General features: G+C 43.2%; 3 protein-coding genes across 6 annotated transcripts; all 3 read right to left on the minus strand.

Moving 5' to 3' along the window:
* Nucleotides 1-12,356: 12,356 nt before the first annotated feature.
* On the minus strand, nt 12,357-17,172 carry LOC109767902 (serine/threonine-protein kinase 52). Its single transcript, XM_020326626.4, has 7 exons — nt 16,644-17,172; nt 16,128-16,522; nt 13,994-14,115; nt 13,592-13,794; nt 13,326-13,500; nt 13,095-13,229; nt 12,357-12,984 (listed from the first exon to the last, which is right to left on the minus strand). The coding sequence occupies exons 2-7, from the start codon at nt 16,405-16,407 to the stop codon at nt 12,778-12,780; spliced, it is 1,122 nt and encodes a 373-aa protein (XP_020182215.1). The 5' UTR covers nt 16,408-16,522; nt 16,644-17,172; the 3' UTR covers nt 12,357-12,777.
* Nucleotides 17,173-23,614: 6,442 nt separating this feature from the next.
* Nucleotides 23,615-28,193, minus strand: LOC109767903 (organic cation/carnitine transporter 7). Its single transcript, XM_020326628.4, has 6 exons — nt 27,985-28,193; nt 26,978-27,402; nt 26,648-26,885; nt 25,391-25,928; nt 25,096-25,298; nt 23,615-24,145 (listed from the first exon to the last, which is right to left on the minus strand). Exons 2-6 carry the CDS (start codon nt 27,232-27,234, stop codon nt 23,936-23,938), a joined length of 1,446 nt encoding a protein of 481 aa, XP_020182217.1. The 5' UTR covers nt 27,235-27,402; nt 27,985-28,193; the 3' UTR covers nt 23,615-23,935.
* Nucleotides 28,194-29,380: 1,187 nt separating this feature from the next.
* On the minus strand, nt 29,381-34,540 carry LOC109767904 (organic cation/carnitine transporter 7). Of its 4 annotated transcripts, XR_002233925.4 has the most exons (7): nt 34,100-34,540; nt 32,571-32,914; nt 32,054-32,291; nt 31,442-31,973; nt 31,156-31,358; nt 30,454-30,843; nt 29,381-29,901 (listed from the first exon to the last, which is right to left on the minus strand). XR_002233925.4 is itself a non-coding variant. In XM_020326629.4 (6 exons), exons 2-6 carry the CDS (start codon nt 32,825-32,827, stop codon nt 29,692-29,694), a joined length of 1,440 nt encoding a protein of 479 aa, XP_020182218.1. In that variant the 5' UTR covers nt 32,828-32,914; nt 34,100-34,540; the 3' UTR covers nt 29,381-29,691. The 4 variants fall into 4 exon arrangements, 3 of the variants coding, with proteins under 3 accessions (XP_020182218.1, XP_020182219.1, XP_020182220.1); XM_020326629.4 differs by lacking the exon at nt 30,454-30,843; XM_020326630.4 differs by having other exon boundaries at nt 29,381-30,843.
* Between the last annotated feature and the right edge of the window lie 37,549 nt (nt 34,541-72,089).

Consider the following 72,089-nt stretch of genomic DNA (forward strand, 5'->3'; position numbering starts at 1 on the left):
AACGGTCTAAATCACCGACTAGTGTTTTTTGCAAAAAATTAGGCTCAGAATTAGTGGTTTTTGGCACAAAACCGTAGAAGTGTGGTTTCTGCAATCCTAGCCTTCAATGTCGATGTTTTTTGCAATTCACTCGATCTATGCCTTAGATGAGCTAGAATCCTATTGCCTGGCTGGACATATTTAGCTAGAGAACCAAACACACTCTAAGACGCCGAAGGAGGACAACATACCTGCTATCCACGAACCACGAACCCAGCACACGTTCCGTCTTTCAGATGTCGTTGATGCAGACCATAATCTGCATCCGCTCTTGGACTACCTCCCAAGCTCCGTGTCGACGCTGGAGCAAACATCGTCGCGATGGCGGAGCCCGAGGACACAGGTCCACCACGACGATGCCGCCGCTGCCACGCCATCCTTGCTTGAACAATCTAGTTTCCAAATCCATCCCCAACCATAGGACCGATGGCCTCGTCAGGGAAGGATCCGAAGAATCTTTATTCAACGTCGTCATCGTCGTAGCCGAAGCCAAGATGATGAACAACCTAAAAAGCTAGACTACACGGGAGTAAAAACGATTCACACGCATGGATCCGGCGACCCCCCTACCACCGACGACCGAGGTCGCGGGTGAAGGGGAGCCGCCGGAGGACGGCGTTGAAAGATGGCCTCTCCTGATGGCGGCTAGGGTTCCAACCGCCAGGGAGAGAAAAACGATCCGCGTTCTACGTAGATCAAACCGATATGGCATGTCTGCTTTCCTTTGGGCTGTTTGTTCACGCGCACAGGCATCATGTACATTTGTTTGTCTCGGTACGTGCTATAAGCTGTTCTAAGTTTTTTTTTTTCGAATTGAATGTATATAAACATATTTTAGTGTATTTGTTGGCTTATTTCAGTCCTTGTATAGTTTATATTGAAATATTTAAAACATTTTATATTTGTGAATGGATGGGGCATTTTGTTGTGCTGCATTGCAACCCATAATTTGCATGGTGTACGTCAAATGCAAGTGATTTCTGGCGCGGCTCGTTCTGATGTGGTGATGATCGTTTGATGGTCCAAAAATCACTGAAAATTTTATTATGTTTAAGGTACTTTGTATTTTCAGTGAAGTATAAGTAGATCATGTCTTTTCACAAACAAAAAATGCAACTGATTCATCGAGCTGGATCGGTGCGTCTAAAAGTGGAATTAGGGTCCCAAACAACCTGCAAATCCAACAAACACCCGGCATCATTCTCCAACTCCAGCGTTAACATTTCACGGTTACGAGAAGAAAGGAAAGCCTTTCGTATCCACTAGTGTGTGTCGCATTCGTATTGGTGGCCATGTTAATCAACTTTGGGTGTCGGCCTAAAAGAGAAACGCATTGCGTTTTTTTCACTTCTGACCGGGCCAAAGAACATGTCTTAAATTGCTTCCAATGCCCAGAACAAAAAATAATGTCCCCTCGTGGGGTTTGCATCCGACTTGGGCGCCATTGGCATCCCTATCATATCGCTATGATTGCTGCTCCCACTTCCATTTCTGTAACACGTTAATGAAACCAATTAGATTACTAGGTCATTTGTTACGTCTTGGAGTATAGTAAATTTTGTGATAAAATGACCAACTATAACCTTGTCGACCTATCTTAACATGAGATGGCGTGTGGTGGGGTGGGGGATGGGGATTTGGGTAGATTCTTCATTTTTATCTCTTCATTCACTTAGTTAGTGCGTCTCCAACATCGACCCGCAAACCGTCCGGGCCGGACGTGTTTTGTCATCCAACGTGGGTCTGTATCGGTTTGCTCGGGGGACGTCCTTTTTTTCACAAATTGAAAACAAACTGGAGGAGGCTTGCAAGAGTCCAGACCACCGCCACGTAGGACTCCGACACCCCCGACTCACTCAATTCCTCCCTCCCAGTACCCTTCTTATCCGGCACCGCAATTGTACCTATGCGGCCGCCTCCCAGGCATTGCAGGACATCCCTCGGCCCCCACCCATGCTCCCGCTCCCCTTGTACAATGGCGTCGTCCGCCTAGGATCCGTCCACAACCAGGTACCCTCTGCCCCTTCCCACTATCGACGCCATCCATGGCAGACACCATGCCCGACAAAAGTTCGGTCAAATGCCATTGAGCTTATTTTCAAACTTCATGGCGTTTCTTAGAGTAAGAAGGATGGCGGGATACTCAGTGATGGAGGATGAGTTGTTGTGCAATGCGTGGTTGGCCGTATCTGCGGACTTCGTAGACAGGAGCAGAATGGGGGTCTTTTGGCAGCGCGTCATGGTTCGTTTCATGCGGGTAAGCACATTGAGCCCTATGACATGCACATCATCCATGAACGCCATGTCAAGTCTTTAGCGTATCGATGGTACACCGTCTAGAGCTCCTTCACAAAGTATTGTGGCGCGGCTGGTCGGCTAGAAGCAATGTGACCATTGCATGCGGCAGCGCGTCATGTAAGTTTTTCTTCTCATTGCTCTACATGTTGATTGATTCATTTACTCATTGTTGTTCTACATGTTGTGTAGCCTGTACTCGCTGCCATGATGTACTACAGGCTTGTTGAACATCTGATTAATCTAGCTAAATTTGAACTATTGTCGTACTAGACATATTTGCATGCTATTTATGGATAATAAATGCTATCTTTTATCCAAACTTTGATGAATTCCGTCGTGTTTGATGAAAATCGTCCGATTAGTTGAAATCTGGCTTGAAATGGATGTGGCTACAGTTGGATTTCCGGCTCCCGCATCCGTGTCCGTAAACTGATCTCCTCTATCCGTGGACGAATATGGTGTTCGGTTTGGGATCAACGTTGAAGATGCCCTTTCAATATATTGGTTTTGCTAATCAGGGTGAAGAACCCAAGGTTGACACGCCGGACCATGAGGTGGGGGCTTCACGGGCTTTATAGAGCTGTAGCAGGGTGAGTCCGTACAAGTGAATTATTATACTACCTCCTTCTGGTGATTTTAAGTTTAAATTTGACTAGAACTTTGATTAACGAAATATGAGTTCTGTCGCAAAAAAAAAATGTTACAGGCCACAAAAGTACTCCATCTATTAAAAAAAAAGAGATATGCGTGTGTGCATTCATAGGGTGGATGTATGTGCGTGTATGTGACCATCTGCGATTGTATCGTATTAAAAAAAATCTTTTTTGTTTAGTCCACATATTACCTTTAGTTAAAGCCAAACTTTATAAAGTTTGACCAAGTTTATAGAAAATAATTTGGAACAATTACAACAATGAACCTATATGACGTGAAAATATATTCAACAATTAATCTAATGGTTTTGATTTGGTGGTGTATATGTTGATATATTTTTCTATAAATTTGCTAAAAGTTTATAAAGCCTGACTTTACACAAAGCTAATATGCAAAGTAAATATGAACGGAGGGAGTATATCGTTGGCAAATTGACGACAACTTGAGCTGGTATTGGCTATATGCTATAAAAGGTCATTTGTCGGCTAGAAGAATTCTGACACATGTTAGACAGAGCTCCATGCTTTATGTAACCCGTCGTTTCCTTAAAAAGAAATGTATGTTCCTTAATGAAACTTTCAATATTTTCATGAGCAACCATAATCAAGTCAAAGTGGTAACAGAAGTTTGACCGACACATTTTGTTGCGCTGAATTGCATCGCATAATTTGCGTCTAGGAGGAGAAGAAAGAAATGAAGCCTTTCATATCCACTAGCGTGTGTCGCATTCGAATTGGTGGCCATGTTAATCAACTTTGGGTGTCGGCCTAACAGAGAAACGCATTGCGTTTTTTTCACTTCTGACCGGGCTCAAGAACAAGTCGTAAATTGCTTTCAATGCCCACAAGGGAAAAATAATGTCCCCTCATGGGGTTTGCATCCGAAGTGGACGCCATATATACTGGCATCCCTATCATATCGCCATGATTGCTGCTCCCACTTCCATTTTCTGTAAACACGTTAATGAGGCCAAATCAGGTTACTCGGTCATTTCTTACGTCTTGGAGTAGTACAAATTTTGTGATAAAATGACCAACTATGACCTTGCCGACGTATCTCATTATCTAAAGGTCATTTGTGTAGATTTTCCCATTTCATCTCTCCACTTTTTAGTTGTCCAACATCTTGGCTTTGCTATTCTTCACTGATCCCTTCTTCCCATCTCAAATCAGGGTAAAGAACCCAAAGAACCGACACGCCAGACCACGAGGTGGGGGCGCTTCAGGTTCACGGGGGTGTCAGTGCGAGGTGAGTCCGTACAAGCGAATTATACTACCCTGCTCGGTGATATTAAGCTTAACTTTGACTAAAACTTTGATCAATAAAATATGAGTTATTTACAGGTCACAAAATGCATATCATCAGCAAATTGACGACAACTTAAGATGATATCAAAGGTCATTTCCCGGCATATGTTAGATCATGAGCTCCAAGCTCTATGTAACCTGTTGTTTCCTTAAGAAAAAGTATGTGTGTTCCTTAATAAAACTTTCAATATTTTCACAAACAACTTTTTTAGCAAATTTCACAAACAACTATATATAATCAAATCAAAGTGGTTACAGAAGTTTGACCCACACAAATGACCTGGAGTAAACCTGGGCATTCGCCGGGCCAGGCTTTGAAAAGCCTGACCTCAAAATACCAAGCCCAGCCCGGCCTGAAACACATGAACAGTGCTTTTTTGATTAAAATAATGGGGTTTTGAGTATTGAAATATATATTATACCTATATTTCTAATAAAATAATGATTTATACCCCGTTTGGCCTTATTTTTGATCTTTCGGAACGGGCTTAAGGCGGAAAAGTTGTGCCCGAGCCCGGCCCGGATGTTGGGCTTTTAGGCCGGGCTGTCCATGCCTAGGTCTGACCTGGAATCATGGATAATGTATTGTAGATGTCCAAACATGCTTCAAGCTATGTTCCTCTCCAAGAACTTTATGAATAATGCGAACCACATCGAAGACATAAAACACGCTATAAAAATTGAACATAGTTTTGGCATGAAAACAACAAGAAGAAAAAAGCAGGCTAAAACCAATACAAGAACCCATGTCACAGCCTAAGAGCATCTACAGCCGGACTTGGCAAATCCGGCTCCCCAAACGCCCGCGGACGCGCCCTCAAATTTCCACAGTTGCATCCAGACATCTCATACTACATTCTCAAATCCATACAAAGACATGCAAACTAAATAAACCTACGTACTACGTCGATCACCTAGCTACTCGTTGTCGAAGATGTCGACGATCTCCGTAACCGGCTCTGGCAGCATGGGCGGCAGCTGTAGCTCCGGCAGCACCAGCTCCTCCGCCTCTATCTCCGCGTCGAGTTCGGCGAAGAGCGCGTTGGACTCCTCATGCTCCCGCCGGAGGAACGCCCGGTTGGCCTCCACATAGGCATCATCCTGGATGGACTCCAGGATGGCGTGCCGCTCCGCCATCTTCTCTGACTGGGTGACGGCGAACTCCGTCTCCGCCTGCTCCATGTTGAATCCCGGCAGCTGCAGCTCTGGCTGCTCCGGCTCCTGCTGATCCGCCTCCTCCACCTCCATATCAGCCATCTCCTCCTCCTCCTCTTTCCCCGGCTGCTCTCCTCCTCAGGCTCCGGCGAGTCCGGAGGCAGCCCGGCAGCGATGCGGGCGGCGTGCGTGGCTTGCCTCGCCCGGATCTCCTGCTGGACTTCGGCGCGGCGCTCCGGCGTCAGGCGTAGTAGTTGATCTTGGTCTGAACCATGGCGGAGTGCCGGAGTGTGTGCGGAGCGTCGGACCGGGGGCAGAGCGCCGGAGCGGGAGATGGAAGAGGTGGATGGGCTCGGACTGGCTGCGCGGAGAGGGGGAAGGTGAATGGGTTAGGGTTGCGGGACGCCGGCCGGCTTAAATAGCTTGATTTGGTCTTGGGCGGCGAGCCGGAGACGGACGCGGTGTCTGTCGGACCGCCGGGTTTCCGGACGTTTCTGCGTGGGACCCTGCCGTCAGACCGACGTAGCGGGGGTGCCGATCAGCCCGGACGTTTGAGGCCCATTTAAGGAGCCCCTCTGGGAAAAATAAAAGTGACCGGACACTGACCGGTCGGCCCGCCCGGGCGTATGAGACGGGTTTAAAAAGTCCGGCTCTAGATGCTCTAACCGGTATCTTGCATCGTTGGCAGTAGATCTTCGACGCTACATTCAATCAAGCAAGGGAAACGAGCGCCGACTTCAACTCACCGCTTCACGCATCTTTCGTCAACCGGGATCTTCCAAGGAGATCCAACGGCTGAAGTTGAAACTACCGTTTCTAAGCCACTGTTCTCCTCCCAACATTGGTTCTTTTGATCACATCGTTTTCAACGTATAGTATAGCACTATAAAGCGAGTGATCCGGTGCCGCACAAGGTGATAAGGCATCGTTTTCTTTATCATCAGCGTTAAACCCTAGCCGCCAATGTTGCTGGCTGGTTCCAAACCATCCTCTTATATTGAGTGAATCTGAGCCCCTCTACGGGCGTGCGACCCATCAACCTACTAGCAATAGGGGAGAAAACTTAGCATGTCGCCCTCTCTCGGCTGGATTTTGGTCCAGCCTACTGCGAGGATCCCGTATCCCGGCCAAAGTGTAAACCTTCCTCTTAATATGAAGCACTGTATTGTTTGTTCTCTGAAAGAGAGTTAGCGCAAATCATGAACTTGAGGAGACCGAGCTTTATGACAAGCAAGTAGCCAGCTGTGCCCTCCGCTGGGTTGTTCTTAAGAGAATGTTGATTAGTAAGTTAAGACATTTATTTTGAGACGAAGAAAGTATGCGCGTGTTTGGCTTTCAGATGTGGTCACTGATGCTGACGAGGAACAATTGCGCAGGCGGATCCAGCGCTGCTCCGCTGTCGCTGGGGAAGTTTCCTCTGGTGCTCCACTTTTTAGCTCGATGATCATTCAGAAATTAATGGCGTCACTGCTCACCTGCTAAAGTCAATATGAGAAATCTCGACCGAGATAACGTGCATCCAACCACATACGTGCGTACTACGTCAGGGACAAATGTTGTCGCTTATTAGATTGCCACCGTGGAATGGATGACGGCAAAAGCAATTTGTACGCATTTTAACCTTTTCGCCCGCTCATTGCGCGAGTGGTCCTGCCTGCCTCAAACTAAGACTAGGCGGATGGGGGCGGCGCTCAAAGCTTATTATTCTTCTGCACAGTGCTACTCCAGTGCCAGTCCTATCCTCGGTGACCTTCATGGATACTGTGCGCCGACGGCAAAAGACACAATCTTGATGTCAGGGCGAAACTATTTTACAAACTAAACTGGTTTTGAAAGTATTTCACCCGGCAGACTCGTAATGTGCATTGCCTGACAGCAAGGCGTTGCTGCTGCATCCTACTGTACAACGCCTAACACACCGGCACCATACCTGTGCAGCGCCCGACAGTTGGGCGTTGTACTACACTGTGCAACGCCTAGCTTTAAGGAGTTGCACAGTAGAGTGCAGCGCCTAGCTGTTAGACTCTGCACAAAAGGATCAACGACGTGATTTTATCAATTTTACCGTACGCCGACTCTCAGGCCCCCCCCCCCCCCCCCCCCCTCCCCACACACACAGAAGGCTGGAAGATTAGGCATGAACCATGCATTGCATGCCGTGCGATGCGATGGGGCAAAGCTAGATACTCACACCTGACGGGTACGTGCACTATGGGTGGACGCCGTGGGCGCACGCCTCCCTCCCGCCATATCCATCCAGAGGATGCATGCATGCCGCGCTCCTTCTTGGCCAAGATGTGGGAGTGTTTTCCTCTCAAGAAGACTCCACCAACGGCCGTCACGTTCAATTCTCCCGGAGTAGGAGTAGGGCGTGGCAAGCAATCCCAAAGTATCCATCCATGGACGACGGGACAAGGAAATACGGCGACTAGGACGGCGCCCAGTCCAATCGCACCACCTGTCTACCACGAAACAGATGATCATTTCCTTGGCCTTCGCGCAGAGAGCTCCACCAGTGTACGGCGAAACAGATGAGCCGCACGCTTGCGCCGTCTATCTCTAGGAGAGAAGCCATCCCATCAGACTAGCCACAATGGATAGTAACATAGAGTAGTAACATGAGCATGTTACTACTCTATGTTACTACCTCTATAGTGAGAAGTAACATATGTGTAGTAACATGCAACACTTCATTTATTATGCTATAGACTCATCTTGCCTTGATATGTGTGATGTTACAGTAATTAGCTAAGTTACTAGAACTACCTTTCTCTTCATTAACTCATTGCCACATAGACAAATTTGCTGAGTTGGACTTGAAGTTACTGCTGAAGTTACTCTCACTGTGGCTAGTCTCATGGCCTAGCTTTTGGTTCTACAAACCTCATCTCCCAGTCACAACATGATGGCGCCACACCACAGCCCCAACCAATGGTGATGGTATTTTACCATCGGCTTTTAGTCAGCAAAAGGCGTGCGGAGGCTGCTATCACTCACATGATCGCAACCACTAAACTCATTCGGCTTTCAATTACTTTAACTTGTACTACTTGTAAGAAAACATCACAGTCAGCGTCATTCCTTTTTTTTCCTGCCCTTTTCCCCTGCTCGGCCGCCTCCCTTAAGCTTTGAGGGCCGCAATGTCATTGCTTGCTACGGTAATAATCCAGCTGGCGTCACATTCATTTGAAAAGGCTGAAATCCCAAGAGCAGAGCAACTAGCACCAACTTGTCTCAAAATGACTTAAGTCCTGAACCAGTGGACGGTCGATAAGCAGTACCACAAATGCTCAACACAAGTATATTTATGCACTTTTATCAAATTTCCGCAAACGCATCAGAATCTTCACGATCATCAGGTGCACGCATAGCTACCCCGTGATCTGGAGCATATGTGGACCCACAATATAAACTTAAGAGCTAATGTTTGAATTGCGCACTTAATAAAGTTTATGTTTGAACTATGTATTTTTCGCTACCAACAAATGTTTTATTACATGTGATATTCACATGTTAAGTATTTATATTTGAGGTGTGTGGCTACCCAGCAACCCATATGAGGGGCCGTACGGCGCCGGCCCTCAGCCTTTTTGGGGGGGGGGGGGGGGGGGGGGGGTGGCAAGTCCGGCTATAGATGCCCTGAGGGAAGCGAGAGCCCTCACTGCTTTGCGCTCGTGTTTGTTGATCGGGAACATTCACGTGAGATCCAACGGATGAATTTCAAATTACCATTTCCAACAGTGCTGCTTTACGCATATCATTTTCAACCTTTACTGCTTTTGCCCCCACTTTAGCACTATAAGTAAAACCAGTGATCCGGCGCCCTAAAAGGATCGTGTTTCTATCAGTGTTGAACCCTAGCCGCCAATGCTCTTTGCCCGTTCCAAACCGTCGTCTTTAATTGCTTAAATTTTAGCCCGGGCTCCTCAAGCTCACGTGTGAGTAGTACTCCCGCTGTAAACTAAACGCTCTTATATTTCTTTACGTGGTTTCTGAAGAACTAGTGCAGATCGTGAGCTTGAGGAGCACGGGCTTGAACAACCAAGTAGGCCCCGATTAGGCGCTCCTTTCTTATCTTAGATAAAGACGTTGATTAGTATACGCAGGTTTGGCTTTCAGATGTGGTCACTGAGAGCATCTACAGCCGGACCTTTCAAACACGTCTCATATGTCCGGGCGGGCCGTCTGGTCACGATTTTTTGACCCAGATGGGCCCCTCAAATGGCCCTCAAATGCCCGGGCTGACCGGCACCCCCATATCCAGCCCAAATATGGGGCGGATATGAGGGCGCCCGGGCGAACCCGCCACGTTGGTCTGACGGCGGGGTCCCACGCGGAAACGCCCGAAAACTCGGCTGTTCGACGGACGCCGCGTCCGCCGCCATGGTGTGAACGCCGTGCGGCGCCGCTCCGGCTCGCCGCGCAAGACCAAATCCGGACGGCGTCCCGCAAACCTAACCCATCCCCCTCCCCCTCTTCGTGCCGCCAGTCCGAGCCCATCCACCTCCTCCCTCTCTCGCTCCGGCGCTCTGCCCACGGTCAGACGCTTCGCCCATGCTCCGGCACTCCGCCATGGTCTGGAGCAAGATCATCTACTACGCCATGCTGACACCGGAGCGCCGCTACGAGATACAGCAGGAGATCCGGGCGAGGCAAGCCGTGCGCCGCCCGCATCGCTGTCGGGCTGCCTTCGGACTCGCCGGAGACGGAGGAGGAGGGCCGGGGGAAGAGGAGGAGGAGGAGGAGGAGGAGGAGATGGCTCCGATGGAGGTGGAGGAGCCGAACCAGCAGGTGCCGGCCTTCAACTTGGAGCAGGCGGAGGCGGAGTTCGCCGTCGCCCAGTCCGACGAGATGGCGGAGCAGCAGGCCATCCTGGAGTCCATCCAGTATAAGGCCTATGTGGAGGCCAACCGGGCGTTCCTCCGGCGGGAGCAGACGGAGTCCGACGCGCTCTTCACCGAGCTCGACGCGGAGATAGAGGCGGAGGAGGCCAGATCGCAGCAGCCGGAAAGCGTCGGAGGAGCCGGAGCTGCAGTTGCCGCTCATGCTGCCGGAGCCGGGCACGAAGATCGTCGTGATCTCCGACAAAGAGTAGCTAGGATCGACGTAGTACGTAGATTCTACTTCTTTTGCATGTTTTTGTATGTATACAAGAATCTAGTATGAATTGTCCAAATGCAAGCAGTGAAATTTGAGGCGTGCACATCGAGGGGCATTTGAGAGGTCATATTTGTCATATGTGACTGTAGATGCTCTGACAAGGAACACCTACGCAGCGGATCCAACGCACGCGGCAGCAATTTCGGGGGAGATTGCTCTCTCTCCTCTGTTATTCAAGAAGGTCTCCTCGTGTACTTACTTTATTTGTTTGTCTCATGTTAATTCATGAGCGTGGAGAAGACCTTGTGAGTCTTCATCCTGCGTTTTTTCTTTCCGTCTCTGCTCACCTGCTAGAGCCAAACTTGAGAAATGTGGTCCGTGGTAACGTGCATCCGACTACATGGCACGTCCGGAACAAATGTCGTGGCTTTGGCTTGCCAGTACTCTAACCATGGATGACGGCAGAAGCAAGTCCAAATCTCTGACGTCGTCCACGTTTTAAACCTTTTCGGACACACGTGTGTGTGTGGGGGCGCGCGCGCTCGCTCAGCTGACGGGTACGTGCGTGCGTGTGTGTGCGCGCGCGCGCGCTCGCTCAGCTGACGGGTACGTGCGTGCACTACGGGTGGACACCCTGGGCGCACGCCTCTCCCCCATCTCATTCTCATCCAGACCACACGATGCATGCATGCCGCGCTCCCTGTTGGCGGCAAATTTGACAAATTTGACCTATAATCGAAATCAAATCACAGAATGAACTGTCCGTAAAACTATTTTACGCGGCTGACCCTTGGCGCCTAACTCTCAGGCGCTGCACTAGTGCAACGCCCAGAAGCTAGGCGCTGCACTGTGTAGTGTGGCGCCTAGCTCTCAGGCGCTGCACGCTGACTTGGGCACATATGGGTGCGACGCTGGCCGTGTAGCGCCTATCTGAGAGGCGTTGCACAGTAGGGTGTGGCGCCGGCGTGGCGGGCGCTACACAAAAGGGTCAGGGGAGTGAAATAGTTTTGCAACCAGTTCATTCTGTGATTTGATTTCGATTATAGGTCAAAATTATCAAATTTGCCCCTGTTGGCCAAGATCCGGGAGTGTTTTCCTCTCAAGAACCACAAATAAAGGGCCGTCACTTCACTTGTCCCAGAGTAGGAGTAGGAGTAGGAGTAGGGCGTGGCAAGCAATCCCAAAGCATGATGTATCTATGGACGGGACAAGGAAATGTGGCGACTAGGACGGACGGCGACCAGTCCAATCGCGCCACCTGTGCTCGCTGTGATTATTTCCTTGGCCTTTGCTCCACCAGTCTAGTCTAGTCTAGGATGAAACAGATGAGCCGCACGCTTGCGCCGTCGTCTATCTTTACGAGGAGCCCTCCCATCATGGCTTAGCTTTTGGTTCTACAAACCTCATCTCCCAGTCACAACATGATGGCGCCACCCACCCACCCACAGCGAGCGAATGGTATTTTACCATCGGCTTTTAGGCGGCAAAAGCCGTGCTGGGGCTGCTATCACTCGCATGATCGCAACCACTAAACTCATTCCGGAAACAAAGTAGACACTAGGCACTGACTGATTCCATCATCCGGCTTCCAATCACTTCTAACTTTTACTACTACTTGTAAAGAATATCACAGCCAGCGTCATTCCTTGTATTTTTTCCTACCTTTTTCCCCTAAATAAACATTGCTTGCTACGGTAATAATTCAGCTGGTGTCACATTCATTTGAAAAGGCTGAAATCTCAAGAGCAGAGAAACCAGCACCAGCTTGTCTCAAAATTACCTCAAGTCCTGAACCAGTGAATGTACCATAAACGCTCAACACAAGTATATTTATGCACTTTTATTGTACTCATTTCGAGTCGGGTATAGTAATATACACAGCGATAAAGGTTTCAAAACATGACGCGGTATCCAAGACGTACCGCCGCCAAATGGACGCAGGAAGGCGGCGGCAGCTCCAAGAATGAGAGGGAGACCTCAGTTATAGTAGAATACAGCGTACTATTACAACAACAGACTGCTATACGAAGGAAGTGTGCCGCTGACCACAGAGATCATACGAGAGCTGCAACCAACACAGCACCGTAGAAAGAAACGGCAAGGCGACTACGGAGGGCTGCAAGCAGCATCTGCACAAGCGACAGCGGGAAGCAAAGCTGTGGAGCTCCCGGTCACGTCGAGTGGCAACACATAGCCAAAGGGAGGAGTGTGCTGTGCAAAGTATCTACGGGCCACGGGCCCTGGTGAAACATAAGCATCCGGACGACTGGCCATCCGGTATCATACCACCGCCTTTGCTTGTGTCGAGGGCCTCCATAAGCTGCACCACCTCGTCCATGTCGGGGCGCTTATCAGGATTTCCATCCCAGCATTTACGCATAATGTTCGCAAACGCACTTGGACAGCAACGGGGTATGTCTGGCCGCAAATTCTGTCCATAAACAAGCAGTGATTATATTTGATGTATGTGCTCTGCGCGGATCATATGATACAAGGAAGGAAAATGGCATGGCAGGAGTGTATCTGGAACACACGACAAACCTGGTGAACGACAGCAGAAGAGACATCGGCAAAACTTAGGTCTGGGTATGGCATGTCACAGCAATAGATTTCCCACAAGCAAATGCCAAAACTGTAAACATCACATTTCCTGTTGTATGGTTTACCATCAAGAACCTGTAAATGCATACAAGGAAGAACAGGAGATTTTGTTTTAAGTAGGACGCCATTTTGTGAAGGAACAAACTTAAAAGAGGTCACTCCAATAAATACCTCTGGGGCCATATAACCAAGAGTGCCTGTCGCACCAGTCATATCCTTCGGGTTCTGAGCCTCAACACGTGCAACGCCAAAATCAGCAATCTTAAGGTTACGCTGTGTGTCAAGCAGCATATTTTCAGTTTTCACGTCGCGATGTACTATCTTTCTCGAGTGTAGATAGCTCAATCTGCAAAAGGAAAGTGCCAGACTATTACTTTTTGGACTCGGATACTCTAGAAATAATGCATAGCGGTGATTTGAGCTGAAGAGCATATTACCCTCTGGACAGATCCAATGCAAGCTGAACCACAACTTTGTAGGCGAGCTTCCGCCGTCTGTTCTTTATCAGGTACTGCTTCAAAGTGCCTCCAGCGAGATACTCTACCACAACACAACATGCTCTGGCTGGCAAGTTGGCACGCGCACCGTTGTCATTGACTGGTATCTTGAGGTCGGTGGTCCCCATAGACGCACCAATAAACTGCAGAAGAGATTACGACATGTATTTCAGTAATCAATACTTTTCAAATAGCCCTAGGGTAGTGAGCATGATACCAGTTACAAATTTTAATCCTGAACTAGAAGTTAATACTCAATGAGCTATCAGCTTTACTACAAGAGCAAATATCACATATGAAGGACAGGATTGATGGAAGCTATGTATGATTGGAAATATTCACCCTTGTAACGTTAGGATGGCTGAGCTTATGCCAAACAGCAACCTCCTGCTTAAATGATGTTCGTAAAGCAGTAGTTTCGGCTTCTGTGGCAAAACCATCTTCTCCCCAATCCAACAGCTTCACTGCAAACAGTATGATGAAATTAATAGGGTGCTCCTATATTGCGTAACATTGTGAACAAAACAATCCCAAATTCCTAAAATGACGAAGTGACACATTCATCGTATATTTTGAGTAAAAACCGGATATCTAATGATAGAAAATTATACACGCTGTTTTGAAAATCACCAATAAGAAAAGTTTAAAAGATGCTACTGCTGGAATATGTGCACTGTAAATACAAGCATGTCAATCTTATGAAACTAGTTGAAAGAACAAATGAACAACATACAGGCATGCATCTAACTGAAGTGCTCAATGGAACAAAGCCTTCACTTTCTATTTTGTGGAAACCTATAGAACTTAGGAAACTGAAGTGGGTCATAAAAAGATAAGCTTGGAAAGTAAGTCCAAACAAACGGTACAAAGCAGCACAACTAAGATTCTGATAGCATTCCATTTAGTTATAGACATATATCCACTATTGAGCAGGCTGCAGAAATGTTTACGAGCATATGCAAAAATTCAACACGGAAGAATTCATGTTCATTTGCAAAGGACTCAAAAGGAAATTGGTTGATGGAAATATCATAAATTAGTAGGAATTTAAATAAATCAATGTTGATACAATGCTAATTGGCAGGAAATCAATGTAGAGTGACATGTGAAATGAGGACTGCTGCCCAAAGGTGAAAAACCTCAGATGAACTGACAGAGTAAATGTCCAGAAATGTAGTCAGGGAAAGGAAGAACTTGATGGAGGAAAAAAGATGACACTATCTTGAAATTATTCATGAGCAAGAGCATTAATGTGGGCACACAAATATGCAGAAGGCACGAAAGCAGATGAATACATGGTCCAGCCCAACTAATGTTCTAAATAATGATAAACAGCTAACAGACAGTCACCCAGTTCTTTAGTGAAACGGACCTTCACATGTTACGATTTTTAAAAATTCAGATAAATATATATAGATGTGCAGAGTAGTAATATAAGAATGTACTCCCTCTGTAAACTAATATAAGAGCGTTTAGATCACTATTTTAGTGATCTAAACGCTCTTATATTAGTTTACGGAGGGAGTAATAGTTTAATAGATCTTATCAATACATAGAGTGGATGCGGCAGAAAGGAGAATGTCCAACGTTATACTTACTAACTAGGAGTATATATGTATTTGTCTGAATCCAACTATAAGAGATTCCTTGAAAAATACAAGTGCAAAGCTTCTTGCATTCACAATAGGTTGGTCATCTAGCAAACTTTGCTCCTAGAAGCGTAACTCAACTATTTGCTAGTTATGTGAATATCCGATGTAAGGAAGCTAAAATATCGACATAAGAAATAAAATCTTAAACAACATAATTCAGATGCAGCTTCTTGGGTACAAGAAAAGAACATAAACGAAATCGAAGGTGCACTAAAACACACTAGAAATGAATTTTGATGTGTGTGCCAAATTGTTGCGAAAATACTATGCATTGTGTGAGGCGTAAAGAGTTATCATGAAGTTCAAGGATTAATTTACAGGGCACACACGAATAACTGTCGAACTAGACATCGCACTTTGCTAAACAACTACTCCCTCCGTCCCACAATATAAGATCGTTTTGCAAGCTGGGACGGAGGGAGTATGGTTTAAGGCGCCCAGTTCGAAATTGGGATGGGCTTAAAAGAGCATGCTACTGGATAAACACGCATAATCTCAAAACCTGTACCTATTGGAAGTTCTGAAACATTGGGGAAGGAGTGAACACAAATCACACAATCAATAAAAATCAGTACACGTATCATTCATCTCATAGAAGAGATTAGAGTAACTAATTACCCCAAAACCTGCAAACTTGTGCTTATCTGTATCAAGAAACGTGTGTCATGACCTATAAGTATATATATATATGTTTTTAATCCCCTATAATCATGAGTGTAATTCGACCTGATGAATACATACATAGAAGGGCATAGGACCACGTATAAAAATCAATCAAGCAACATTAGTTCGTCACGTTTTTCAGCCGATTAAGGAAGAAATACCTGCGACTTGCTGGCCATCATAGGTGCCGCGGTAGACGGTTCCATATGTGCCCTGGGCGATGACATGCCGGATCTCCAGCTTAGCAAGGTCAATCTCCCAGTCCGCCTTGGGTCCCTGGGACTTGATGTTGGTCTTGCCCCATTTCTTGTTGAGCTGCTGCTCTAGCTGGATGTCGAGGCTGGTGAGGTCGATCTTGTCAGCTCGCACGTAGTCGCTGCTCCCCAGGCTACCGGTCCTCTTGAACTTCACCTCGGGCAGATCACCGGCGCTGGACGCCATCTTTGCACGCCGCCAAAAGTAGAAGTCTTGAGGAGCTGCACCGCAAGCCCAACAACAAGGGATTCAACAAGCAGGAATCCCTTATCGGAGGCGCGGAATCGGTGCGTCGCAGAGCCTATCGGGGAGTAGCAGAGATGAGGCAAGAAGCAGCAAAGGCGGAGCTGACGGGAGGGGGGCGCGGATCTGGCAAGCGGTGGAGAGGAAGCAAAAGGGGGGGCGGGAGAAGAGGTGCTCACCGCGGCGGGGCTGTGACGAAAGCCGAAAGGTCGGGACGGAACTCGCTGGAAAAGGCCGGCCGCAAAGTTTGACCAGGGCGGAGGAAGCTCGGCGGAAATATGGCGGAGGCGAGAGAGCAGAGACCGTATCGAATCCGGTCAAAGAATTGCTCAAGAACGCAGGAGAGGGGCGCCTCAGCCAACTAAACAGGAAGGGGGCTGGCCTGTCCGGCCGAATCGCGGGCGCGAGATTTGGAAGGAAGCGGGCGGGGGCGAGGCGGCGGAGGCGGCGAGGAATTGAGGATGGGAGCCTCCGGTGTCCGGTCGGACCGAGGCGAGGTGGCGGGTGTTGACGAAGGGGGGAAGCGTGGCGACGACGGAGCGGATTTGTTTACTGCTGTGCTGTGGCCACCGGCTGTGGCTGCCTGTGCCTGGGCAGCTCCGCCTTTGGCTCGTCGGCTGCGCTGGAACTTGGAATATGCCCGGGGCTACTGTGCTGCTGGCTCGCGTGATGTACAAGTCCAAGGCTCCAAAGTAGAATAGAATGTTCAAATGCGTGCGTCCCGTGCTACATGTCCAAAGTAGAATGTTCGGGGTCCGGGCACGTAGTAGTAGCAGGCTCACGGAATGGTGGATGGTTAAGTTTCAACTTGAAAAGCTACTACTAGTAGTAGTAGTACTCCGTTTCTTGGTCAACCGATCATTCCTAGCCGTCGGATCGAGATTTTTTCTCCCTGGTCTGTTTGCACATACACGAATCCTCTTCTTCTTCTTCTTCTTTTTGCCAGAAGTCTATTTGGTTCTCGCAGGATGATGTTGATATATTTTTATATGGAGTCGATCAAACTCAATAAAATTTCACTTGAGAAAACCTATAGCTTCTTTAAAAAAAATAAAGCATATAATTCTAATTATTTTGAAACGAAGGAGCGCCTTTAAACATAACCGCTATATAGGTGCACACCCCTTCCTTGAAGTAGTCCAGACCGTAGATTGGCTATCGCCTCATCAAATCCATTTTTTTTTAGAAAAGGAGGATGACTAAAGACTAAAGCGAACAAGACCTTACAAAGTCATACAACAGTAAGACTAAAGCCGCCGTCTAAGCAACAAACTGTCGCTACGCCTATCCAATTGATGAAGCGGCGCAGATAACCTGGGCCTAATACTAAACAGACATCGCAGCCAAGCCTAACATCTAAGACCTGAGAACCCAACCTACATCAAATCCATTTGGAAGCACAAACAATCGCAGCCTAGATAAGCTCGAGCTTGACAAAAAATAAGAACTCTTTTTTTTTCTTTTTCATAGATTTAGGATCCCAGTATCCAGCGAACATTGGATTTTTAGGCATGGTAAATCAAACGTTTTACATGGCAACTTATATCTCTACTCCTATAAAAGACTCAGTTGGTGATGATGGCATGTCTGCCATCCGTCATTTCTGACCACTAGATCTGCATCTAACGACTGTGAGGTAAGTTGTGGCCTTTTTGCAAGAACAGCCCACTCCTCTGCTCCAATTTGCAGAAAACCCATTAGTATCTTGAAACCAACCACATCCCTCTCACCTCATCAAAACAGCCCGAGGAGTATATTTTGAGTGAAACATAATATATTTTTTAGTGATATATGTATATCAAAACTAGAGTGTTTTCTTTCAAGTTTGTGAACATGTATTCTACTTTGGATCCGTTGCAACGCACGGGCACATGGCTAGTTTACGTATCAAAGACGACACGTCTAGTTGGCGAGCATGGCAAATTCACCTCACTTCATTATTTTTGCTAGAAAAATTGCCCTGCTCACAAAACAATTTTGTCTCCTCGCACCAATGACATGAAAAAAAACGTTCAACTTGCCATGGCTAAAAACATTTCCGTAGAACACATAGAGACTCGAGATTTGTGACAGACCCATCAAAGTGCTCTGCAAGAGCAACAACAAGAAATGCACTCGTCATTTACTAGTGCGCGGTGGCACCGACCACGCAAAGATGTACGTACGGCCGTGTGTCGTGGTACGGCGCGACGGACCTTCTGGACAGCGACCTGTCTGGTTATGGTGCTCCCACCACTAGCGAAGCTAGCTAGCCTGTCACATACAGTACTACAGTATCATTTTCATAGGGTGTGTAGCGTACTGTGCAGGTGCAGTGCAGTGCGGAATCACCAAACTTGGGGAAGAAAAGATGGGCATGGAGCAGGAGGCAAATTTGACAAATTTGACCTATAGACAAAATCAAATCGCAGAATGAACTATCTGTGAAACTATTTTACGCAGCTGACTTTTTGTGTGACGCCCGACACGAAGGCGCCACACTACACTGTGCAACGCCTCACAGATAGGCGCTACACGGCCAGCATCGCACCCGTGTGATCAGAAAATTACTAAGTCAGTGTGCAGCGCATGAGAGCTAGACGCCACACTATACAGTGTAGCGCCTAGCTCCTAGGCGTTGCACTAGTGCAGCGCCTAGCTCCCAGGCGTTGCACTAGTGCAGCGCCTGAGAGCTAGACGCCACGGGTCAGCCGCGTGAAAAAGTTTCACGGACAGTTCATTCTGTGATTTGATTTTGTCTATAGGTCAAATTTGTCAAATTTGCCGGAGCAGGACGGACGGACGGACGGTGGCCAAGATGGATTGTTTACTGTGCTCGTCGCCTTCCCGCCGAAGCAATTGGCTCCGGTTCCTTTGCGACAAGAGTTTGATTGGTTTGCGATTGCGAGCTAAGAAAATATCTTGTGTTTTTTTTATATACAAGAAGAAGTGTACCTTTACATACCTTTACTTACAAGTGTCCAAAAAGTATATTATTTTCTTAGAGATACTATACTTCCTTCATGTTTTCTTTTTGAGATGATACTATACTTCCTTCTGTTGTTTTCTTTTAGGCCACAAGGAGTATGCTATTAGGACATCTTCAACGGCACCCCGCAAATTTCCTCCTGTGGACAGGGGGACCAGTCCGCCGACACGGATGCGGGAGGCCGCCATCCAACCGTAGTCGCATACATCCGGCCTCCCTCATTTCGTTTAAGTACGCACGATCAAATAGTCGCATACATAGAGCAAATAGCCGCATGCAGTGCTAGTTTAAATTTAAAAAAGTTCAAATATTACATCCCAACATTGTTGTCCCCTTTAACCGTCCACTGATGCTCAATCAGATCTTTCTTCAGCTGCTCGTGAGTTGGGTGATGCCGAATTTGTTGATGCATTTGAATAAACTCTTCAAATGTGGCCAGATTCTAGTTTGAAAGTTGGATAGGATCACCCATGTTCTCAAATTCTAGAGCTGCGGCAGCATCGTCACCCTCATCCTCGATGATCATGTTGTGCATGATCACACAACATGTCATCACCCCCACAAGGTCTCCGGGTCCCATTGTTTGGCAGGTCCATGAACAACTGCAAAACGGGCCTACAAAACTTCAAATGCCCTCTCGACATCTTTCTAGCTGATTCTTGTCTTTGGGCAAAGTGGGTCTTTTTCTGTCCAACTGGGTTAGAGATGGTGTTGACAAAGGTAGCCCACGGAGGATAGATACCGTCAACCAAATAGTAGCCCATGTTTTACTCATGTCCGTTGACAGTGTAGTGGCAAGGAGGAGCTTTTCCTTCAACCAGCCTCGCAAACAACGGTGATCGCTGCAGCACATTGATGTCATTGTGAGACCCGGGCATGTCAAAGAAAGCGTGTCAAATCCAAAGATCTTGTGATGCAACTGCTTCAAGAATTATGGTGTGCTTCTTAAGATGACCCTGATATTGCCCTTGTAAAGTCTTCGGGTAGTTCTTCCATTTTCAATGCATACAGTCAAGAGATCTAAGCAAACCTGGCCACCCTCTTACTTCTGAGATTGCCAAGAGTCTCTCGGTGTCTGCCACAGTTGGTTCTCTCAGGTACTGAGTGAAGGAAATATGCCCTAGAGGCAATAATAAAGTTATTATTTATTTCCTTAATATCATGATAAATGTTTATTATTCATGCTAGAATTGTATTAACCGGAAACATAATACTTGTGTGAATACATAGACAAACAGAGTGTCACTAGTATGCCTCTACTTGACTAGCTCGTTGATCAAAGATGGTTATGTTTCCTAGCCATAGACATGGGTTGTCATTTGATTAACGGGATCACATCATTAGGAGAATGATGTGATTGACTTGACCCATTCCGTTAGCTTAGCACATGATCGTTTAATATGTTTCTATTGCTTTCTTCATGACTTATACATGTTCCTATGACTATGAGATTATGCAACTCCCGTTTACCGGAGGAACACTTTGTGTGCTACCAAACGTCACAACGTAACTGGGTGATTAAAAAGGTGCTCTACAGGTGTCTCCGAAGGTACTTGTTGGGTTGGCGTATTTCGAGATTAGGATTTGTCACTTCGATTGTCGGAGAGGTATCTCTGGGCCCACTCGGTGATGCACATCACTTAAGCCTTGCAAGCATTGCAACTAATGAGTTAGTTGCGGGATGATGTATTACGGAACGAGTAAAGAGACTTGCCGGTAACGAGATTGAACTAGGTATTGAGATACCGACGATCGAATCTCGGGCAAGTAACATACCGATGACAAAGGGAACAACGTATGTTGTTATGCGGTCTGACCGATAAAGATCTTCGTAGAATATGTGGGAGCCAACATGAGCATCCAGGTTCTGCTATTGGTTATTGACCGGAGACGTGTCTCGGTCATGTCTACATAGTTCTCGAACCCGTAGGGTCCGCACGCTTAAAGTTTCGATGACGGTTATATTATGAGTTTATGAGTTTTGATGTACCGAAGGTTGTTCGGAGTCCCAGATGTGATCACGGACACGATGAGGAGTCTCGAAATGGTCGAGACATGAAGATTGATATATTGGAAGCCTATATTTGGATACCGGAAGTGTTCCGGGTGAAATCGGGATTTTACCGGAGTACCGAGGGGTTACCGGAACCCCGGGGGGGCTTAATGGGCCATAGTGGGCCTTAGGGGAGAAGAGGAGAGGCGGCTAGGGCAGGGCCGCGCGCCCCTTCCCCTCTGGTCCGAATAGGAGAAGGAGAGGGGGGCGGCGCCCCCCCTTTCCTTCTTCTCTCCCTCCTGGCGCGCCTCCTCCCTGGCCGGCCGCACCTCCCCCCCTTGCTCCTTTATATACGGGGGCGGGGGGCACCCCAAAGACACAACAATTGATTTGATCTTTTAGCCGTGTGCGGTGCCCCCCTCCACCATAGTCCACCTCGATAATACTGTAGCGGTGCTTAGGCGAAGCCCTGCGTCGGTAGAACATCATCATCGTCACCACGCCGTCGTGCTGACGAAACTCTCCCTCAACACTCGGCTGGATCGGAGTTCGAGGGACGTCATCGGGCTGAACATGTGCTGAACTCGGAGGTGCCGTGCGTTCGGTACTTGATCGGTCGGATCGTGAAGACGTACGACTACATCAACCGCGTTGTGCTAACGCTTCCGCTTTCGGTCTACGAGGGTACTTGATCGGTCGGATCGTGAAGACGTACGACTACATCAACCGCGTTGTGCTAACGCTTCCGCTTTCGGTCTACGAGGGTACGTGGACAATACTCTCCCTCTCGTTGCTATGCATCACCATGATCTTGCGTGTGCGTAGGAATTTTTTTGAAATTACTACGTTCCCCAACACTGAGGTCCGAACATGTCGACCACGACAGTTGCAAAACTAATCATGGCATCTCCGCATGTGCTCTCAGACATCCATAGGTACTCGTCCCACGAATCAGCGGCCGTGCCACATGCGCAGTCCGAACGGACATAGATGGTTTGCGGGTCCGCCTTGTAGATGCCCTTACGCGAGCACATTTCTGGTTGGGCTGGTTACCAAGCAAACGGGCCGATGGAACCTGCCTTTGGCCCATGTTGTGACATTAGGACAGGATCATCTCAAACTAGTGGAGGAAATTAAAAAAAAGTAGGAAGAATAGAAACCACCCTTGTCTCGCTGATTGAACGAAGTTGTAATAAGATTCCAAGACTCTACCTCTATCCTGATATGGTTGTCATGGCCGACGCAGTCGACATCGGGGAGCTTATGGTGTTTCGGTGTCGTGTTGGCCCTGTTTTGATGCTTTTGCTATAGTGGTGCCAAGTGTATTTTGATTAATGGTTCTCTGTTTTTTCACTTTTTTTGTGCTCCTGACTTTCTTCCCGAACAAATTTCAACATGCTTAACGACAACATTGATCATTTGTTTCATGCTACTGTTGCAAATGTTGAAAGAGAAGAATAACCGTGTATTCAAATATTGACCTTTTTTCAATAAAGAGAATATATTAATACGAATCACCTATCGATCTAGCTGCACTTTCTCTTTTTGTGAGTCTTTGGATGACTGAGATTCAAGCATGGTGTAATGTTGGGGCTCCATATCTCAGCCCCATAAATTACATCTTTTACCCCCTAGTTACGACATTTTGGCAACGCTTACCCAATTAAAGTATTTTTCACATTTTAGTGTTTAGTCTTCCCATCATGATAAGAAGAACCTATGTGTCAAATGTGGCGCTAACTAGGTGGTCAATTCCGGAAATATATCCTATGAGAAAAATATATTCTTAGGCGAGTTATACTATTGAGGAACAGGCGGATCGAAGACGAACAAGAGGCTTAGAATTGTGATTGAGTTTGATTCTGCGCTAATGGGTAGTTAGGGGGGTGAGTCACCGGTCGTGAGATGGAGTGGATCTAACTTGATTAAGAGTTAGATCGGTCTCATATAATCTTTTTTTGTCAACTCCCGCCGTTATTTTGGTTACCTCAGCTGTTTGGCAAAATTGACATAATTTAAATATAATTTGATGAAATTTGACGAAATCTGGTATGCCTTAACAGGTATATGTCTGAGCTTGTTTGCCCAGTTAGCTGCCATGTCACCCTAACCAATTGACCTAATTTTCTATTTGTGAAAATTAGTAAGTGGTATAAAAACGGCCACAATGCCACAACTAAGAGGTCAAATGTTGGCAAAGATTACTAAGTGGGGTAAAAGATGTCACAATGTCACGAAACTAGAGGGTAAAAAGTGAAAAAATACTGACACAAATTCAACATGCTTGACAAAGATATGCATACATGATGGAGGTGTTCTCTCTAAAAAGTACTCCCTCGGTCCTAAGTGACTCAACTTTGTACTAAAGCTTGTATAAAGTTGAGTCACTTATTTTGGGACGGAGGGAGTACAAACGCTCCAGAGGTACCTCCAAAAATGTAAGAAATCCAGCCAAACTTGACATCTTCATGTCAACGAATTACTAGCTATATACACTAATATATTTAACATCAGTCAATTTCACGGCCCTTGGTTTCTACAGGGAAGAGAATGCAGGCCACTCCAGCGAGGCATAACACCAGCTCAAACACAAAAACAGCTTCCATTTGATGGCAGGTCCGTAGCATGCCGACAGCAACAAGAGGGCATATAACCCCACCAATTTTACCAATGGAGGTCGCAATTCCAACGCCGGTCGAGCGGACTGATGTTGGATATACCTAGAATACAAGGAAATGAATTAGCGCACAAGAAACTCTGCTCCAAAGAACAAATAATATTATCCAAAACTTGTACAAAAAATGCTTCAGATAATGCCTGGTCAGAGAAACAAATTGGACAGGTGTTATACAGACAAACAAATCGAGTTTGGAAGGATAAGTGTTGCAGCAATGAAGAGCAGAACACCTAGTAATATGATCAGATTTGAGATATTTTCTCCCTATCCATTAGCTGCAATTAGGATGTTGAATTCTTATTATGATTGTTACAATCTTTTTTATGTTAGTGTGTTCAGGGGTCTTTAAAGTTAGCACAGCATGTATATCTGGCAAGATAAGCAAGATAATCTGCAAATCCATGAAACTAAAAATGGATGCTCTAGCTAGGAAAATATTACTGCCCTCATGCATATATAGCGTATGCAAGTCTTCTGGCATTGACGCAACAAGAAAAAGTCATCCTAGCATGAGTTTCATAGCGCTGGGCCTAGCAGTAAGTTTTATTTGTATTAGGGGTGTGTTTGGATTTGGCCCAAGCTAGCCTTGCCAGATAGGAGTATTTGGCTAGCCGAAATTTTGGTGAAGGTTCTGCTAGTCCATGATCTGGCCAACATTGGAAAGAAAAATGAGCTAGAAGGTTCTTTGACCACAGGGCAGTTCACCTATCTTCAGTATGTAATACAGGGAAGATCTACTAGAAGATGATTAATTTCGACCCGTTCTAGCGTGATGAATGGAAAACTTTAAACCCTGAATATTGAAAATCAAACTACCTTGGCACAACAAAAAGAATAGTGAAAACCACCATTTGGATAAACTGGTTAAATGGATGAATGTAACATTCAAAGTTATCAACTAAAATGGGTAGGTGGTATTTACAGGACACTGTAAAAACCAAGACAACGGAAAAGAAGTGCACTTGCTATATTTAACAAAGAATTGACACAAACCTCTGGAGCATATAAACATAGAACTGTGGAGCTACCCATGGCACATGCGCGAGCACCGAATAGGAGTGCCGTTGTAAGTAGCTCATCCTGATGAAGTACTAGTGGCCCAAGGAAAGCAGCACAAGTGAAGAGCATGGACCACATTGTAGCTTTCCGGCCAATCCATTCAACAAGAATGGCAGATACAATTAGACCAGGAATCTCTGGAACATCAGTGCATATATTTGTTAGCCGGTGGCATATTGTAAAAAAAGAGGCAGTCATCAGGCAACAAAATAGGCTCACTGTAAGCTACCTGCTAAACTAGTAACAAATGTATCCCTGTAAAGGTTAGCATCTTCTTGACGCTGTACAGTTGTCAGCCCAGATGGGCAGTTTCTATTGGAATCGCTCAGCTGCGATGTCAGCAAGACTACCCCATAATAAGCAAAGGAATTTGCAAAGTAAACAAACCAAAGAAGAAGAGTTGATCTGCGCAATGCCGGTGACAATAGTCTTCGCAGTGCCGCAGCGGCGCCAGATTTGAAGCTCAAGGCATTGTTAGCTTTGCATTCTATCTCTGTCTCTCTGACTGGAAGAAGATGATCTATTTCAGTCTCAGATGTAAGAGTGTCAACTTTACTTTCACGGCGGTATGTGAGAACTCCAGGAGGAAGAGCTTCTTGGTTTATCATAGAGACACTCTCCAGGACAAGTGTAGCGTCTGACATTCTATTTTGTGCACAAAGATAGCGTGGTGATTCAGGTATTATTCGAAAGAATGGAAGCAAGAGGAAGCATGGAATGGAGGTCAAAACTAGCAACCACCGCCAATTCAATGCCGATATGACAACCTGCGACCGAACCACAGTCGAATAGCATTTCTCAGAACTGTATAAAATTCTATAAACATAAGTCACAAATAAAATGTCGAAAATGCATCAGCCCAGAGTTTAACTGAGCATCAGTTATTTTAAACTTCATGAGAAAATCAAAGTTGAGCTGTGAAGGTAAAAGTGTGATATGAGATAGCACAAGATGAAATCACAAGTATTCCGGCGGAATATTTGCCATTCCCATTCATTTTTACTTGTCAATTCAGATAATAGAGATGGTCTGTAATACACACCATTGACCATAATTTTTATTATTACACGTTATAAGAATATTTAATTAACTAAAGTACTTCTGATGACAAATATATCAATATCATTTCTTGACATAATAATAATTTCAAACACTTGGGAAGGAATGGATTTCAAGACTATGAAAAAACCAACACAAATTCACTTCTACATACATTTGTAAGCACCCGACCTGAACAAACAGATATCGTTCTTTCAGTTGACACCCTTAGTATGTGGTGTCTCTTTATCTCAATATAGTTGTAGTTTCAGAGTCATGCTCTTATATCCAATTGCTTATATCTATACATACTTAATATTTGTTGGTGTAACTATATCTTTTTTCTATTTCTATACCTACAAAATCCATTAGGGAAACAAATTTTAGAATGAAAATGTGAAAGGTATAATTCACAACATCAAATGGACACAAAAGAAAGGTGCCATACCCATGCAAGTGAAGCCTCCAAGACGGTGCCGATAGTCCAAAAAAGCGAAAAAAGAACTACGCAAGTGCCGCGATTTTGCGCAGGAACAAACTCCAAAAACCAAGATGAGAACACGTGCCCACCACCCACTCCTACGCCGACGAGAAACCGAAGAGCGATCAAGCATAAATAGTTGGGAGACCAGGCACTCAAGAAACCCATTCCGCTAGTGAACAGAGCTGAAAACAGCAAAACGGTCCTGACACAAGAAAAATCACAGGCTTTGTCTTTACAAAAATTCCCTTTCAGAATTGCCTGTACTAAAAAAGTGAAACACAGAAGTAAACATACCTTCGACCATATCTGTCAGAAACAAAGCCCCAAGCACATGAGCCGATCAGCATGCCAGCAAAGACCACACTTGAGAGTAGGCTCTCATCCTGGGCAGAGACTTTCCACTCCTCCCGAACCAATGGTCCCACAAATGACAGCAGATTGAGCTCCATGGCCTCTACGACCCAACCCATGCCTGCATAAGCAAGAACAAGCGCCTGGAATCTGCCAAACCCCATGGCTGAAAGCGCGTCATCCGTGGTGTATGTTTCCATGCTGTCAGACAGTCAGAGTCTTTTGGTTGAACACCGGTATCACAGGCAAGTCTCGAACAAACTTTTGGTCAAATAAGTATCTTCAGTATGCCCCATGCAGAAAAAAATCATTCTTAGAGACCAAAAGCATAGCCAACATGACTTGCTGCATACATTAGGAGTTCAGACCTGAAAGGCAAAAGCATGTTGAGTATGTTTGTGCAAGATGGAGGACACAAGTGATGAATCTAGAATGACAAGAGCACGGGCTTCCTCGGATGCAAGACAGGTTGCAAAGCGAATGAAATGATAAACTCATTCTTCTCAGAGTGTGCACACATGTAAACTAAAACTGAATGTACTACTAGATGGGGATTCTTCCAACTACCACCAGGCGAAGCCTGAAGGCCAACGAGAGACTTGAACAAGGAAGTAGTAAGTGCCATATATTCAGATGTGAGCAGATCCGGCCTGCTGTAGGAACAAATTCACCGTACAAAAAAAGTAGGTGACTGAAACTTCCTCTGGGATTCGTTGCATACAACTCCTTTACTCTACTAGTCTAGGATTCAACACACAAGAGGAGGTAAAAAAAAACAATCAGTCGGGGTCACTTTGGTACCACTGTATCAAGCGCAGTGAAGCGGACCACAGCGCCCGACACCCAGCACTTAATCTGAACGGAAACGAGTGCCCGCGGGCAGCATGGAGATGGGCGAGTTGGGAGCCAATCAAAAATTTAACGGCAAGGGGTCGTCAGAAGGAGCGTACCGTGGATGGGGTGGGGGTTCCCGGGAGAGGAAAGCATAGGCGGCCGGCGGCGGGCGGAGGAGGACGGGGAACGACCCTGTCTCTGACTGTGATTGTTCGGTTGCTTCGTTCCATGGCACCATAATAAGCGGCAGGCGGCAGCAACAGATTTCTAGTGTCCGGTGGAGTGAAGGAACAAGCCTGACTGACGACGACGTGTGCTTTGGTCCGGGACCCATGCTCGCTCGCTGCATACGCCACTCTCAACCACCGGCCCCTATATTTTAATTTTCATTTCCATTTTTCTGGCTTGTCTTCGCTCCGCTCGTCTTACCGGCCGGGCAGGAACGGAGGGAGTATCTAGCAATAATTATGTAATTATAAGCATATCCTTGGCAGGCATCTTGTCCTACAAAACGCCACTCTCTCCCTCCCTCTCTGCTGCCCATACTGCTTACGTCAATGTGAGGCGTGCTACGTGTTGCCTGGCTGAAAACAGCGAGCATATTCTCTTTTGCTTTTCCGCCTCTGTCATGTGCCTTGGTTCTCCTGCCGTCCGGGTTGTGGATACCATTTGACCCTTGTTTGATAAGTACTTCGTTCATTATTAAGATATTTTAATATTTTCTATATCTAATGTATGCAGACCTTTTTTTAGTTGTAAGACTTGGTGATTTCTGTTAATGAAAATTGGAGAGGGAAGCTCTCTTTTATCAAAAAAAAAAAAAAAGTATGCAGACAAGTTTTAGTGTATTTGTTTACGGGATTACACGGGAGATTATGGGTGCTCCACACCCCTAAAGAAATATTAACTTAAAAGATACCCAAAAAAATCTGGAATTTAAGGATATCAAAAGTGGGTGTCCAATCTACTCCCATGTGAAGTTTCATGAAAAAATACCAGGAAACATATCAGTGGTGAAGGAAATACAGTCCGAACTAAAATCCATCCAAACAAGGTATCTCCAAATCCCTTTTTTTTCTTTCTAATTCTCGGTACATTTTTGAACTTACTGTACATATATATAGGGGGTGGAGCACCCCGGTGCTACAAATCCTATTCCATTTGTTCACTTATTACAGTCCATGTGTAGTCTATATTGAAATACCCAAAAATGTCTTAAAAGTAGTGAACGGAAGGAGTAGTTTAAACAAAACCCCAATCGTTTCAAGGACCGGGTGTCGACTAGAGCAATGAGATGAATAGATGACTAGTAAGAAATTTTATTTCAAACTAGCGATCTTAGTGAAAATATGTAATTATAAGGTTCACTAAAATGCAAGTCTATTTAACAACCATGTATGAGGCAAGCAGCCTAACAACTCCATAACCACAACACAAGCTAACTAGAGTTACAACTTGCAACTCTAACTTCGACTGGGAACCAAATCAACATGAGAATTCAGCAAATGTTACTGGTAGAAATGCCTGTTGCAGACACTTAATCACGTTCGAAGAATTTATACATACATACATACCATACCATACCATACCATACCATACCATACCATACCATACCATACTCCTACTTACAGTCTCAAGGAGCGAGGACTTTACAAAATGATGACCAATAACATCCGAAACCCCGAAATGAATTTCGAGGATTCTTCATCGTCATGTCCACTAAAATACTAGACATATAATAGTTTGTATATAAACGTTCACGCGTAGCAGCATGACGGATTTTATGGTCCAAGTGGTTTTACATGTTCACACCAGGACCATCATCAATTCATAGCACGGCCCTTGGTCTCAAAAGGGAAGAGCATGCAGGCAATTGCAGCAAGGAATAGCACCACCTCAAATACAATGATGGCTTCCATCTGATGGCAGCTTCTCAGCATCCCAACGGCTACAAGGGGGCAAATAATTCCACCGACTCTACCCATGGCGGTCGCGATTCCAACCCCAGTCGAGCGCACAGATGTCGGGTATACCTTTAAGGACAAGAGAATAAGTTAGTTCATAGGAAAAACAAAGTCCTTCAATGAAATATCTACGACAGCTGCTCCACAAGACTGTTTTGGGTAAAATTTGGTGCAATAACTGATGTACCCTTGTCATAACATTCTAGGCGTTCCCAGCTAAGAGCATAGCCAAGACCCTAATACGGGGAAGACCCCATGCCATAACTTAGTTGTTTTTTCGTCAGGAAAATGGATCAGAATCGGTAGACTTCATTTAGCCAGAGCTATCTATGGAGTAGGATGTCCGTTTGTTTACATCCTGGGTACATTCCGACTGGTCACTAGTTAATATATTAAATTTATGGTCTAAATAAGTAGGGTAAACACCACAATGATGGAAGGAGAATCCTTTATCACTGCTACCTACAAACCAATGTAAACCTATACAACACTAGTATCCTCAAGAAAGTTCGAAGCTCAAAATTCTGTGGTGAACGAGCCCAATAATAAACTCAAAATTTGCAAATGCAAATCAATGAAACTAAAAGGTGGATGCTCTAGGAAGTAAAATGTTCTTCTGACCGTTCTTATATTAGTGAGCAGCACTAGCTGCTCAGTCGGTTGCTTGCTTCTCTTCTGCCTTAGAGAAGTCCATCATTTTGCAAGAGTTTGATGCGGGGATTATAGAGACAAAAAGGCCTTGCATAGGTCTGTCTCTGTCTAGAAAGACACTCCGTTCATGTAATTCAATACATAAAAAGGTAACAATGGTCATAATATGACAGTGTGACAAGAAACATTAAAAAAAGGGCAGCCTGGTGCACGTAGCTCCCGCTTCGCTGTCCTTTTTGCAAGGGAAGGGTCTGACCACTTTGGGTCTTTTTTACGCAGCCTTTTCCTGCATTTCTGCAAGAGGCTGTTTCCAGGACTCACACAAGGCAACAACTTTACCGCTGCGCCAAGGCTCCCCTTCTGTGACAAGAAAACATTACTGCAATAAAATTAATAAGAAATGCAGTAGTATGTTTTATTCGTTTAGGTCTTGCTCGCACCAGTTTACTTACATATATCTTTATTATGAAATGTAATGCAGACATAAAAAAAATCAAATATTCAGGAAGTAAACTACCATTTAAGTACCTAGCCAGATCGATGGATATAATGTTGAAATTGCAACTTATAGGCCTGCGGTACTTTGAACACATTAATCTCACTATACTGTGATGTGATGGCCAAGTCACTAAGAAACACATTTACTACATGCCATGAGAAAAGGATACGAACCTCTGGGGCGTATAAACATACAACTGTGTAGCTACCCATGGCACACGCACGAGCACCAAACAGAAGGCCAGTTGTCCATAGCTCACTCTGATAAAGCACAAGTGGTCCAAGGAAACCACAGCATGTGAAGAGCAGGCACCACATTGTAGCTTTTCGGCCAAACCATTCAACGAGAACAGCGGACGCAATTAGACCCGGAATCTCTGATAGAGCAGTAGAATGATCAGTTAGTGACATATTCTACAGCCAGTCAGACTGGGTGAAGAAACAGACTACTGTATGCTACCTGCAAGACTAGTAACAAATGTATCTTTGTACAGGCTGGTATCTGTTTCACTCTTCACGTATTTCAGCCCAGATGCGCAGCTTCTATTTGCATTGCTCAGTTGTGCGGTCAGCAAGACTAGTCCATAATAAGCAAAGGAATTTGCGTAGAAAACAAACCAAAGTAGAAGAGTTGATCTGCGCAATTTCCGTGACAGTAGACTGCGCAATGCAGCAGCACTACCAGATTTGGGGCTCATGACATCATCATCTGTGCATTCCTTCTCTCTGAGTGGAAGAAGATGATCTGCCTCAGAGGTAAGACCACTATGATCAGCTTCACCGTCTCGAGGGTATACGAGAACTCCAGGCGGAAGAGCTGCTTGGTTTGTCTCGGCGATTCTCTCCAGGACAAGTGTTGCATCAGACATTCTATTTTGCGCACACAGATAGCGTGGCGATTCAGGTGTGATTCCAAAGAAAGGGAGCAAGAGAAAGCAAGGGATGGCAGTCAATGCTAGCAACCACCTCCAAGTCAATGTTGATACGACAATCTGCAACAGGAACAAAATTTTATAAGACTTCATTACTTGATCAAAATATAAATATAAATCAGAAAGTATCAGTATGATACCCATGCAAGTGAAGCCTCCAAGACTGTGCCAATAGTCCAGAAAAAGGAAAAAATAATCATCCAAAAGCCACGATTTTGTGCAGGAACAAATTCCAAAAACCAAGATGAATACACATGGCTGCCACCCAGTCCTACGCCAACGAGAAAGCGAAGAGCCATCAAACATAAATAGTTCGGAGACAAAGCACTTAGGAAACCCATTCCAGTAGTAAACAGAGTTGAAAACAGTAAACCAGTCCTGAAACAAGAAAAATACAAGTTCTGTTCAGGGATTATATTGGTAAACCGTTGTAAGTTTGCAACTGTAAACCCGTCCGCCATGTATAGTATTGAAATTATGTTTACAATTCCAAGACACACTGGACGTGCCAAAGTTGCATAATCGTACATCAGATATATGAAATTCAAATTCATGATAACAGAGACGGCATGGTTAGTCATAACTTTGTCAAAAATAAAAATAAAAATTCTTCTAGAAAACCGAAACATGGAAGTGCTTGTACAAGTAAATCCTTACCTTCGCCCATATTTGTCAGACACATATCCCCAGCCACATGCTCCAATTAACATGCCCAAAAACACTACACTTGAGAGTAAACTCTCATCTTGGGCAGAGATTTTCCATTCCTCCCGAATCAATGGTCCAACAAACGACAGTAGCATGACCTCCATGGCTTCTGCAACCCAACCCATGCCTGCATAAACAAGAACAAGTCCTTGCAATTTTCCAAATCCCATGGTTGTAAGCGCATCATCCGTGGTGTATGTTTCCATGTTAGTAGTGTGTGCCGATTCAGCCAAGGAAAGGCCAGTCTGTAACAAACTTGCCGTCAGGAAAATATTTGCTTGGTTCACCTCCAGCTGCAAATAGTACCCACAAACAATAAAAATGTACTTGAGAAGCCAAAATCATAAGAGGCATGAGTTAATGCATATATTAAGAAATTAAAGGTAAAAAATATAAATTTGCCTCTAGAGTTTGTTCGTTCATGGTGGATAAACATTACATAAATGAATCTACACAATCCAATTCAACGACACAGTTCAGTGCTATGACGATAAGAGCAATGGCATGCTAGACCTAGTGTATTGACGCTGCTCCCACCCACATTCAGTTTGGCGAGCAATGGCATGTCAGATGAGCCTAAACACAACGCACTGGATGTTATATCGATGATGGGGGCAAAGGACAGATGGTCAACCAGGTCAAGAAGGCACTGGATAGTTCCATTAAGATGATAGTGTGTGCATTTTGAATCGGCTGCATTTTTTATCAGCAAATAAAAACAGAGGAATTATAATTTCTGAATTCTGAGTTGAAGGAGGAGGTGAGAATCTGAAGTGGCCTAGAAAGATTCTGAGATCTTGACTGGTGCTAAGTCTGCTGAAGGACTGTCTGGTTCCCTGCTTTGATTTGGTCTTCCTTTTTTTTCCTTAGTTTTTCTCTTACCCTCTTTTGTAGATCTGAACAGTTTCCTGCTTAATACTCCACACCAGCAACAGTTTCCTGCTTAATACTCCACACCAGCAATCTTAAAAAAACATTTTTTCCTTAATGGTAGGCAAGAAGAAGATAAAAACTGAAGAACATGGTACGGTGGACATTCCTCTAGGATTAAAGCTTTGACCAAATTTCTCTATCTTAAACTCGGTCATGTGAAGCTGAAAATTCACTGTAAAACTAATCCGACAGAAAACTTCTCCTGGATCTGTCGCTAGATACAGACACAGGTAAACACCCAACCCTTCCACCATCCAGGACCTAATCAACGCAGCACCTGAAACGAATCCAACTAGGCTCAGGGGTAGGCTATCAAGCCACAAGACCTGAACACCAAGAACTTGATATCTACTAGGCCATATCAAGAACAGAGGGCATGCCCATGTCCGAGCATGAATCCTGCATCCCATTGCCCCCAAGCACCTACCAGCACAAACCAAAAAAGAGGAAGGCGCGAACAGCACGCAAAGCGCCCCGAGCGCCCGACGCAACGCGGGAGCAGCAAACAATCGACGACGGTTGAGGTGAGGGGGGCGGGCACGTACGCACGGAGGAGGCGGGGGGCGGGCCCAGTTCGGATCAGGGACGATCCTCGCTCGCGGGAAGGAAAGCCAGCGGCGGCGACGGAGGAGAGGGGAGGAGGAAGGGGGAAGAAGATGCCTGCCTGCGCTCTGCGGGTTCTTGGGAGGGGAACGAGTTTAATAGCGGGATTGGAAAATGGCGACGACCAATGGCGGACGGGGAAGGGGGGAAGGAGCAAGCAACTGGTCCAGGGGCGACGATGGCGACCCGTCTGCGCGGGCCGGGCTGTTGCGGGACGCGTGGCGATCCCGATTGATTTTCATGTGGACGCCAGGGATTCGGGATTGTTTTGGGCCCGTGAATGAATGGGATCGATCAATCATGTGGTTTGCGGGGAACCGCGACCTGCCGCCGCGACGCTTGGCAGCCATCTGGACGTGCGACGCCCCACCAAGAGGCTCCGCGCCGAGGAGGCGTATTATTGACCGACAAAGTTAAATAGGAGTGGCCTCGTGATAGTTTTCTCTTTTCTTTTTCTTTTTTGAATGAAAAAATAATAAAGTTTCTCTTTTCTTTTGTCGCGCGTGACGGGTGTCGACTGGTGAAGGAGACCGTTCTGGCCTATTATCCGTGATGAGCTGCAGTTGTCAATTTCGTTTCGAAGTCCGTGTTGGGTTTCTTTATTATCGGTGCTCAGCTATGTTATCCTGTTTAGTGGCGTGGTAAGAGAAAACTTGATGTGCCGTGTCACCACATACTACGGTCGTTCAAAGCACTTGCGTCTCCTCTGCCTTCTGCTGACGGTTTCCGGCGCCTGGCTCACTCGCGACCGAAGAGAGTGACGAAGAGGTCGTGACGGGATATATAAAACAAAATATGTACTCCGTATGTGGTAACTGTGTGGCAGATTGCAAAAACAACCAAACAACCTGGGAACGCTTTGATCGTGATCACGCGGCTGCTGGCGATATGCACGGGAGAAGAAGGGAAACCGACATGAGCCTTATCTCCTCGCTCGCGCCCGTTTAATCTCCTACCCAGCTCCACCGCCGCCACACACCCATCTCCCCCTCCCCCCTGCTCCCGGTGTCGTCCCGCCCCCATCTCCTCCCCAGCTTCTGCCGCGGCGGCCGATCAGGTGCACAACCGCCGTCAGGCTCCTATCGCACGGCTGACGCGTCCATGCCCACCGCCGCTACTCTCTATCCCCAACCTCCCACCATCTCCCCGACTCCACAAGTCATCATCGGGCCAACCCCGTGTGTCGTGTGCCTCCGCCACCCCATCCAGTCGCGTCTCCCCACACCGCCACCTCTGACCACCGACGCCGCTCATCAAATGGAAGGTCCATCGTCTCCGCCTACTACATCGACAGGTGAGCTTCTAGTGAGTGCCTCCTTTGACCGTTCCGAGGAAAGTTTCCGCTGGTGCAATCATCCTCTTTTCTCTCTCAATTTTGTTCAAACAATATAGCATGGGATCAGTTACTATGGAAAATGAAAAATTCCTTCTCTGAAGTCCTAGTTTGATGGATAGAAGCCTTAAAAAATTCCAAATTGTCATATATTTTTGTCGTGGTATATGAGTGCCCTCAACCTGTTTGTAAGGGTGCGTTTGGTTGCAAGGGAGGCCATAGATGGGTTGGGATCGTTCAAAAAATAAACATGTTTGGTTATAAAGCACTCGAATGGTTTCACTCAAAAAAAGAGAATATGCTCTAAAGATGTTGAACCATTCCACCCCAGAAATCGGTCGAATCATATGGCCACCCATTGCATGCATGCTCATGTGAGCATGACTGGTGGTCCCATCCCAAATAATTAGCTCATTCTTATATACATCCAAGCACTTGAATTGGATGGTTCCATAAAAAAACTGGGTGGTCCAAATCCATTCATATGACACCTTCAACCAAACGCATCCTAAGTACACCTATGAGACTGAATAAATTCTTTTCAATTGTATGTATATGTGAGAGGTTCCTGATCATGGTGTCGTAACTGCGCTCATCCTCTATGGGGTCCATCAAAACTAAAGTGCGTTGTTCGATCAACCCATTTGGTTGTTATTCTTAAATTGTGTGATATGCGGTAATCGATTGTACATCACCAATGGCATGAGATGACATCGACGTGCACCGCTTTAGCTTACATATCGTGAAAGGGCCTCAGGACCTTCCGAGAGCTGCACAAACATGGCGTCATCGATCTTGGGGCTGACCATTCAGGTACTTACGTTTCCTTCTGTTCTTGGCCTTGGGACCAGTTGGCATGAGGAGTATTTTGTTCGGAGGAAGTATAAAGTCTGAACCTTATGCATCTTGGGCCTTATAACTTACACTATGTCAGCTTGGTCACTTCTGATGGGTCAGCATGATAATGATCACTTTGCTAACCTGTCTAACTCATTTTATTTTTCAGCATAGTAATTCAATTGTTTCCACTTGATAATTCATATTGATTTAGCTTGATAAATTATATCGTGCCAACATTTCAACTCAAACCGCTTTGAATACTTATTCTTTTTTACTTTAACCAGATAACTTATGAAATTTCAGCCTAATAGCTTGTGATGTATCAAAATGTTTAACTCTAACTGGTTTGAACACTCGTGTTTTACTTCAACTTGATGACTTATGTGGCTTGAACCTGATAATTTATAGTATGTCGGCCTGAATAAATTCTAGTGTGTCAACATGGTAAGAATCACTTTGTTAGCCTATTTAACTCATTCTATTTTTTTCAACATGGTAACTTGAACAATTTCTGACTGATAATTCATATTGTTTTAGCCTGATAATTTATACCGTGTTAGCATTTTTAATCTGATATGCTTTCAACAGTTTTTTTTACTTTCAACCCGATAATTATGCAAATTGAGCATGATAACTTAATATGTCAGCTTGATAATTATGAAGTGTCACCACATTTAACTCACACTTTGTCAGCATGTTTAACTCATTCTATTTTTTGGCATGGTAACTTCATTTTAGCATGATAGTTTATGATGTGTCAGCATAATAACTTGTATTTGTTTCGGCCGATAACTTGTATTGTTTCGTCTTGATAGACCACATTTCTCTTTATCTTATCAGACGACAGAGAGCCTCATGAACAAGGGCTTCTCCAGCCGCCGGACGGCCATCCCCCATCATTCCTTCGTGCTCATCATAGTCACCCGCTCCGAGTCGCTCAACCTCAGGGTGGCCATCGGCCCCACCAAGCTCGCCAGCACGCTCGTCTCGCTCGACGACGCCATGGTGCTCACCTTCTACATAGGTGTGGCCTTCAACTTCATCCAGGTCGCCGTGCAGCGCAGCCTCGCCGGCTAGACCATCTCGAGCAAGTTCCAGATCATCACTTTCCTGTACTCCGTAAGAAACCAACCAACCACCATGCTTCTGAATTGCTTGCTACATTATGCACAACATGGCTTGCTGCTGATCGGCTTTGATCGATTTTACCTAAATTCATGTTGTCGTCGCGTCCGGCATGTCCTTCGTGATGATGCAGTCCTTCGTGATGTTGACATGGTGCATCGACCAAGGACCTAGCCTGGTCAATGGGAAATTCTAAGCACACTAACCAGGTCAGCTACATCATGCTTGTGCTAAGGCTGACCAATCCATGTGGTTGTTCATTCATGGAACTAGTGAATCAAAAAACAACATCCTAGAAGACCCAAAACTCATGGAATCGACCCGTATATAACTCGTTCCACCCTAGTTATTGTTCATTATATGAACACTAAAAAAGTTATTGTTGCAAGAAGTTTTCTTACATGATGGCCTGAGGGGCTGCTAACTTACCCGAGCCTGGTAACTTTTGACCGGGAGATAAAAGGTGATGGAACATACCTCGGTAATTCCCGTGAAAATATCATGGTAATTTACGCACCACGTGACTGGTAAGTTACACCCCGTGCCCCGTTAACTCGATTCGGGGATTTTTTTGAAACATACCTTGATAACTTCTTCCTAAATAGCACGGTAATTTAATACACCATAGAGATGATAACTTCAATATCTAGTGCATGGAGAGAAGATTAGGGAACAATTTTTTGCCGCCCACAACTTCAGTGTAAACAACATGATAATTTACGTAATGCAGGCCTGATAACTTAGGTACCAACAACACGGTAACTTTGTCACCTAGTGGAAGAATGTCGCTGATAAACATATCGATGTAACGTCTATGTAAATAGTACGGTAATATACGAACCATAGGCGTGATAACTTACGTCCAAAACACCGCGGTAACTCTTAACCCGAGGAAAAAAAAGTTGTTGAAACATACTCCAGTAATTGTTTTGTAAATATATGAACCGCATACCCGATAACTTACATACAAACATTGCGGTAACTTTGAACAGAGTGAAAAAAAGTTGTTGAAAAACATACCCTGGATAACTTATATAAAAATAGCATGGTAATGTAAGAGCAACATACTTGATAACTTAGGCACAAACACCGAGGTAACTCTGTCCAAGGAGGGGAACAAGTTGTTGAAAAACATAGTCCCAGTAACTTATGTGAAAATAGCACGGTAATTTACAAACCGATGCCCAATAACATACATGCAAACACCGCGGTAATTTTGAACAATGGGAAAAAGTTGTTGAAAATATACCTTCGGTAGCTTTTATGACAATAACATGATAATATATGAACCATATACCTGATAACTTAGGTACAAATACCATGGTAAATTTGACCAAGGGGGGGGGGAGTTCTTGAAAAAACATACCCCTAATAACTTATGTGAAAATAACACGGTAATGTATGAACCGCATACCTGATAAGTATGTATAAACACCATGGTTACTTCGACCAAGGAGGAAAAAAGTAAATGAAAAATGTACCCCCGATAAATTATATGAAAACAGCACGATAATACATGAACCACATACCCGATAAGTTACTTACAAACATCATGGTAAATTTGACCAATGAGGAAAATATTAAAAAACATACCTCGCTTACTTATGTGAAAATAGCACGGTAATATACGAACCACATACATGATAACTTACATAAGAGACAATGTGTTAAATTTGACCAAGGGTGAAAAAGTTGTTGAAAAAATACTCCTCATTAACTTCTATGTAAATAACATGGTAATATACGACCCACGTAGCTGATAACTTACGTGGAAATATTATGGTAATTTGCATATGAAAAGGAGCGAAGGGGATGATCAGGTTGATGGAAATATGCCCTGGAGGCAATAATAAAATGGTTATTATTATATTTCCTTAATCATGATAAAGGTTTATTATTTAGGGACAATTTCATTTGCGCCCCTAACTGGAACCCACTACTCAAATTTGCCCATGATTTCAACGTGTGCTTAAATTTGCCTATCTGCCGTTAGTTGCACTTATAGAAATGCCCTTCTGCGCCGTTATCGTCTGGTCAAACAACTTTGACCATCTCGAAAAAATAGCAAAAAAATAAAAATAAACTGAAATTTTGTGGGATCGAAGGTACTCAGGTTTGCAAGGTGCGTGCAAATTTTGATGCTGTTTGGGCATTCTAGAAGCTCGTGGGAAAGGAAAAACAATAAATATGTACGCATGTGAACAGTAAATTCAAAAAATAGCAAGAAAATTAAAAAAATGTGATTTTTTGTCATCCAAGATGCTCAAGTGTGCAAGGTGTGTGCAAAATTTTGTTGTGTTTGGACATTGTAGGAGCTCGTGGAGAGAAAAAAATTGTCTCGGGAAAAAACTTTGAAAAAATACACTATTTTGGTTTTTTTGCTAGAGGTCCTCGCATGTCATTTGATCACAAACTTTTGCACACACCTTGCGCACCCGAGCATCTTGGATGCCCAAAAATTTCATATTTTTTTGAATTTTCTTGCTATTTTATTTGAATTTACTATTCAAAGATGTACAGATTTATTGTTTTTCTTTGCCACGAGCTCTTGGTATGTCTAAATAGCACGAAAATATGCACGCACCTTGCGCACCTGAGTATCTTTGATCCCTCAAAATTTTAGATTTTTTTAAATTTTTTTGCTATTTTTTCGAGATGGTCAAAGCTGTTGGACCGGACAGTAACGGCGCAGAAGGACATTTCTATAAGGGCAACTAAGGGCAGAGGGGTAAATTTGAGCACACACTGAAATTAGGGGCAAATTTGAGTAGTGGGTTCTAGTTAGGGGCAGAAATGGAATTGTCCCTATTATTTATGCTAGAATTGTATTGACCGGAAACTTAAATACATGTGGGAATACATAAACAAATACCGTGTCCCTAGTGAGCCTCTACTAGACTAGCTCATTGATCAAAGATGGTTAAGGTTTCCTAACCATGGACATGAGTTGTCATTTGATAACGGGATCACATCATTAGGAGAATGATGTGATGGACAAGACCCAACCGTTAGCATAGCATATGGATCGTTCAGTTTATTGCTACTAGTTTCTTAATGTCAAATACATGTTTCTTCGACCATGAGATCATGCAAATCCCGGACTCCGGAGGAATGCCTTGTGTGCCATCACACGTCACAACATAACTGGGTGATCATAAAGGTGTCCTACAGGTATCTCCGAAGGTGTCTGTTGAGTTGGCATGGATCGAGAGTGGGATAGAGGTATCTCTAGGCCCTCTCGGTAATACAGCATCACAAGAAGCTTGCAAGCAAAGTGACTAAGGAGTTAGTTACGGGATGATGTATTACGGAACGAGTAAAGAGGCTTGCCGGTAATGAGATTGAACTAGGTATGGAGATACCAACGATCGAATCTCGGGGCATACCGACAGACAAAGGGAACTACGTATGTTTTCATAAAGGTTCGACCGACAAAGATCTTCGTGGAATATGTAGGAACCAATATGGGCATCCAGGTCCCGCTATTGGTTATTAACCGGAGAAGCGTCTCGGTCATGTCTACATCATTCTCAAGCCCGTAGGGTCCGCACGATTAACTTTCGTTGACGATATAGTATTATATGAGTTATGTATGTTGGTGACCGAATGTTGTTCGAAGTCCCGGATGAGATCACGAACATGACGAGGATCTCTGGAACGGTCCGGAGGTAAAGATTGATATAGGGGATAATAGTGTTTGGTCTTCAGAAGGGTTCCGGAATTCACCGGAAGGGGTTTCGGATGTTTCACGAAATGTTCTGGTGCGAGAACACTTTATTTGGGCCAAGGGGTAAAGCCCAGAAGGTTTTTGGAAAGTGCAAAAGGAAGTTTTGCGAAGGCCAGGGGCCAGACGCCAGGTGGCCAGACGCCGGAAACCCTAGCGTCTGGTCCTTGGGTCCGAGAAGAACTCTTGCCTTTCGGGCAAAACCGACTTAGATAAGGCTTTTACTCCAAGTTTCGACCCCAGGGCTCAACATATAAAATAGAGGGGCAGGGATAGCACCTAAGGGACATCAAGAATCACCAAGCCGTGTGCCGGCAACCCCGTCCCCTCTAGTTTATCCTCCATCATAGTTTCCGTTGTGCTTGGCGAAGCCCTGCGGAGATTGTTCTTCACCACCACCGTCACCACGCCGTTGTGCTGCCGGAACTCATCTACTACCTCACCTCTCTTGCTAAATCAAGAAGGCGAGGACACCATCGAGCTGAACATGTGCTGAACGCGGAGGTGTCGTACGTTCGGTACTTGATCGGGACGGATCGTGAAGGTGTACGACTACATCAACCGCATTGATAAACGCTTCCGCTTAGCGATCTTCAAGGGTATGAAGATGCTCTCCCCCCACTTGTAGATATGCATCTCCATGGATAGATATTGCGTGTGCATAGAAATTTTTTGTTTTCCATGCAACGTTCCCCAACAGTGGCATCCGAGCCAGGTCTATGCGTAGATGATATGCACGAGTAGAACATAAAGGAGTTGTGGTCGGTGACGGTCATACTGCTTACCACCAACGACTTATTTTGATCGGCGGCATTGTGGGATGAAGAGGCCCGGACCAACCTTACATGCCACGTACATGAGACCCGTTCCACCGACTGACATGCAACTTGTTTTGCATAAAGGTGGCTGGCGGGTGTCTGTTTCTCCTACTTTAGTTGAATCGAATTTGACTACGACCGGTCCTTGAAGAAGGTTAAAACAGCAAACTTGGTAATCACTATTGTGGTTTTTGCGTAGTTAAGAACGGTTCTTGCTAGAAGCCCGTAGCAGGCACGTAAAACTTGCAACAACAAAGTAGAGGACGTCTAACTTGTTTTTGCAGGGCATGTTGTGATGTTATATGATCAAGACGTGATGTGATATACGTTGTTGTATGAGATGATCATGTTTTGTAATATCGACAACCAGCAGGAGCCTTAGGGTTGTCTCTTAATTATTGTATGAAGTGCAAGCGCCATGTAATTGCTTTACTTTATTGCTATGCGTTAGCAATAGTTGTAGAAGCAATAGTTGGCGAGATGACCCCGATGCAACGATGGAGATCACGGTGTCGAGCCGGTGACGATGGAGATCATGATGATGGTTTGGAGATGGAGATCAAAAGCACAAGATGATGATGGCCATACCATGTCACATATTTTGATTGCATGCATGTGATGTTTATCCTTTATGCATCTTATTTTGCTTAGAACGGCGGTAGCATTATAAGATGATCCCTTCACTTAATTTTAAGATAAAAGTGTTCTCCCTGAGTATGCACCGTTGCTACAGTTCGTCGTTTCGAGACACCACGTGATGATCGGGTGTGATAGACTCTACGTTCACATACAACGGGTGTAAGACAGTTTTACACATGCAGAATACTTGGGTTAAACTTGACGATCCTAGCATGTACAGACATGGTCTCAGAACACTAGAGACCGAAAGGTCGAACATGAGTCATATAGTAGATAACATGGGTTAGTTGATTTGGATCATGTATCACTTAGATAACTTTAGGGATGTTAATTTAAGTGGGAGTTCATTAGTAATTTGATTAATTGAACTTAACTTATCATGAACTTAGTCTTAATAGTTTTGCATATCTATGTTGTAGATCAATGGCCCGAGCTATCGTTCCCCTGAATTTTGATGCGTTCCTAGAGAAAGCTAAGTTGAAAGATGATGGTAGCAATTACACGGACTGGGTCCGTAACTTGAGGATTATCCTCGTTACTGCACAAAAGAATTATGTCCTTGATGCACCGCTAGGCAACAGACCTGCTACAACAGCTATTGCAGATGTTATGAACGTCTGGCAGACTCGATCTGATGACTACTCAATAGTTCAGTGTGCCATGCTTTACGACTTAGAACCAGGACTTCAAAGACGTTTTGAACGTCATGGAGCATATGAGATGTTCCAAGAGTTGAAGTTAATATTTCAAGCAAATGCCCGGGTTGAGAGATATGAAGTCTCCAACAAGTTCTATAGCTGCAAGATGGAGGAGAACAATTCTGTCAGTGAACACATACTCAAAATGTCTGGGTATCGTAATCACTTGACTCAGCTGGGAGTTGATCTTCCAGTTGAAAGTGTTATTGACATAATTCTTCAATCACTGCCACCAAACTACAAAGGCTTCGTGATGAACTATAATATGCAAGTGATGAACAACACAATTCCTGAGCTCTTCGCAATGCTTAAGGCCGCAGAGGTATAAATCAAGAAAGAGCATCAAGTATTGATGGTTAACAAGACCACTAGTTTCAAGAAAAAGGGCAACAGAAAGAAAGGGAACTTCAAGAAGAATGGCAAGCAAGTTTTCACTCCCGAGAAGAAGCCCAAAGATGGACCCAAGCCTGAAACTGAGTGCTTCTACTGCAAAGGGAATGGTCACTGGAAGCAGAACTGCCCCAAATACTTGGCGGATAAGAAGGATGGCAAAGTGAACAAAGGTATATTTGATATACATGTTATTGCTGTGTACCTTACTAATGCTCGTAGTAGCGCCTGAGTATTTGATACTGGTTTGGTTGCTCATATTTGTAACTCAAAACAGGAGCTGTGGAATAAACGAATATTGGCTAAGGATGAGGTGACGATGCGCGTCGAGAATGGTTCCAAGGTCAATGTGATCGTCGTCAGCACACTACCTCTACATCTACCTTCGGGATTAGTTTTAGACCTCAATAATTGTTATTTGGTGCCCGCGTTGAGCATGAACATTATATCTGGATCTTGTTTATTACGAGACGGTTATTCATTTAAATCGAAGAATAATGGTTGTTCTATTTATATGAGTAATATCTTTTATGGCCATGCACCCTTGATGAATGGTCTATTCTTGTTGAATCTCAATCATAGTGATACGCATATTCATAATATTGATGCCAAAAGATGCAAAGTTGATAATGATAGTGCAACATACTTGTGGCACTGCCGTTTAGGTCATATTGGTGTAAAGCGCATGAAGAAACTCCATGCGGATGGACTTTTGGAATCACTTGATTATGAATCATTTGATACTTGCAAACCATGCCTCATGGGCAATATGACTAAAACTCCATTCTCCGGAACAATGGAGCGAGCTAATGACTTATTGGAATAATACATACCGATGTATGCGATCCGATAAGTGTTGAAGCACGCGGCGGGTATCGTTTTTTTCTGACCTTCACAGATGATTTGAGTAGGTATGGGTATATCTACTTGATGAAACATAAGTCTGAAACATTTGAAAAGTTCAAAAAAATTCAGAGAAGTGGAAAATCATCGCAACAAGAAAATAAAGTTTCTATGATCTGATCACGGAGGCGAATATTTGAGTTACGAGTTTGGCCTTCATTTAAAACAATGTGGAATTATTTCACAACTCACGCCACCTAGAACACCACAACATAATGGTGTGTCCGAATGTCGTAACCGTACTTTATTAGATGTGGTGCATTCTATGATGTCTCTTACCGATTTACCACTATCATTTTGGGGTTATGCATTAGAGACAGCCGCATTCACATTAAATAGGGCACCGTCTAAATCCGTTGAGATGACAATATGAACTATGGTTTGGCAAGAAACCTAAGCTGTCATTCTTAAAGTTTGGGGTTGTGACACTTACGTCAAAAGGCTACAGCCTGATAAGCTCGAACCCATATCGAAGAAGTGTGTCTTCATAGGATACCCTAAGGAAACAATTGGGTACATGATGACCCACAAGTATATGGGATCAATTGTAGCCTTTTCGATAAGTAAGAGTGTCGAACCCAACGAGGAGCAGAAGGAAATGACAAGTGGTTTTCAGCAAGGTAATGTCTGCAAGCGCCGAAATTGTAAGTAACAGAGTGGTTTGATAGCAAGATAATTTGTAACGAGCAAGTAACGGTAATAGTAACAAAAGTGCAGCAAGGTAGCCCAATCCTTTTGAGGCAAAGGACATGCCAAAATAGTCTCTTATAATAAGCAAAGCGTTCTTGAGGGTACACGGGAATTTCATCTAGTCACTTTCATCATGTTGGTTTGATTTGTGTTCGCTACTTTGATAATTTGATATGTGGGTGGACCGGTGCTTAGGTGCTGTTCTTACTTGAACAAACCTCCTACTTATGATTAACCCCCTCACAAGCATCCGCAATTACGAGAAAAGTATTAAGAATAAATTCTAATCATAGCATTAAACTTTTGGATCCAATCGGTCCCTTCGGAATAGAGCATAAACTAGGGTTTAAGCTTTTGTCACTCTCGCAACCCATCATCTAATTACTACTCCACAATGCATTCCCTGAGGCCCAAATATGGTGAAGTGTCATGTAGTCGACATTCACATGACACCACTAAGGGAATCACAACATACATACTATCAAAATATCGAACACATATGAAGTTCACATGATTACTTGCAACAAGATTTCTCCCGTGACCTCAAGAACAAAAGTAACTACTCACAAATTATAATCATGCTCAAGGTCAGAGGGGTATTGAATAGAATATTGGATCTGAACATATAATCTTCCACCAAATAAACCATATAGTAATCAACTACAAGATGTAATCAACACTACTAGTCACCCACAAGCACCAATCTATAGTTCCGGTACAAAGATTGAACACAAAAGATGAACTAGGGTTTGAGAGGAGATGGTGATGTTGAACATGTTGATGGAGATTGCCCTCCCCAAGATGGGAGAGTTGTTGGTGATGATGATGACGATGATTTGCCCCTCCGGGAGGGAAGTCCCCTGGCGGAATCGCTCCGTCGGAGGGCAAAAGTGCTCCTGCATCCATCCTGAAAGTCCTCCCCTTATTTTTCTAGGTCAAAATGACTTATATACCAAAAGATGGGCACCGGAGGTGGGCTGGGCTGAGCACAACCCACCAGGGCGCGCCTGGGGGGCCTGGCGCGCCCTGGTGTCTTGTGCTCACCAGGTGCCCCCCTCCGGTAGTTATTTCCTCCATTATTTATTATTTATTCCATAAAAATTCCTCGTGAAGTTTCAGCTCATTTGGAGTTGTGCTGAATAGGTAGCCTGACGTAGCTTTTTCAGGTCCAGATTTCCAGCTGCCGGAATTCAATTCTCCCTCTTTGTGTGAACCTTGTATATTATGAGAGAAAAGGCATTAGAATTGCTCCAAAAAGCATTATTATGCATAAAAACATTATAAATAACAGTAGGTAAACATGATGCAAAATGGACGTATCTGTACACCTTCTACCACAGATCCGAAGGCAAGATCTTTGTTGCTAAGAATGGATACTTTCTAGAGGAGTTTCTCTTGAAAGAAGTGAGTGGGGGGGGGAGTAGAACTTGATGAGGTAATTGTACTTTCTCTCGAATTGGAAAGTAGCACATCAGAGAAAACTGTTCCCGTGATGCCTACACCAACTAGAGAGGAAGCTAATGATGATGATCATGAAACTTCAGATCAAGTTACTACTAGACCTCATAGGTCGAACAGAGCACGTTCCGCGTCAGAGTGGTACGGTAATCTTCTCTTGGAAGTCATGTTACTATACCATGGCGAACCTACAAAACTATGAAGAAGCTATGATGAGCCCAGATTCCGATAAATGGCTTGAGGCCATGAAATCTGAGATAGGATCCATGTACCAGAACAAAGTATGGACTTTGGTGGACTTTCCCGATGATCAACAAGCCATAGAAAATGAATGGATCTTCAAGAATAAGACTGACGCTGATGGTAATATTACTGTCTACAAAGCTCGACTTGTCACAAAAGGTTTTCGACAAGTTCAAGGTGTTGACTACGATGACACTTTCTCACCCGTAGCAATGCTTAAGTCTGTCCGAATCATGTTGGCAATTGCCGCATTTTATGATTATGAAATCTGGCAAATGGAGGTCAAAACTACATTCCTTAATGGATTTCTTAAAGAAGAGTCGTATATGACGCAACCAGAAGGTTTTGTCGATCCTAAAGGTGCTAACAAAGTGTGCAAGCTCCAGCGATCCATCTATGGCCTTGTGCAAGCATCTCGGAGTTGGAATATACGCTTTGATGAGGTGATCAAAGCATATGGTTTTATACAGACTTACAGTGAAGCCTGTATTTACAAGAAAGTGGGGAGCTCTGTAGTATTTCTGATTTTATATGTCGATGACATATTGTTGATTGGAAATGATATAGAATTTGTCGATAGCATAAAAGGATACTTGAATAAGAATTTTTCAATGAAAGACCTCGTTGAAGCTGCTTATATACTGGGCATCAAGATCTATAGGGATAGATCGAGACGCTTAATAGGACTTTCACAAAGCACATACCTTGACAAAGCTTTGAAGAAGTTCAAAATGGATAAGTCAAAGAAAGGGTTCTTGCCTGTATTACAAGGTGTGAAATTGAGTCGGACTCAAAGCCCGACCACTACGGAAGATAGAGAGAAATTGAAATCATTCCCTATGCCTCAGCCATAGGTTCTATCATGTATGCTATGTTGTGTACCAGACCTGATGTGTGCCTTGCCATAAGTTTGGCAGGGAGGTACCAAAGTCATCCAGGAGTGAATCACTGGACAGCGGTCAAGAACATCCTAAAGTACGTGAAAACGACTAAGGATATGTGATACGTCTCCAACGTATCTATAATTTATGAAGTATTCATGTTGTTATTTTATCATTCTTGGATGTTTTTTAATCATTTTATAGCAACTTTATATCATTTTTTGGGACTAACCAACCCAGTGCCCAGTGCCAGTTGTTGTTTTTTGCTTGTTTTTTACATCGCAGGAAATCAATATCAAACGAAGTCCAAACACCGCGAAACTCCATGAGATTTTTTATGGTCCAGAAGACTCCCGATGGGCCAAAGAAGCACCTGGGGGGTGCCCCGAGGGGGGCACAACCCACCAGGGCGCGCTAGGCCTCCCTGGCGCGCCCAGGTGGGTTGTGCCCACCTCGGTGGCCTCCCGCACCCCCTCTTTGCACTATAAATTCCCAAATATTCCGAAACCCTTTGGGGTTACCCTAGATCAGAAGTTCCGCCACCGCTAGGTCTCTGTATCCACGAAAACCAATCTAGACCCCGTTCCGGCACCCTGCCAGAGGGGGGAATCATCTCCGGTGGTCATCTCCATCATCCCGACGGCCACCATAATGAGGAGGGAGTAGTCCACCCTCGAGGTTGAGGGTTTGTACCAGTAGTTATGTGTTTAATCTCTCTCTCTCTCGTGATTTATATCATGGGCTTTGTTAATATAGTCGGATTATATGATGTTTCTCCCCTCTATACTCTTGTCGTGATGAATTGAGTCTTTACCCTTTGAAGTTTTCTCTTGTCGGATTGAATATTCAGAGAATAGAACACATGATATATGTCTTGCGGTATGAATACTTGAGGTGACAATTGGGGTATCATATTGATTCACTTGATATGTGTCTTGGCATTCAACTCGCGGATTCCCGCGATGATATTGCAGTAATCTATGCATAGGGGTTGATGCACGTTTTTTATTATCTTTTCTCCGATGGAAACTTTGGGGTCTCCTTGTAGTTCTTTGTGTGGATTGAGTATTATGAATATGAATTTGCTTTGGTGTTATCTTAGTACGAACTCTAGGATAGATCAAACGGAAAAAATAGCTTTGTGTTATTTTAGTACGGACTCTTGAATAGATCGAACAGAAAGAATAGCTTTGAGGTGGTTTCGTACCCTACAAACAATTCCTATCTTTTGTTCTCCGCTAATAGGAACTCAGGAGTGATTCTTCATTACACTTTGAGGGATAATCATATGATCCAACTATGTTAGCACTGTTGGGAGATTGCACTAGCGAAAGTACGGACCGTACGCCTCATTTTTAAGCATTGTAATACCGTTTTTGTGCCCGTTTAATATTTGTTACCTTGCTGTTTTTATTTATTCAGATTATAAAAATATATTTCTACCATCCATATTACACCTTTATCATCATCTCTTCGCCGAACTAGTGCACCTATACAATTTGCCATTGTATTGGGTGTGTTGGGGACACAAGAGATTTCTTGTATTTGGTTGCAGGGTCGTTTGAGAGAGACCATCTTCATCCTACACCTCTCACGGATTGATAAACCTTATGTCATCCACTTGAGGGAAAATTGCTACTGTCCTACAAAACTGTGCTCTTGGAGGCCCAACACGTGTCTACAAGAATAAAGTTGCGTAGTAGACATCAAGCTCTTTTCTGGCGTCGTTGCCGGGGAGGTGAGTGCTTGAAGGTATATCTTTAGATCTTGCAATTGAATCTTTTAGTTTCTTGTTTTATCACTAGTTTGGTTTATAAAAAGAAAACTACAAAAAAAATGGAATTTAGGTTGCATCATGATACGTCTCCAACGTATCTATAATTTTTTATTGTTCCATGCTATATTATATTCTGTTTTGGATGTTTAATGGGCTTTATTATACACTTTTATATTATTTTTGGGACTAACCTATTAACCGGAGGCCCAACCCAGAATTGTTGTTTTTTGCCTATTTCAGAGTTTCGCAGAAAAGGAATATCAAACGGAGTCCAAACGGAATGAAACCTTCAGGAACGTGATTTTTGGAACAAACGTGATCCAGAGGACTTGGACCCTACGTCAAGAAAGCAATCAGGAGGGAACGAGGTAGGGGGGCGCACCCTCCACCCTCGTGGGGCTCACGTTGCTCCACCAACGTACTTCTTCCTCTTATATATACCTACGTACCCCCAAACTACCAGATACAGAGCCAAAAACCTAATTCCACCGCCGCAACCTTCTGTACTCGAGAGGTCCCATCTTGGGGCCTGCTACCTCTTGAGCACTGCGTTGGTTTTCCCTTGAAGAGGAAAGGGTGATGCATCAAAGTAGCGTAAGTATTTCCCTCAGTTTTTGAGAACCAAGGTATCAATCCAGTAGGAGGCTATGCGCGAGTCCCTCGCACCTACACAAAACAAATAAATCCTCGCAACCAAGGCGATAAGGTCTTGTCAATCCCTACACGGTCACTTACGAGAGTGAGATATGATAGATATGATAGGATAATATTTTTGGTATTTTTATGATAAAGATGCAAAGTAAAATAAAAGCAAAGTAAAAAAGCAAAGGAAATAACTAAGTGTTGGAAGATTAATATGATGAAGATAGACCCGGGGGCCATAGGTTTCACTAGTGGCTTCTCTCAAGAGCATAAGTATTTTACGGTGGGTGAACAAATTACTGTTGAGCAATTGTCAGAATTGAGCATAGTTATGAGAATATCTAGGTATGATCATGTATATAGGCATCACGTCCGAGACAAGTAGACCGACTCCTGCCTGCATCTACTACTATTACTCCACACATCGACCGCTATCCAGCATGCATCTAGAGTATTAAGTTCATAAGAACAGAGTAACGCCTTAAGCAAGATGACATGATGTAGAGGGATAAATTCATGCAATATGATAAAAAAAACCCATCTTGTTATCCTCGATGGCAACAATACAATACGTGCCTTGCTGCCCCTACTGTCACTGGGAAAGGACACCGCAAGATTGAACCCAAAGCTAAGCACTTCTCCCATTGCAAGAAAGATCAATCTAGTAGGCCAAACCAAACTGATAATTCAAAGAGACTTGCAAAGATAACCAATCATACATAAAAGAATTCAGAGAAGATTCAAATATTGTTCATAGATAAACTTGATCATAAACCCACAATTCATCGGTCTCAACAAACACACCGCAAAAGAAGATTACATCGAATAGATCTTCACGAGAGGGGGGGAGAACATTGTATTGAGATCCTAAAAGAGAGAAGAAGCCGTCTAGCTAATAACTATGGACCCGAAGGTCTGAGGTAAACTACTCACACTTCATCGGAGGGGCTATGGTGTTGATGTAGAAGCCCTCCGTGATCGATGCCCCCTCCGGCGGAGCTCCGGAACAGGCTCCAAGATGGGATCTCGTGGGTACAGAAGGTTGCGGCGGTGGAATTAGGTTTTTGGCTCCGTATCTAATCGTTTGGGGGTACGTAGGTATATATAGGAGGAAGGAGTACGTCGGTGGAGCAACGTGGGGCCCACGAGGGTGGAGGGCGCGCCTGGGGGGGTAGGCGCGCCTGGGGGGGTAGGCGCCCCCTACCTCGTGGCTTCCTCGAAGCTTCCTTGACTTAGGGTCCAAGTCTCCTGGATCATGTTCGTTCCAAAAATCACGTTCCCGAAGGTTTCATTCTGTTTGGACTCTGTTTGATATTCTTTTTCTGCGAAACTCTGAAATAGGCAAAAAAACAACAATTCTGGGTTGGGCCTCCGGTTAATAGGTTAGTCCCAAAAATAATATAGAAGTGAATAATAAAGCCCAATATTGTCCAAAACAAAAGATAATATAGCATGGAGCAATCAAAAATTATAGATACGTTGGAGACGTATCAAGCATCCCCAAGCTTAATTCCTGCTCGTCCTCGAGTAGATAATGATAAAAACAGAATTTTTGATGCGGAGTGCTACTTGGCATAATTTCAATGTAATTCTTCTTAATTGTGGTATGAATATTCAGATCCGAAAGATTCAAGACAAAAGTTTAATATTGATATAGAAATAATAATACTTCAAGCATACTAACTAAGCAATTATGTCTTCTCAAAATAACATGGCCAAGAAAGTTCATCCCTACAAAATCATATAGTTTAGTCATGCGCCATTTTCGTCACACAAGAATGCGCTCATCATGCACAACCCCGATGACAAGCCAAGCAATTGTTTCATACTTTAGTAATCTCAAACTTTATAAACCTTCACGCAATACGTGAGCGTGAGCCATGGATATAGCACTATGGGTGGGATATAGTATAATGATGGGGGTTATGTGGAGAAGACAAAAAAGGAGAAAGTCTCACATCAACGAGGCTAATCAATGAGCTATGGAGATGCCCATCGATTGATGTTAATACGAGGAGTAGGGATTGCCATGCAATGGATGCACTAGAGCTATAAATGTATGAAAGCTCAACAAAAGAAACTAAGTGGGTGTGCATCCAACTTGCTTGCTCACAAAGACCTAGGGCACTTGAGGAGGCCCATTGTTGGAATATACAAGCCAAGTTCTATAATGAAAAATTCCCACTAGTATATGAAAGTGACAAAACAAGAGACTCTCTATCATGAAGATTATGATGCTACTTTGAAGCACAAGTGTGAAAAAAAGGATAGTAGCATTGTCCCCCCCAGGCGCGCCCCCCTACCTCGTGGCTTCCTCGAAGCTTCCTTGACTTAGGGTCCAAGTTTCCTGGATCATGTTCGTTCCAAAAATCACGTTCCCGAAGGTTTCATTCCGTTTGGACTCCGTTTGATATTCTTTTTCTGCGAAACTCTGAAATAGGCAAAAAACAGCAATTCTGGGCTGGGCCTCCGGTTAATAGGTTAGTCCCAAAAATAATATAAAAGTGAATAATAAAGCCCAATATTGTCCAAAACAGAAGATAATATAGCATGGAGCAATCAAAAATTATAGATACGTTGGAGACGTATCAGGGCCTTTTCCGGAGCTCCGCCGGAGGGGGCATCGATCACGGAGGGCTTCTACATCAACACCATAGCCTCTTGGATGATGTGTGAGTAGTTTACCTCAGACCTTCGGGTCCATAGTTATTAGCTAGATGGCTTCTTCTCTCTCTGTGGATCTCAATACAAAGTTCTCCACGATTCTCGTGGAGATCTATTCGATGTAATCTTCTTTTGCAGTGTGTTTGTTGAGACCGATGAATTGTGGGTTTATGATCAAGTTTATCTATGAAGAATATTTGAATATTCTCTGAATTCTTTTATGTATGATTGGTTATCTTTGCAAGTCTCTTCGAATTATCAGTTTGGTTTGGCCTACTAGATTGATCTTTCTTGCAATTGGAGAAGTGCTTAGCTTTGGGTTCAATCTTGCGGTGTCCTTTCCCAGTGATAGCAGGGGCAGCAAGGCACGTATTGTATTGTTGTCATCGAGGATAACAAGATGGGGTTTATATCATATTGCATGAGTTTATCCCTCTACATCATGTCATCTTACTTAAAGCGTTACTCTGTTCTTTTGAACTTAATGCTCTAGATGCATGCTGGATAGCGGTCGCTGTGTGGAGTAATAGTAGTAGATGCAGGCAGGAGTCGGTTTACTTGTTGCGGACGTGATGCCTATATACATGATCATACCTAGATATTCTCATAACTATGCTCAATTCTGTCAATTGCTCAACAGTAATTTGTTCACCCACTGTAATACTTATGCTCTCGAGAGAAGCCAATAGTGAAACCTATGGCCCCCGGGTCTATTTTCCATCATATTAATCTTCCAACACTTAGCTAATTTTTATTGCCTTTTATTTTACTTTGCGTCTTTATCATAAAAATACCAAAAAATATTATCTTATCATATCTATCAGATCTCACTTTCGTAAGTGACCGTGAAGGGATTGACAACCCCTTTATTGTGTTGGTTGCTAGGATTTTATTTGTTTGTGTAGGTGTGAGGGACTCGTGCGTGGCCTCCTACTGGATTGATACCTTGGTTCTCAAAAACTGAGGGAGATACTTACGCTACTTTGCTGCATCACCCTTTCCTCTTCAAGGGAAAACCAACGCAGTGCTCAAGAGGTAGCAAGAAGGATTTCTGGCGCCGTTGCCGGGGAGTCTACGCAAAAGTCAACATACCAAGTACCCATCACAAACTCTTATCTCCCGCATTACATTATTTGCCGTTTTCCTCTCGTTTTCCTCTCCCCCACTTCACCCTTGCCGTTTTATTCGCCCTCTCTTTTCCGTTCGCCTCTTTTTCGCTTGCTTCCTGTTTGTTCGTGTGTTCGATTGCTTGCTTGTCACGATGGCTCAAGATAATACTAAATTGTGTGACTTTACCAATACGAACAACAATGATTTTCTTAGCACTCTGATTTCTCCTCTTACCGAAACTGAATCTTGTGAAAATTAATGCTGCTTTGTTGAATCTTGTTATGAAAGATCAATTCGTCGGCCTTCCTAGTGAAGATACCGCTACCCATCTAAATAGCTTCGTTTATTTGTGTGATATGCAAAAGAAGAAAGATGTGGATAATGATATTGTTAAATTGAATCTATTTCCTTTTTCTCTTAGAGATCGTGCTAAAGCTTGGTTTTCGTCTTTGCCTAAAAATAGTATTGATTCATGGAATAAGTGCAAAGATGCTTTTATCTCTAAGTATTTTCCTCCCGCTAAGATCATCTCTCTTAGAAACGATATTATGAATTTTAAGCAACTTGATCATGAACATGTTGCACAAGCTTGGGAGAGGATGGAATTAATGATACGTAATTGCCCTACACATGGTTTGAATTTGTGGATGATTATACAAAAAATTTATGCCGGATTAAATTTTGCTTCTAGAAATCTTTTAGATTCGGCCGCGGGAGGTTTTATGGAAATCACTTTAGGAGAAGCTACTAAACTCCTAGATAATATTATGGTTAATTATTCTCAATGGCACACTGAAAGATCTACTAATAAAAAAGTGCATGCGATAGAAGAAATTAATGTTTTGAGTGGAAAGATGGATGAACTTATGAAATTATTTGCTACTAAGAGTGCTTATTCTGATCCCAATGATATGCCTTTGTCTACTTTGATTGAGAATAATAATGAATCTATGGATGTGAATTTTGTTGGTAGGAATAATTTTGGTAACAACGCATATAGAGGAAACTTTAATCCTAGGCCATATCCTAGTAATTACTCTAATAATTATGGTAATTCATACAATAACTCTTATTTTAATAAGATACCCTCTGAATTTGAGACTAGTGTTAAGGAATTTATGAATTCGCAAAAGAATTTCAATGCTTTGCTTGAAGAGAAATTACTTAAAGTTGATGAATTGGCTAGGAACATTGATAGAATTTCTCTTGATGTTGGTTCTTTAAAACTTAGATCTATTCCTCCTAAGCATGGTATCAATGAGTCTCTCAAAGCCATGAGAATTTCCATTGATGAGTGCAAAGAAAGAACCGCTAGGATGCGTGCTAAGAAAGATTGCTTTATGAAAGCGTGTTCTTCAAATTTCTATGAAAATAAAGATGAAGATCTAAAAGTTATTGATGTGTCCCCTATTAAATATTTCTTTTGCAATATGAATCTTGATAATGATGGGACTGAGTATGATCCATCTTTACCTAGAAGGCGTTCCAAAAATTCGGAGTCTTTAGATCTTGATGCTAAAATTTGTAAAACTGGGATTGAAGATGTTAAAACTTTAGATAGCAATGAACCCACTATTTTGGATTTCAAGGAATTTAATTATGATAATTGCTCTTTGATAGATTGTATTTCCTTGTTGCAATACGTGCTAAATTCTCCTCATGCTTATAGCCAAAATAAAGCTTTTACCAAACATATCGTTGATGCTTTGATGCAATCTTATGAAGAAAAACTTGAGTTGGAAGTTTCTATCCCTAGAAAACTTTATGATGAGTGGGACCCTACTATTAAAATTAAAATTAAAGATCATGAATGCTATGCTTTGTGTGATTTGGGTGCTACTGTTTCCACGATTCCAAAGACTTTGTGTGATTTGCTAGGTTTCCGTGATTTTGATGATTGTTCTTTAAACCTGCACCTTGCGGATTCCACTATTAAGAAACCTATGGGAAGAATTAATGATGTTCTTATTTTTTCAAATAGGAACTATGTGCCCGTAGATTTTATTGTTGTTGATATAGATTGCAATCCTTCATGTCCTATTATTCTTGGTAGACCTTTCCTTAGAACGATTGGTGCAATTATTGATATGAAGGAAGGAAATATTAGATTCCAATTCCCCTTAAAGAAAGGCATGGAACACTTTCCTAGAAAGAAAATTAAACTACCATATGAATCTATTATGAGAGCCACCTATGGATTGCCTACCATAGATGGCAATACCTAGATCTATCCTTGCTATTATGCCTAGCTAGGGGCGTTAAACGATAGCGCTTGTTGGGAGGCAACCCAATTTTATTTTTAGTTTTTTGCTTTTTGCTTCTGTTTAGGAATAAATATTTGATCTAGCCTCTCGTTATATTTGTTTTTATGTTTTAATTAGTGTTTGTGCCAAGTTTAACCTATAGGAACTTCTTGGATGTTAGTTATTTGATCTTGCTGAAAATTGCAGAAACTTTCTGTTCACGAAAACAATATTTAAAAATCACCAGAACGCGATAAAATATTGATTCCAATTGCAGAAGATCAATAAACAAATTGTCTAGGTCGTCCTATTTTGGTAGATTTTTTGGAGTTCCAGAAGTTTGCGTTAGTTACAGATTACTACAGACTGTTCTGTATTTGACAGATTCTGTTTTTCGTGTGTTGTTTGCTTATTTTGATGAATCTATGGCTAGTAAAATAGTTTATAAATCATAGAGAAGTTGCAATACAGTAGGTTTAACACCAAAATAAATAAAGAATGAGTTCATTACAGTACCTTGAAGTGGTCTTTTGTTTTCTTTCGCTAACGGAGCTCATGAGATTTTCTGTTAAGTTTTGTGTTGTGAAGTTTTCAAGTTTTGGGTGAAAGATTTGATGGATTATGGAACAAGGACTGGCAAGAGCCTAAGCTTGGGGATTCCCATGGCACCCCAAGATAATCTAAGGACACCAAAAACCCAAAGCTTGGGGATGCCCCGGAAGGCATCCCCTGTTTCGTCTACTTCCATCGGTAACTTAACTTGGAGCTATATTTTTATTCACCACATGGTATGTGTTTTGCTTGGAGCGTCTTGTATTATTTGAGTCTTTGTTTTTTTGTTTACCACAATCATAATTGCTGTACACACCTTTTGAGAGAGTCACACATAAATTGGAACTTATTAGAATACTCTATGTGCTTCACTTATATTTTTTGAGCTATATAGTTTTGCTCTAGTGCTTCACTTATATCTTTTAGAGCACGGCGGTGCATTTGTTTTATAGAAACTATTGATCTCTCATGCTTCACTTATATTATTTTGAGAGTCTTAAAACATCATGGCAATTTGCTTTAATTATAATATCATGAGAAATTTGATGCTTGATAATTGTTTTGAGATATAAAGGTGGTAATATCATAGTTGTGCTAGTTGAGTAATTGTGGAATTGAAAAATACTTGTGTTGGAGTTTGTGATTCTCGTAGCATGCACGTATGGTGAACCGTTATGTAACGAAGTCGGAGCATGAGGCATTTGTTGATTGTCATCCTTTGTTTGGCGGTCGGGATCGCGCGATGGTTAACTCCTACCAACCCTTCCCCTAGGAGCATGCGTAGTAGTAATTTGCTTCGAGGGCTAATAAATTTTTGCAATAAGTATATGAGTTCTTTATGACTAATGTGAGTCCATGGATTATACGCACACTTACCTTTCCGCAATTTTCTAGCCTCTTCGGTACCGTGCATTGCCCTTTCTCACCTTGAGAGTTGGTGCAAACTTCGCCGGTGCATCCAAACCCTGTGATATGATACGCTCTATCACACATAAACCTCCTTATATCTTCCTCAAAACAGCCACCATACCTACCTATTATGGCATTTCCATAGCCACTCCGAGATATATTGCCATGTAACTTTCCACCGTTTCGTTTATCATGACACGCTCCATCATTGTCATATTGCTTTGCATGATCATGTAGTTGACATTGTATTTGTGGCAAAGCCACCATTCATAATTCTTTCATACATGTTGCTCTTGATTCATTGCATATCCCGGTACACCGCCAGAGGCATCCACATAGAGTCATATTTTGTTCTAAGTATTGAGTTGTAATTCATGAGTTGTAAGTAAATAAAAGTGTGATGATCATCATTATTAGAGCATTGTCCCAAGTGAGGAAAGGATGATGGAGACTATGATTCCCTCACAAGTCGGGATAAGACTCCGGACTAAATAAATAAATAAAAAGAGGCCATAAAAAAGAGAGAAGGCCCAAATAAAAAAATGAGAGAAAAAGATAGAAGGGACAATGTTACTATCCTTTTACCACACTTGTGCTTCAAAGTAGCACCGTGATCTTCATGATAGAGAGTCTCTCATTTTGTCACTTTCATATACTAGTGGGAAATTTCATTATAGAACTTGGCTTGTATATTCCAATGATGGGCTTCCTCAAAGGCCAGAGGTCTTCGTGAGCAAGCAAGTTGGATGCACACCCACTTAGTTTCTTTTGTTTGAGATTTCATACACTTATAGCTCTAAGTGCATCCGTTGCATGGCAATCCCTACTCCTTGCATTAACATCAATTGATGGGCATCTCCATAGCCCGTTGATTAGCCTCGTTGATGTGAGACTTCCTCCTTTTTTGTCTTCCCGCATAACCCCTATCATTATACCTTATTCCACCATAGTGCTATATCCATGGCTTGCGCTCATGTATTGCGTAAGAGTTGAAAAGGCTGAAGCGCGTTAAAAAGTATGAACCAATTGCTTGGCTAAAACCAGGGTTGTACATGATATAAATATTTTGCGTGGGGAAGATGGAGCTTAGCCAGACTATATGATTTTGTAGGGATAACTTGCTTTGGCTATGTTATTTTGATAAGACATAATTGCTTGGTTAGCATGCTTGAAGTATTATTGTTTTTATGTCAACATTAAACTTTTATCTTGAATCATATCAAATCTGAACATTCGTGCCACAATAAGAAGAATTGCATTGAAATTATGCTAAGTAGCATTCCACATCAAAAATTCTGTTTTTATCATTTACCTACTCGAGGACGAGCAGGAATTAAGCTTGGGGATGCTTGATACGTCTCCAACGTATCTATAATTTTTTATTGTTCCATGCTATATTATATTCTGTTTTGGATGTTTAATGGGCTTTATTATACACTTTTATATTATTTTTGGGACTAACCTATTAACCGGAGGCCCAGCCCAGAATTGTTGTTTTTTGCCTATTTCAGAGTTTCGCAAAAAAGGAATATCAAACGGAGTCCAAATGGAATGAAACCTTCGGGAACGTGATTTTTGGAACAAACGTGATCCAGAGGACTTGGACCCTACGTCAAGAAAGCAATCAGGAGGGCACGAGGTAGGGGGGCGCGCCTACCCCCCTGGGCGCGCCCTCCACCCTCGTGGGGCCCATGTTGCTCCACCGACGTACTTCTTCCTCCTATATATACCTACGTACCCCCAAACTACCAGATACGGAGCCAAAAACCTAATTCCACCGCCGCAACCTTCTGTACTTGTGAGATCCCATCTTGGGGCCTTTTCCGGAGCTTCGCCGGAGGGGGCATTGATCACGGAGGGCTTCTACATCAACACCATAGCCTCTCCGATGATGTGTGAGTAGTTTACCTCAGACCTTCGGGTCCATAGTTATTAGCTACATGGCTTCTTCTCTCTCTTTGGATCTCAATACAAAGTTCTCCACGATTCTCGTGGAGATCTATTCGATGTAATCTTATTTTGCGGTGTGTTTGTTGAGACCGATGAATTGTGGGTTTATGATCAAGTTTATCTATGAACAATATTTGAATCTTCTCTAAATTCTTTTATGTATGATTGGTTATCTTTGCAAGTCTCTTCGAATTATCAGTTTGGTTTGGCCTACTAGATTGATCTTTCTTGCAATTGGAGAAGTGCTTAGCTTTGGGTTCAATCTTGCGGTGTCCTTTCCTAGTGACAGCAGGGGCAGCAAGGCACGTATTGTATTGTTGCCATCGAGGATAACAAGATGGGGTTTATATCATATTGCATGAGTTTATCCCTCTACATCATGTCATCTTACTTAAAGCATTACTCTGTTCTTTTGAACTTAATACTCTAGATGCATGCTGGATAGCGGTCGATGTGTGGAGTAATAGTAGTAGATGCGGGCATGAGTCAGTCTACTTGTCGCGGACGTGATGCCTATATACATGATCATACCTAGATATTCTCATAACTATGCTCAATTCTGTCAATTGCTCAACAGTAATTTGTTCACCCACCGTAATAATTATGCTCTCGAGAGAAGCCACTAGTGAAACCTATGGCCCCCGGGTCTATTTTCCATCATATTAATCTTCCAACACTTAGCTAATTTTTATTGCCTTTTATTTTACTTTGCATCTTTATCATTCATGCTAGAATTGTATTAACCGGAAACATAATACATGTGTGAATACATAGACAAACAGAGTGTCACTAGTATGCCTCTACTTGACTAGCTCGTTAATCAAAGATGGTTATGTTTCCTAACCATAGACATGAGTTGTCATTTGATTAACGGGATCACCTCATTAGGAGAATGACGTGATTGACTTGACCCATTCCGTTAGCTTAGCACCCGATCGTTTAGTATGTTGCTATTGCTTTCTTCATGACTTATACATGTTCCTATGACTATGAGATTATGCAACTCCCATTTAACGGAGGAACACTTTGTGTGCTACCAAACGTCACAACGTAAATGGGTGATTATAAAGGTGCTCTACAGGTGTCTCCAAAGGTACTTGTTGGGTTGGCGTATTTCGAGATTAGGATTTGTCACTCCGATTGTCGGAGAGGTATCTCTGGGCCCACTCAGTAATGCACATCACTATAAGCCTTGCAAGCATTGTGACTAATGAGTTAGTTGCGGGATGATGTATTACGGAACGAGTAAAGAGACTTGCCGGTAACGAGATTGAACTAGGTATCGAGATACCGACGATCGAATCTCGGGCAAGTAACATACCGATGACAAAGGGAACAACGTATGTTGTTATACGGTCTGACCGATAAAGATCTTCGTAGAATATGTGGGAACCAATATGAGCATCCAGGTTCCGCTATTGGTTATTGACCGGAGAGGTGTCTCGGTCATGTCTACATAGTTCTCGAACCCGTAGGGTCCGCGCGCTTAAAGTTACGATGACAGTTATATTATGAGTTTATATGTTTTGATGTACCGAAGGTTGTTCGGAGTCCCGGATGTGATCACGGACATGACGAGGAGTCTCGAAATGGTCGAGACATAAAGTTTGATATATTGGACGACTATATTCAGACACCGTAAGTGTTCCGGAGAAGTTTCGGATAAAACCGGAGTGCCGGAGGGTTACCGGAACCCCCCGGGGAAGTATTGGGCCTTAGTGGGCCTTGAGGGGAGAGAGAGGGCAGCAGCCAGGAGGTGGCGCGCCCCCTCCCATGAGGAGTCCGAATTGGACTAGGGGAGGGGGCGTGGCCCCTCTTTCCCTCTCCCTCTCCCTCTCTTTCCTTCCCCCCTCTTTTCCTAGTTGGACTAGGAAAGGGGAGTCCAACTCCTACTAGGAGGAGGACTCCCCCCCCTCTCCTTGGCGCGCCCAAGGGCAGCCGGCCTCCCCCTTGCTCCTTTATATACGGGGGCAGGGGGCACCTCTAGACACAGTTGATATACGATATTTTAGCCGTGTGCGGTGCCCCCCTCCACCATATTACACCTCGATAATACCGTTGCGGAGCTTAGGCGAAGCCCTGCGTCGGTGGAACATCATCATCGTCACCACGCCGTCGTGCTGACGAAACTCTCCCTCAACACTCGGCTGGATCGGAGTTCGAGGGACGTCATCGAGCTGAACGTGTGCTGAACTCGGAGGTGCCGTGCGTTCGGTACTTGATCGGTCGGATCGTGAAGACGTACGACTACATCAACCGCGTTGTGATAACGCTTCCGCTTTCGGTCTACGAGGGTACGTGGACAACACTCTCCCCTCTCGTTGTTATGCATCACCATGATCTTGCGTGTGCGTAGGAATTTTTTTTGAAATTACTACGTTCCCCAACAGTGGCATCCGAGCCAGGTTTTATGCGTTGATGCTATGCACGAGTAGAACACAAGTGAGTTGTGGGCGATATAAGTCATACTGCTTACCAGCATGTCATACTTTGGTTCAGCGGTATTGTGAGATGAAGCGGCCCGGACCGACATTACGCGTACGCTTACGCAAGACTGGTTTCACCATTGGGAGCACTCGTTGCTTAAAGGTGACTGGCGGGTGTCTGTCTCTCTCACTTTAGTTGAACCGAGTGTGGCTACGCCCGGTCCTTGCGAAGGTTAAAATAGCACCAACTTGACAAACTGTCGTTGTGGTTTTGATGCGTAGGTAAGAACGGTTCTTGCTAAGCCCGTAGCAGCCACGTAAAACTTGCAACAACAAAGTAGAGGACGTCTAACTTGTTTTTACAGGGCATGTTGTGATGTGATATGGTCAAGACATGATGCTATATTTTATTGTATGAGATGATCATGTTTTTGTAACCGAGTTATCGGCAACTGGCAGGAGCCATATGGTTGTTGCTTTATTGTATGCAATGCAATCGCCATGTAATTGTTTTACTTTATCACTAAGCGGTAGCGATAGTCGTAAAAGCAATAAGTTGGCGAGACGACAACGATACTACGATGGAGATCAAGGTGTCGCGCCGGTGATGATGGTGATCATGACGGTGCTTCGGAGATGGAGATCACAAGCACAAGATGATGATGGCCATATCAGATCACTTATATTGATTGCATGTGATGTTAATCTTTTATGCATCTTATCTTGCTTTGATTGACGGTAGCATTATAAGATGATCTCTCACTAAAATTTCAAGATAAAAGTGTTCTCCCTGAGTATGCACCGTTGCAAAAGTTCTTCGTGCTGAGACACCACGTGATGATCGGGTGTGATAGGCTCTATGTTCAAATACAACGGGTACAAAACAGTTGCACACGCGGAATACTCAGGTTAAACTTGACGAGCCTAGCATATGCAGATATGGCCTCGAAACACGGAGACCGAAAGGTCGAGCGTGAATCATATAGTAGATATGATCAACATAGTGATGTTCAACATTGAAACTACTCCATCTCACGTGATGATCGGACATGGTTTAGTTGATTTGGATCACGTAATCACTTAGATGATGAGAGGGATGTCTATCTAAGTGGGAGTTCTTAAGTAATATGATTAATTGAACTTGAATTTATCATGAACTTAGTACCTGATAGTATCTTGCTTGTCTATGTTAATTGTAGATAAATGGCCCGTGCTGTTGTTCCGTTGAATTTTAATGCGTTCCTTGAGAAAGCAAAGTTGAAAGATGATGGTAGCAATTACACGGACTGGGTTCGTAACTTGAGGATTATCCTTATTGCTGCACAGAAGAATTACGTCCTGGAAGCACCGCTAGGTGCCAGGCCTCCTGCAAGAGCAACACCAGAAGTTATGAACGTCTGGCAGAGCAAAGCTGATGACTACTCAATAGTTCAGTGTGCCATGCTTTACGGCTTAGAACCGGGTCTTCAATGACGTTTTGAACGTCATGGAGCATATGAGATGTTCCAGGAGTTGAAGTTAATATTTCAAGCAAATGCCCGGATTGAGAGATATGAAGTCTCCAATAAGTTCTATAGCTGCAAGATGGAAGAGAATAGTTCTGTCAGTGAGCATATACTCAAAATGTCTGGGTATAATAATCACTAGATTCAACTGGGACTTAATCTTCCGGATGATAGCGTCATTGACAGAATTCTTCAATCACTGCCACCAAGCTACAAGAGCTTCGTGATGAACTATAACATGCAAGGGATGAATAAGACAATTCCCGAGCTCTTCGCAATGCTAAAGGCAGCGGAGGTAGAAATCAAAAAGGAGCATCAAGTGTTGATGGTCAGTAAAACCACTAGTTTCAAGAAAAAGGGCAAAGGGAAGAAGAAGGGGAACTTCAAGAAGAACAGCAAGCAAGTTGCTGTTCAGGAGAAGAAATCCAAGTCTGGACCTAAGCCTGAAACTGAGTGCTTCTACTGTAAGCAGACTGGTCACTGGAAGCGGAACTGCCCCAAGTATTTGGCGGATAAGAAGGATGGCAAGGTTAACAAAGGTATATGTGATATACATGTTATTGATGTGTACCTTACTAATGCTCGCAGTAGCACCTGGGTATTTGATACTGGTTCTGTTGCTAATATTTGCAACTCGAAACAGGGGCTACGAATTGAGCGAAAATTGGCTAAGGACGAGGTGACGATGCGCGTGGGAAATGGTTCCAAAGTCGATGTGATCGCCGTCAGCACGCTACCTCTACATCTACCTTCGGGATTAGTATTAGACCTAAATAATTGTTATTTGGTGACAGCGTTGAGCATGAACATTATATCTGGATCTTGTTTGATGCGAGACGGTTATTCATTTAAATCAGAGAATAATGGTTGTTCTATTTATATGAATAATATCTTTTATGGTCATGCACCCTTGAAGAGTGGTCTATTTTTAATGAATCTCGATAGTAGTGACACACATATTCATAATGTTGAAGCCAAAAGATGCAGAGTTGATAATGACAGTGCAACTTATTTGTGGCACTGCCATTTAGGTCATATCGGTGTAAAGCGCATGAAGAAACTCCATACTGATGGACTTTTGGAATCACTTGATTTTGAATCATTTGGTACTTGCGAACCGTGCCTCATGGGCAAGATGACTAAAACACCGTTCTCCGAAACTATGGAGAGAGCAACAGATTTATTGGAAATCATACATACAGATGTATGTGGTCCGATGAATATTGAGGCTCGTGGCGCATATCATTATTTTCTCACCTTCACAGATGATTTGAGCAGATATGGGTATATCCACTTAATGAAACATAAGTCTGAAACATTTGAAAAGTTCAAAGAATTTCAGAGTGAAGTTGAAAATCATCGTAACAAGAAAATAAAGTTTCTACGATCAGATCGTGGAGGAGAATATTTGAGTTACGAGTTTGGCCTACATTTGAAACAATGCGGAATAGTTTCGCAACTCACGCCACCTGGAACACCACAGCGTAATGGTGTGTCCGAACGTCGTAATCGTACTTTATTAGATATGGTGAGATCTATGATGTCTCTTACTGATTTACCGCTATCATTTTGGGGTTATGCTTTAGAGACGGCTGCATTCACTCTAAATAGGACACCATCGAAATCCGTTGAGACGACGCCTTATGAACTATGGTTTGGCAAGAAACCAAAGTTGTCGTATCTTAAAGTTTGGGGTTGCGATGCTTATGTGAAGAAACTTCAACCTGATAAGCTCGAACCTAAATCGGAGAAATGTGTCTTCATAGGATACCCCAAGGAGACTGTTGGGTACACCTTCTATCACAGATCCGAAGGCAAGATATTCGTTGCTAAGAATGGATCCTTTCTAGAGAAGGAGTTTCTCTCGAAAGAAGTGAGTGGGAGGAAAGTAGAACTTGATGAGGTAACTGTACCTGCTCCCTTATTGGAAAGTAGATCATCACAGAAATCAGTTTCTGCGACACCTACACCAATTAGTGAGGAAGTTAATGATAATGATCATGAAACTTCAGATCAAGTTTTTACTGAACCTCGTAGGTCAACTAGATCAAGATCCGCACCAGAGTGGTACGGTAATCCTGTTCTGGAGGTTATGTTACTAGACCATGACGAACCTACGAACTATGAAGAAGCGATGGTGAGCCCAGATTCTGCAAAATGGCTTGAAGCCATGAAATCCGAGATGTGATCCATGTATGAGAACAAAGTATGGACTTTGGTTGACTTGCCCGATGGTCGGCAAGCCATTGAAAATAAATGGATCTTCAAGAAGAAGACTGACGCTGATGGTAATGTTACTGTCTATAAAGCTCGACTTGTTGCAAAAGGTTTTCGACAAGTTCAAGGGATTGACTACGATGAGACCTTCTCACCCGTAGCGATGCTTAAGTCTGTCCGAATCATGTTAGCAATTGCCGCATTTTATGATTATGAAATTTGGCAAATGGATGTCAAAACTGCATTCCTGAATGGATTTCTGGAAGAAGAGTTGTATATGATGCAACCGGAAGGTTTTGTCGATCCAAAGGGAGCTAACAAAGTGTGCAAGCTCCAGCGATCCATTTATGGACTGGTGCAAGCCTCTCGGAGTTGGAATAAACGCTTTGATAGTGTGATCAAAGCATTTGGTTTTATACAGACTTTTGGAGAAGCCTGTATTTACAAGAAAGTGAGTGGGAGCTCAGTAGCATTTCTGATATTATATGTGGACGACATATTGCTGATTGGAAATGATATAGAATTTCTGGATAGCATAAAGGGATACTTGAATAAGAGTTTTTCAATGAAAGACCTCGGTGAAGCTGCATATATATTAGGCATTAAGATCTATAGAGATAGATCAAGACGCTTAATTGGACTTTCACAAAGCACATACCTTGACAAAGTTTTGAAGAAGTTCAAAATGGATCAAGCAAAGAAAGGGTTCTTGCCTATACTACAAGGTGTGAGATTGAGTAAGACTCAATGCCCGACCACTGCAGAAGATAGAGAGAAGATGAAAGATGTTCCCTATGCTTCAGCCATAGGCTCTATCATGTATGCAATGCTGTGTACCAGACCTGATGTGTGCCTTGCTATAAGTTTAGCAGGGAGGTACCAAAGTAATCCAGGAGTGGATCACTGGACAGCGGTCAAGAACATCCTGAAATACCTAAAAAGGACTAAGGATATGTTTCTCGTTTATGGAGGTGACAAAGAGCTCATCGTAAGTGGTTACGTTGATGCAAGCTTTGACACTGATCCGGACGATTCTAAATCGCAAACCGGATACGTATTTACATTGAACGGTGGAGCTGTCAGTTGGTGCAGTTCTAAGCAAAGTGTCGTGGCGGGATCTACGTGTGAAGCAAAGTACATAGCTGCTTCGGAAGCAGCAAATGAAGGAGTCTGGATGAAGGAGTTCATATCCGATCTAGGTGTCATACCTAGTGCATCGGGACCAATGAAAATCTTTTGTGACAATACTGGTGCAATTGCCTTAGCAAAGGAATCCAGATTTCACAAGAGAACCAACCACATCAAAAGACGCTTCAATTCCATCCGGGATTTAGTCCAGGTGGGAGACATAGAAATTTGCAAGATACATACGGATCTGAATGTTGCAGACCCGTTGACTAAGCCTCTTCCACGAGCAAAACATGATCAGCACCAAGACTCCATGGGTGTTAGAATCATTACTGTGTAATCTAGATTATTGACTTAGTGCAAGTGGGCGACTGAAGGAAATATGCCCTAGAGGCAATAATAAAGTATTATTTATTTCCTTAAATCATGATAAATGTTTATTATTCATGCTAGAATTGTATTAACCGGAAACATAATACATGTGTGAATACATAGACAAACAGAGTGTCACTAGTATGCCTCTACTTGACTAGCTCGTTAATCAAAGATGGTTATGTTTCCTAGCCATAGACATGAGTTGTCATTTGATTAACGGGATCACCTCATTAGGAGAATGACGTGATTGACTTGACCCATTCCGTTAGCTTAGCACTCGATCGTTTAGTATGTTGCTATTGCTTTCTTCACGACTTATACATGTTCCTATGACTATGAGATTATGCAACTCCCGTTTACCGGCGGAACACTTTGTGTGCTACCAAACGTCACAACGTAAATGGGTGATTATAAAGGTGCTCTACAGGTGTCTCCAAAGGTACTTGTTGGGTTGGCGTATTTCGAGATTAGGATTTGTCACTCCGATTGTCGGAGAGGTATCTCTGGGCCCACTCAGTAATGCACATCACTATAAGCCTTGCAAGCATTGTGACTAATGAGTTAGTTGTGGGATGATGTATTACGGAACGAGTAAAGAGACTTGCCGGTAACGAGATTGAACTAGGTATCGAGATACCGACGATCGAATCTCGGGCAAGTAACATTCCGTTCGCAATCATGTGGAGGTTTAAAAGATAGTTTTGCAGAAACCGAGTAGAATGGGAAATTTTGCTTCACCTTTTGTGAAGATTGCATCATTCCTACGGTGCCAAACTCGCCACCAAAAGAGCATAAATTTTTGTCTTAGGTCTTCGCTCACTTTATCTAGTAGGACAAGGACCCAATCCTTCCCAGTGTAGTTTATTTCATGCTCACGACGGAGGTTCCACACATCCTTGAACTCATGGCAAAGTGCTCTCGCAAACGTGTACTGATGTGCAACATGGAAACCGTTCCGTCGTCAGTACCACAAACATTACAAATCGGGGTGAGGCTCGGGATGCGCCAAAACCTATTAGTTTGAACTGCTAGGGGTTCAGTTGCTAGTCTCCCGAGTTTTCGAGGAACATTTGTTTTCCAAATAATATTCCAAATACTACAGTCCCCTGAGTTATTGTGGTTGGATCCAATTATTTCATATTTCTTTTCATCCATGGCTAGCCTGCACGCACTACAGACAGTTAAAATTCCATTCTTTTCTGGCTGCCAAGCAATATAATCATCCTTGTCATAATTTGGGAGTCAAATACTCAAAATGTCATTCACATCTTGTTGTGTAAAAATACGCCTCGTGTTATCCTCCTTTCAAGAATGAGTCTCTTGGTCAATGAGATCCGCTACCCAGCGGGGTTCGGGAGTTTGTCGAATTTATATTAATTTTCATATTTTCCCTCATGATCCAATTGTCTCTCCAAATGCGACTTTTTCCGTTGTAAATTCGTGAGACACATCCTTTCTTGAGGAGTTCCAACCCGGGCATGATACCCTGCCATCCCGGCAATGCGTTGTGAATAAATGTCGTGCCAAGAAAATCAGCCCCGTGATAGTATTTTGCCTTAAGTACTCTTGCACACAAACTGTGAGGATATGCAATAAGTCGCCAAGCTTCTCTAGCAAGGAGAGTCTGGTTAAAAACTTTAAGGTCACTGAAACCCATACCTCCCTATTTTTTCCCGTTGCATGAGCTTCTCCCAACTCAACCAATGAATATGTCGGCGATCATTATCATCGCCCCACCAGAAGTCTCTGGTCATGTGCATAAGCTCCTCATGGAGGGTTGTTGAAAACTTAAAAACACTCTGCAAAAGTGGGGATCGTCTGAACCACATATTTAATGAACGCCTCCTTAGCACCAGTAGATGAATATTTTTCCGTCCAATCATTCATTCTTTTCCTTGCTTTTTTCCTTTGTTGATTTGAATTTACCCTTAACCATGCGCCCTTCTAGAACCGGCAAACCCAAATACTTCTCTTCAAAACTCACTGTCAGCACATTCAGAATATTTATTACTTCATGACCATCCTCTGGTGAACATTTGTTTCCAAGTAGTAGGGAGCATTTAGATGGACTAATCATCTGGGTGGTGGCTCTCTCATGATTATTTAGAAACAAATCATGCATATCTTAATTTGATGCAACTTGGTAAGTACATTAATGTGATAGAGCAGCGCACTGTGAAGATGCGGTTATATCTAACATGGTGGGAAAAAATGGCTGGATGAAAAAAAATCAGTGAAGGAATGTGGTGAGAGGGAAGGACCGGTTGACGAAGAGTTCTGCATAGCAGGAAAAGGAAGGCTACTTAATTTTAAGTAGTATATCACAAATGCCCACGCGTTGCAGCAGGAGAAAACACGGGTCCATGTGAACCACGCTGCCAAGTTGAGAAATTGTATGGTGTGACAACGATCGTTGATGAAAAAAAGATTAAATCATTTGAGGGTTAGAATAATAGTTGCTGCAGCAACAACAACAAGCAAGCATCATAACGAAGGTGAGAAAAAAAGGTGGATGAAAATCAGGGGCAGAAGTGGGTATGTACCTTGAGGGAGCTCTCCAGTGGAGCGGATTGCCAAAAGCATTGATTATGTAAATTACTGTGCTGTGGGAGGGCTTAGCATATTTGTGTTTGTGTCTTTTTTTATATACAAATTTAACATCTTGGAAATACACGATTGACATTTTTGAAAACTTACATTTTTTATGTATATTTTTTCCATACACACTGTATATTTTTTGTATGCATCGGAAACATTTTTTCTATACATATTTAATATTTTAAAAGTATGTGATTAACATTTTTGAAAACTTATATTTTTATAACTTTTTTCAATCCGAACTTCACATTTTTCGTATAGATCAGGAATATTTTTTATACACATTTAACTTTATTAAATGCATGATTTCCATTATTCAAAAGTTTTATATAAAGTGTTTTTTTGTACTTACATATTTAGAATATTTGGAAGTATAAATAAAAGTAAAAAAAACATGAAAAAAGAACAAAAAAACGAGACTGCCGGCTCAGCTCACACTCGCGCAGGCAAGGGTGCAGGGATCTCCACCTATTCCCCGCGTGGATCGGTGGATAGCGAGCAATCGCATACCCACGCCGGCGATCCATATTGGGCTCGTAGAGTTTGGGCTGGCCCATTTTAGTGTTTATTCCCGACCGGTTTTGGGAGAACCTTCCCAGAACCAGTCTTTTGTTTTCCTTCTAGTTTTATCTTTTTATATTTTATTTTTATTTTACTTTCCCCTTTTTATCAATTTTCTTTCTTCATTTTTCTTTAATTCTCCCTTTTCTTTTTCTCTTTTTTGCCAAAATATTTCAAGTTTCGAACATTTTTTTAATTTCGTGATTATTTTTTAAAGCATGACATTTTTAAATTTATGGACATTTTTGCAAGTTCTTAAATCGTTAAGATTTTTAAATTCATAAATATTTTTACAAATTTGCGATGAAATGTGAAAGTCATGAACATTTTTTTTGAAATGGCAAACATTTCTTGAAAATCGGGACAATTTTTTAAATTCAAAAAAAAATTATGAAGATTTTTCAAATTCATCTTTTTATGAATCAACAAATAGTTTTTGAAATGTATAAGATTTTTAGAATTCAGCGACAACTTTTTAATCCTCGGACATTTTAAAAAACATATGAACATTTTTTGAATTCATGAATATTTTTTGAATCAGTAGATTTCTTTTGAATCGAAAAACATTTTATGTCACTCATGAACATTTAGAAAAAAATGAATATATTTCGAATTCATGAACATTTTACATTGTTCGATTTCCTGAATAATTTTTTCAAGATCATGAATACTTAGTTCAAAATTTTGAATATTTTTGTGAATATGTGGTAATCCAAAAAGCATTTTATGATTTATTTAACAAATTTGTAAAATTTACTGATATATTTGGATTTTTGGAAATCTTGGATTATTTAAAAAGAACTTAAATAGAAAAGAACAATGTCAAAAAAGAAATAAAAAACAGAGTTCGTCCCGCCCCACGGCTGGGCTGGCCAAAAGGGCTCGTGGGTGGGGGGCTGCAGCCTCCCCTGTTTCCCAAACTAAAAAATTGTTCACGAATTTTGTTTTCAGAAATAGGAATTTTGCTTACAAAAGTAAAAATAAACAAAAAATAAAAGAAAAAGTAAATTGAAAATATCGCAAAAGATAAAAAGGGAAAACAAAAACGAAGAAAGAAAGAAAAAACATAAGAAAAAAAATAAAAAAACGGTTCGGGGAAGGTTTTTGAACCTTGCCAAACTAGTGGTCGGAAAGCCAAATAGGCTGGCGGATAGAGAGGACGACGTGCATGTATGCGACTGATCACTATTCCCCGACTTATGCGGGGAACAAGATGTATCGAGGCTGCCATACGCCTCGCAGTAAGTAAGAAATAGGCTCGACCAAGCGATCACCTAGAAAAAAGGTGTGCCTTGCGCCTGTCCCGAACTACGTGGGCGAATCCTATGCAGCGCGAAGGTCGCGCTTTATCGATGTAGCGCGCACCCCCCCCCCCCCCACCCCCTCGCGCGAACTCCAGCTCAGCGTCTGGGTCGGCCGATTTTGCGTTTCTTCCCACAGGTTTTTGTAAGGTTACCACTTTTTTCCGTTTTTTCAACATTTTTGTTTTATTTTCTTTTTTTCCATTTTTTGTTTTCCTTTTTGTTTTCTGTT

The sequence above is a fragment of the Aegilops tauschii genome, chromosome 5 (genome assembly GCF_002575655.3).
Source record: "Aegilops tauschii subsp. strangulata cultivar AL8/78 chromosome 5, Aet v6.0, whole genome shotgun sequence".
In the NCBI taxonomy this organism is placed as follows: Eukaryota; Viridiplantae; Streptophyta; class Magnoliopsida; order Poales; family Poaceae; genus Aegilops; species Aegilops tauschii.

Bases quoted from the DNA above. Each gene is read 5' to 3' on its own strand.
- LOC109767902 (XM_020326626.4), bottom strand. From the start codon at position 16,407: ATGGCGTCCAGCGCCGGTGATCTGCCCGAGGTGAAGTTCAAGAGGACC. The intron at 13,230-13,325 runs GTATTTATTGGA...ATGCATTTACAG, and splicing joins TTGGTTATATGGCCCCAGAG to GTTCTTGATGGTAAACCATA. The intron at 12,985-13,094 runs GTTTGTCGTGTG...GTTTATGGACAG, and splicing joins CTTCTGCTGTCGTTCACCAG to AATTTGCGGCCAGACATACC.
- LOC109767903 (XM_020326628.4), bottom strand. From the start codon at position 27,234: ATGGAAACATACACCACGGATGACGCGCTTTCAGCCATGGGGTTTGGC. The intron at 26,886-26,977 runs GTATGTTTACTT...TTCTTGTGTCAG, and splicing joins TCTGACAGATATGGTCGAAG to GACCGTTTTGCTGTTTTCAG. The intron at 25,929-26,647 runs GTATGGCACCTT...GTTCGGTCGCAG, and splicing joins TGGAGGCTTCACTTGCATGG to GTTGTCATATCGGCATTGAA.
- LOC109767904 (XM_020326629.4), bottom strand. From the start codon at position 32,827: ATGGAAACATACACCACGGATGATGCGCTTACAACCATGGGATTTGGA. The intron at 31,974-32,053 runs GTATCATACTGA...TTCCTGTTGCAG, and splicing joins TGGAGGCTTCACTTGCATGG to ATTGTCGTATCAACATTGAC. The intron at 29,902-31,155 runs GTTCGTATCCTT...TTGTCCTTAAAG, and splicing joins TATGTTTATACGCCCCAGAG to GTATACCCGACATCTGTGCG.